Source organism: Bidens hawaiensis, unplaced genomic scaffold, assembly GCF_021521415.1.
Source record: "Bidens hawaiensis isolate Kalapana, Puna unplaced genomic scaffold, B.hawaiensis_p1.1 tig00016121_1, whole genome shotgun sequence".
Lineage (NCBI taxonomy): Eukaryota > Viridiplantae > Streptophyta > Magnoliopsida > Asterales > Asteraceae > Bidens > Bidens hawaiensis.
Window position 1 is genome coordinate 413,922 of NW_027492466.1, and position 72,089 is coordinate 486,010.

Here is a 72,089-nt window from a genome sequence, read left to right on the forward strand (position 1 = left end):
AAGTTTTCTACTTGGGTTTTGCATTACATAATCAATGATGTATTAAAAGAAAATTAAGAAGTATTTACTTAAATAATCATTACTTATGTCCCAAGTAAACCTTATATTGTCTTAGCTCATTTTATCAGGAATATATATATAAATAAACTTATGTTTGAATAACATATAAACAAATACATATGTGTGTGTGGGGTGTAGGCCTATATAATGAGCAACAACCATAGGTGGCTACTAAGTTATTTGTAGTTGAGGATTTTAGCCATATATTCTTCATGTAGGGAAGATGAGTTCGTTAACTTTTTTGTATTTTGTAATTTGAACAGAATTAAAAAGGATATATACATACATAATAAAGAGATGGAGTTGGAGTCATCATGTGTTCCTCCTGGATTCAGATTTCATCCGACTGACGAAGAACTTGTTGGGTATTATCTAAAACGGAAAGTCGAATCCCTGCATATGGATCTTCATGTTATTGTTGATCTTGATCTTTACCGAATGGAGCCATGGGATATTCAAGGTACGTGGCTCTTCATTCACCCACTTTTGAGCATACGCCAACATAAGTTTAATCACACTTTAGAAAAAAAACATTATTTTTAACTGTTTTGGCTTTATATATATTTAGTGTTTTTTAGAAATAAATGTTTTTAACTTTTTAGTTAAATCGCAACACATAGTCTACATGTCAATCAAGTTTGGATTGAGATATAAATAACTGTTCAAAATTACATTTTAAATCATAAAAGTATATAGTTTATAACTTTAACCTGTTACAAGTTTATTACAACACCTAATTAACATGCTTTTATAATTTATCAACTCGTCTAACCCAATTACAATATGATTACAATACACCGCGACCTGATTTGACCGGTCATATACTTGTCCCGTTTAAACAAATACTACGTTACACCACAGTTTTATGGTTTTTAACATGTATAAATAATTAAACAAGTAAATGAATATGCACAGATTCAACAATTTCAACCAGCCAAAGGAACTAATCATCACCTGTGTGATGCACATAAAGTGACTTCCTTTAGATGATTTTAGACATTGTAAACATGATTAATTTCAATTTGTTGTGATCAGTTATTCAGTTGTGAACTTGATGTTTTAACAAAATAGTTTTGCCGTAACGATTTTATAAACATACAAAAAAAAAACACAATTTATTAAATTAAAACGATATGAACAAAAAATAAAACATATGTATAGTCTGTATAGAAGCATAGAAGTGTTACCAAATGATCAATGCTAGATTTTCATTTAATCTGTTTATATCATGTGAGCACAGGAAGGTGCAAACTGGGATACGAGGAAGAAAACGAGTGGTTTTTCTTCAGTCACAAAGATAGAAAGTACCCGACAGGGACAAGGACAAATAGGGCAACATCAGCCGGTTTTTGGAAGGCGACAGGAAGAGACAAAGCTGTTGTATCGAAAGACAGGATCATCGGCATGAGAAAAACACTTGTTTTCTACATCGGGCGCGCACCAAATGGTCGGAAAAGTGATTGGATTATGCATGAATATCGCCTCCAATCGTCTCAACATTCCCCTCCTCAGGCACGTTAATTCCCATCCTGATCAAATTTAAATAAAGTATAAGTACATGATTATTTTCTTAATTCATCATGATAAGTGCATGCATGTTTATAACCAACTTGTAAATGTTTATATAAACATGCTGCCATTTTTCAAAGTATTCCATTATGTTTAGTGGATGGCTGTTGAGTCGATGCTTTGAATGTGAAAGCTTCCTTAAGTGTCAATATTCTTAATTGATAGCATATATAGCATGCACCTACTTTAAAGTCGTCAAGTCCCACTACTTTTCCACTAATAGAGGTTAACCTTGAAAGTTCGTTATTTAACATAGTTGTGAAATAGTAGTACACATGTCTTCCTAGATTAAAAAGTATGCAATTAACACAATTGAGTAACTAGCTAGGTAATAATCACTTTTACAAGTAGACGTCTTTTTACAAGAAATTAAGAAAAATAAACACATAAGAAAAATATGGATGTCTGTCCATCTAGCATAAATAAAGCTCTAATACATGCCAAATGTCTTTTTTCTTAATGGTATCAAAATGTTGGATAAATATTTGTTTTTCTCTAAATTAAGGATGAGAGTTCAAGTCCGGTTGTGAAGAAAATTTTGTAATTTAAAAGTATAATTAGTAAATGTTGAGTTGTTATATTATTAAAAATCAAAAATTGAATTTAGTTAACACTAAAACTCCCGCCCTATTTGTTGCAATATAATGCATAAGAGTATGAGACTATACGTGTGCTTGATTTAACGTTTTATATTGGGTCCCATGAAGCCAAGATATGGAATACAATATAAACAAATGAAATACATATTATATATGTCACGTGTTGTTTAGAGTGTATGCATGAATGATATATGTACGTGTACGTTTAATGTGAATAATTTCTCCAATTCATATTCAAAATACAAATTTTTAAAATCATTTCTGTTATTGCAGGAAGAAGGCTGGGTGGTTTGTAAGGCATTCAAGAAACCAAATCCAATTCAAAAGCAAAGGTTTGAAGCCTGGAACAACAATATCCTACTAATCAATGATTTTAGGCGACTTGCCCCTTCGCAGTCGTTCCATTCGAATCCATCAACAGATTCACATCAACATGACCCCTTTGTCGATCCTGCAAACCACTTGCTACTCGAACAATCGAATGTCACTTCAAGAGGCTTAACACATGTTGAAGATCGCGCATATGATCACTTTAACCATAACGACGATGATTGGAATAGCATTGCAAAACTAATCGACCCTGACTTAGACAAACCCGTCATGCCATTGATGGTGCAAAACAACCAACTCGATTCTTGTGATCAGATCAGCCACCTTTTTGGATACATTTCTGATTTATAATCTTGGGGAATATATAAGCCATGTAATAAAATAAGTTTATCAAGTACTAGATTGTTGGTGTTAAATGTTGTTTTCATTGAAATTGACATAAAAATGTCAATGGACATAGATATTATTAGGTCCCAGTAGAGCCCAGTTGGACCCGCAAGACTCACCTTGAAGAGGGACGTCTGCGCAAGGACCAACTGCTTCCGCGGGACCCACCATGCCCAGAGATGAAAACCTTACGCGCAGTACGCCAGCTGTTCCCGCAGGAAAGCCTCCCAATGGTGAAGTACCCCGCCTGTTCCCGCAGCTGCGGATACAAGCCATCAGGGAAGGCTACCCGCACTAATAGCAAGCCTACACGCACAAGGCACTAACTCTTGATACTTCAGTAATGTCACCTGAAGGAATGAGCAAGGCGGGAATACTCCCGCCCAAATGAGCCAGTCCGTATGCTTCTGGAAGATCTTTTGTACTATACCTGCCAAGGTATGGGCAAAATAGACAAGATCTGACCAAAACAGCCCTTGAACCAATCACAGGGTGACAGCTCACCGACAACAGTACGAGGAGCACCCTCTAGTACTGTCACATTTAGCCGCTGCCTACTCACCAACCCTCACTGTGGGACGTGCGTAGCCTACAGTTGTGGAACAGTGCATAGCCGGCAGTAAAGGAACAGTATACAGCCGGCCTTGTCACTATCAGCCGCAGCCTATCCACCAACCAGCATGGCTTGTGCGTAACCCACTGTTGGTAGAACAGGAATACTATTCAGCCGGCTGTACCTTCTTGGAAACCTACCTTCGGCTATAAATACTCTAACACCTTGGAATGGTAAGGACATGATCTGATACCTCATTATCTTATCTTCTCTAGCAATCTCTTAATATACACTTATATTCAGAGCAATCTAGTCTGATTCTCACACCGGAGGGTGGTCACAAGGAGGAACCCCCCCCCTTCTCAGTGACGAGCTTACGGTGTCTGTTTTGCAGGTCACCTGAAGAACAACTTTCTTTGCTGGACCTCATCCTCGTGGGAAACATCTATTTAACCCCCAGATTATCCGTAATCTGCCCTGGGTCATTTAGTGTTTCTTCATTGGCGCCATCCGTGCATAAAAGCTAGAACTAATTCTTAGTTTTTTCAAAATTTGTGAAGAAATGGTTAACGTTACTCCGGTCCCAAAGCCAGTAAGTGACCAAGAAACCCCGGTAACCACAACCCCAGCAACTGGGGGGAACACCGGCGGTTATACAAATTTTACGAACACTACCCTGGTTACCCAAGCCGGGACAAGTGCAGTAAACAATATTTCACTGGGGTTCACTGATGCCCAGTTGGAGAAATGGACGAGGCTCCCTCGCCAAATACTCGATCAAGTTAAGGCGTGGGCCGAAGCACGTCAGAAAGAGTTCCAAGCTGAGTTGGATGAACGCTTGCGTTCACTTCAACAGGCTGACGAATTCGGCAGTACTCGCCAACATCTCAACATGAACAGTGAGTGCGAGTACTCGGACAATGAGCAGGAAGAATCCGATACCGACGCAAACCCTCGCCATAAGGCGAAGGGAAGCGTAAAGAAACGAACTTCCAACCGACAAGGAATTTTGGAGAAACCTTTAAACCAACGAACGCGGGGAGAAACCCACGTGACTTCTCCAAAACCTTTAGACCAACTGCTGCAAATGCAGGAAAGTCCAAGTTTGCAAGGGACATTGCAGAAGCAATCGCCCCGAGAAGTGCCAAACAAATGTCCAACATCGGCACTTATGATGGTCTATCCGACCCAGACGATCACTTGAACAGATTCATTGCGGGGGCAACCGTCAGCAACTGGACGGAACCCACGTGGTGTTATATGTTCCAGATGACACTGGTTGGAGCGGCCAGGGCATGGTTCGATCGTTTACCGGTCCACCACATCTATGATTGGGCGGACTTTCAAAACAAGTTCAGCCAACACTTCAGCCAACAGAGGAAATATACTGAAGAACAGTGGACGATCCTCAACTGCGTTAGAGAGGAGGATGAATCTTTACTAGACTTCATCACTCGCTTCAACTCCAAAAAGCTGAGTCTGGGCAACATAAGTGAAGATCTTGTTCGCGCCGCTTTCATCCAGGGCGCCGAATACCCAGAGCTTATCCGCACGTTGACGGGTAAGGATGGCATGCCATCCACATGGGATGCCATCATGACGGCGGCCAAGCGCTTTGCCGAGACAGAGAAGCAACTGGGAAGGGATCTTCCCCAGAGTACACACCTCTACACGCAAAGGACCAGAGAAAACAATGTTCGGATCGCCCGGCAGAACAAAAAGAGGAAGCTAGGTATTTGGCAGTCAAGGGTAAACTTTGACACCTCATCCAGCTCTCGCCCTCTTGTTGGCGGAAGGGATAACACACACCTTCCAAGCCGAAAACACCGGTGGACGCCACTCACCAAAAGCGTCAAGGAGATATTTGCCACCGAAAAACTACCATGGCCAAAGGCTCCATTGATCCGGCAGCGACCTAATGCGGATCAAAGCAAATCCTGTGACTTCCACGGGACAAAGGGTCATAGTACGGAGGAGTGTACATCCTTGAAGGATATTGTTGAAACATTCGTCAAGGATGGAAGACTTGCACACCTTGTGGCATCAATCAAGAAGGGAGGAAGGAATGATAACCGGTACAGAGGCAACGGATGAAAGCCCGTTGACATCAGCATCAACATGGTTCATGGCAACATCAGAGGAAGAAAAAGGCGAGCGACAGAACCATGCGCGTGGAAGGAAGTTGAGGTGCGCTTCCCGCGAGTGCCAGGAGGACCCAGCAAAGAAGGCCCTATCGTCATCAAAAGCCAGCTGGGGCACTACATCACTTCTCGCACTCTTGCTGACAACGGCGCCTCGTCAACGGTGATGTACAGGCAGTTCTTCGACAAGCTAGATGACGAAGACAAGGAACGCCTGGAAACGGTCTACGCCTCGATGGAAGGGTTCGACGGCAGCACAAACACCCTCCTGGGTATCCTATCTTTCCCCGTCACTCTTACAGACGGGAATCACTCACGCACAGAAGATGTGGATTTTGTCGTGATGAGGAAGCCACACCACACATACGACATTCTCTTCGGGAGAGACGGAATGGCAAGATTTAACGCCGTGGTATCTTCAGTCCACGGCATGATGGGATGGCCAACAGCTGAGGGTGTAGCGATGATCACCGGCATTCCCCAGGTATGCATCGCATCTGTCTCATCTAAACCCAAACCAAAGATGGCTAAACCAACCATCACCGAACCGGAAAGATGGGCCTTCAATGGCAAATACCCTGACCAGGCCGTTACCATTGGCCCAACAGTCGTTGATCCCACGCGCACCTTACTCAAACGCTTACTACAGAAAAACGCTGACATCTTCGCGTGGACACCAGCTGACATGACTGGCGTACCCCGAAGTAAGGCAGAGCATAAGCTCAAGTGCGACCCGGCTGTTACGCCAGTCGTACAAAAGCGCAGAGTAATGGGGCCAGAACAAACTAACGCGTGTAGAACCCAAGTCAAGGAACTCCTTGACGCAGGCATCGTACGCGTTAGCAGATATCAAACATGGGTTGCAAATCCCGTTATGGTACCGAAGAATAACAAACAATGGCGCATGTGCATAGATTTCAAGGACTTAAACAAAGTATGCCCCAAAGATTGTTATCCGTTACCCGAAATTGATCTTAAGGTGGATTCGTTAGCACCGTTTCGCCTTAAATGCTTCCTGGATGCGTATAAGGGGTACCATCAAATCCACATGGCCGTTGATGATCAGGACAAAACCGCTTTTCGGACGCCCGATGGCACATTTTGTTACCAAATGATGCCATTTGGACTTAAGAATGCCGGGTCCACATACCAACGCCTGATGGACAACCAGTTTCATGCCCAAATTGGGAGGAACTTGGAAGTCTACATGGATGACTTGGTCATCAAAAGCCCTGACGCAGAAGCGATGTTGAAAGACATCAAAGAAACTTTCAACACGCTCAGGAAGATAAACATGAATCTCAACCCGAGCAAGTGTGCCTTTGGGATGGAAGAAGGGAAGTTCTTGGGGGTCATCGTCACTAAAGATGGCTTCAAAGCGAACCCTGAAAAGGTCGAAGCCGTTATCAAAATGGAATCACCTACTACCATCAAACAGGCTCAGACACTGAATGGACGACTAGTCGCACTTAATCGCTTTTTTGCAAACCACGCGGATAAGTCATTTCCTTTCGTGTCAACGTTGAGAAACTGTTTAAAGAAGACGCACTTCCGCTAGACACCAGAAGCGGAAGCAGCTTTTCAGGAGATTCGGTCACGCTTGATCGAGCTCCCAACGCTCACAGCACCAGAAGCGGGGGAGGAGTTAATCCTATACCTTTCCGCAACAGATAGAGCAACCGGGGCGGTCCTGCTAGTTGAACGGAAAGGCATCCAGATGCCAATCTATTATGTCAGCCGTATCCTAACAGACGTAGAAACCCGGTACTTTACCCTCGAAAAATTAGTCTTAGCACTTATACACGCTTCACGCAGGTTAAGACGATATTTCCAGGGTCACCCAATCACCATTCTCTCCAACTTCAAACTTGCAAACGTTCTACGCAAACCCGAGTTATCGGGACGCCTAGCCAAATGGGCAATTGAGTTGGGGGAATACGCGATAAAGTATAAGCCAAGACCAGCCATAAAAGGCCAGGTTTTGGCCGACTTTATTGCGGAAGTGCCTGCATCGCGGGAAAAAAGAGTGTCAGGAAGAGGCTCAACCCTCTCCAGCACAGGACATCAATGATGTCTGGCGACTCTACACTGATGGAGCAGCCAGTAACGAGGGTTCAGGCGCAGGGTTGAAACTAACCAACCCAGCAGGCCAAGAATACACTTACGCTATTCGACTGGATTTTCCAAGTACGAATAACGAAGCCGAGTATGAAGCATTCTTGGCCGGGCTGAGAATTGCGCGTAAGATGGGAGTGAAATACTTGGAAGCCCACGTGGATTCCATGTTAGTAGCCAACCAAATAAACGGGACGTACACGGCCGTGAACGACACAATGGCCCTGTACCTCGCACAAGCAAAACCCTTATGCGCAATTTTAACGATTGCAAAGTCATACACGTCAAGCGTAGTGAAAACAAATCTGCGGATGCGTTAAGCAAGCTTGCATCATTAGCCTTCACCCACTTGGGAAAGGACATCCGCATTGAACTCCTCGAGGCACCTTCAGTCCCGCACAAGGAAATTTGTGTCATCCAAACCGGCACAGAAACGTGGATGACACCAATAATAAATTACCTTGCGGCAGGTATACTACCAGAGTCAAAAACACAAGCAAGAAAACTACGCTGTAAAGCACTGAATTATCAACCCATCGATGACATCCTTTACAGACGTAACTTTCTTGGCCCACTCTTAAGATGTGTGGACAACCAAGATGCTGACTACCTCCTAAGGGAAGTACACGAAGGCATCTGTGGAGTACACGCAGGTCCACGCGCTGTTGTAGCTAAGCTAAACAACGCGGGATACTTTTGGCCGGGGATGCATACGGATGCGCTGGCATACATCAGAAAGTGTAGGTCTTGTCAGCTCTACGCACCCAACACCCATCGCCCGAAGAATGAACTTGTTCCAGTCACCTCTTCATGGCCATTTCAGAAGTGGGCCATCGATGTGACAGGCCCATTTCCTACAGCAGCAGGAAACGTTCAGTTCCTAGTGGTAGCCATCGACTACTTCACCAAGTGGATAGAAGCAAAACCCTTAGCCCAAACAACCGCGAAACATATCAAAAAATTTATTTGGGAATTTATTATTTGTCGTTTTGGACTTCCACAGAATTTGGTGAGCGATAACGGCACCAACTTTGCTGACAAGAAGCTACAAAAGTGGCTGGAAGAACTTCAAATCACCCACACCTTTACCTCAGTGGCGCACCCGCAGGGTAATGGTGAGGTAGAAAGAGCAAATAAGAGCATCGTCGAAGGCATAAAGAAAAGACTCTTGGAACACAGATCCGGCTGGGTGGACGAGCTTCCGCACGTCCTTTGGGCAAACAGAACGCTGAAAAAGGCCAGTACGGGAGAAACCCCATTCAGCCTCACTTATGGCACTGAAGCCATGGTCCCGGTCGAAATTGGTTTACCCTCACCAAGGGTCTTGATTCAGCCAGAAGACAATGATGCGGAAAGACGGTTAGACCTTATGCTAACCGAGGAACGCAGAGACTTAGCCGCAGTGCGTGAAGAGAACTACAAGCGACAAATGCAAAAGTACTACAACACGCGGGTAAAACTCTGCAACTTCAATGTAGGAGACTACATACTGCGTAACAACGAGGCTTTGAACCAACAACGCCCAGGAAAACTGGCCCCGGTCTGGGAAGGGCCATACATTATCAAAGAAGTTCTGGGAAAGGGCGCATACCGGCTCGAAAGGCTCGATGGCACTCCCATCCCAAGAACATGGAATGGAGCTCAATTACGCAAATGTTACATGTAGATCAATTCCAAACTTGTAAAGAAAAGGCCTAGAGCCACTTCTAATGGAAATGATTCTCCTTTCACATTGACGCTGATGGTCTTACATTTATACTTAATGAACTTTCCACACTGATATGCCGGTCTTCACCGCATACATAAGTGGGAAAACAAGTCGTTGCGTGTGGAAGGCGGCAAAACCCGCATAAACACAAAAAACGACAAACCTTCACGCAGGTCAGTCATAGGTAAAGTTTGGTGATCCTACTAAATGAAAGTACCGGTCCTAACCGCACAAATCATGATAGAAGAAACCAAACTAACCTATTGACAACCACACGTCGAACGGTTAACTTATTCAAAATACTTAGAAATTTTCTAACAGAACGATGAGGAAAACCTACACGCAGGTCAGATGTAGGTAAAGGTTAGCCATCCTACTAAGTGCAAGTGACGGTCTTACCCGCACAATCACGAACGAGGAAGCAAAACTTCAGCCTATTATCTACCACGTTCAAAGGTTAACTTATTCTAAACACTTAGAAAATTTCAAAGGAAAAGATGGGGAAAACTTCCACGCAGGTCAGATATAGGTAAAGCTTAGCCATCCTACTAAGTGCAAGTGACGGTCTTATCCGCACAATCACGAAAGAGGAGGCAAAACTTTAACTTATTATCTGCCACGTTGAAAAGTTAACTTATCTAAGTACTAAAGAAATTGCTAAGTTAAAACAAAATATGCGTGAAATAAACAAGGCAAGGAATTGGCAAATAATCTTTATTCCATCAAAATTCAAATATTACAGATTGCTGGGTACATACCCGCATACAAAAGAAGCTATACAAAAATAAAAATCTATAATGGTGGAAAGGGATCTTCAGGATCAAGCTTCAGGACCACTTCCACTTGGACCCGCACCATCAGTAGAGCGTGGCGGTTCAAGGAAAGCTTTAAGGATAGCTAGCCCATCATCAGCAACAGCAACTTCGTTCACCTTCTCCACCACCGGATGCGGGAAGGGGGCATACTGATTCACTGCTTGGTCATATACAGCTTCAGTATCAACGTCATATAAAGGGAAGTTGGAAGGCGGGATGCCTTTCTCAACGAACCCTAGACCAAGCAGGAAGCCGGCCTTTTCCCCATCCTCATGAGAAGCGTTGAAGGCTGCGCTCATAGCATCGTCATAAGACGTATCCGTGAAGACCCGATGCACAACCTACAAAAAGAAAAAATACAAGTATCAAAACCTTTTCTATTTACAAAGAAAAGCGTAAAGATATAATGAAATTAAACATACCTGAGACAACGCTTCTCGAAGAAGCCATTCCTTGGCAACCAGAGCCTCCTGGAGGGCAGCTTGAGCTTGGTTACGGGCGCGTTCGGCTTCACTTTTATTAAGGTTGGCAAGCAACACTTCCTTTGCAGCAGCCTCTTCGACGCCCTTTAGCTTCCGCTCAGTGTGGTCAAGCACGCCCCTCTGGTCCAAGATCTCTTGGAGCTTCTTGGCGTCTTCCATAGCCAAGGCATCATGAGCCTGCTGGAGCCTCTCTAGCTTGGCTTTAAGCTCCTCGTTCTCAATGCGTAGAGGCTCAGCAACAGCTTCAGCCTTGGTGGCCCTCTCAGTTGCGTTCCGTGCAGTTTCCTTGGCCAGCCGAAGCTGTTCGTTAACAGCTTGGGCAGCCTTGGAACGGGCCTCGAGACGGGCCTGAACTTCAACTTCAAGGGCCTTGAACGCCTTCTCCTTTTCCGCAGCCACTGCGGTAAGCCTCTTGTTCTCCTCCCGGACAGCCCGCGCCTGAGCTACTTCTTGAATACGAGCTGCTTTTAACTTGTCGTTTTCACGACAGAGCAGCTCGACGTGCGGCTGCATCCGGGCCAGGAGAATCCGAAGCTCGTTGGTCAGCCTACCCTCCTGGTAGCTAGCCATTGCTTCCCCCAACGCACCACTGGGAGCTGCGTGACGAGCCCACTCCACGCACTCCACAGGCGTGCGAAGGGTTGTTCCTCGGCGGATGTTCCATCGTGGAACATACACTTCATTGGAATCCGACACTACAAAAAACAAAAAGCAGTTAGGAAAAGATGATATATATAAAAAAAAAAAAGAGGCCAAAAGAACCCTACGCACCTGTAGGGTCGACAACAGGCCGATAGCCGCCAAACCCATCACCTGAACCCAAGGGAAATCCGTCCAAGAGGTCAGGCAGATGGGAAGGAGGCAGAGGTTGGCGAGAAGGCCCAAGCATACCTGAAGGATCGGCCGTCGTTGCCGATGACGGAGAAGGCATGGTGGAGGCCGCCGCGGTAGAAACCAACGGAGGTGAACTCACCGTAGGTGAACTCACAACCGTGGTCGCCGCTGCGGAGGAGCCCGCAGAAATAGTCACCGCCGGCTCAGTGAAAGATTCAGTAAATATGGCACTGACAGCCGGCGGAGATGTCATCACAGTTGGAACAGTTGGCTCAACTGGGTGAGCAACTGAACCAACTGAAGCAGGCGCAGCCGCCTGGGTCATCGCCTCAGGTAGGTTGACCAAGCCTACATTCATGGGTCCGGAGGTGCTCCTCCCCACTCCACCCTGGAATGCGGTAGCATCCACGCCTGCACAAAGAAGATATAAGTATAATGGCGGAAATATATGAAGTTAAAAAGTAAAGGAAGTTTGTACTTACGGGTTTTCTTGAGCCTAAAAGTGCGAACAGGCGGGGACGAACTTGATGGAGCCGGCTTCTTCACGCCGCTAACCGTCGTTGTCCTGGGCTGCTCGGAGGTGACGGTCGTCTCAGCCTCCGGAGCAGTGGTCTTAGCACCACCAGGGTTCCCCGCCACCTCCTCGCTTTCGGTCTCTAAATCAGACCGATGCACCGGATCGGCAGTGGAGGCAACCTTCGCCTTCCCCTTCCCGCCGGCAGCCTTCTTCTTCCGCACCAACGGAGGACCATCTGCGGATTCCTCATCAGAAGATGACAAGATTAGAGGAATTCCAGCAGAGGTTTCAGCATTGAGAGGTCGAGGGTTGAATAACGCCTTACCTGGCCGCGTGGCGCTCAGAATAGGGTGGCCTGGCGGGTAGACCTCCACAAACCGATCCCTCGTTTGCTCCAAGATGGGCAACTCGTTCTCATCGAGAGCACGAGTACCCATCCGAGCGGGACCATCACTCTCCCGCGGCTGCAGGAGAGACTGCAAGTCGTTCCCCTCTGAAATAAAAGAAACAGTTAGAAGACAAACCTATATAAACAAATAAGACAGAGCATACCGTAAGGGACAGAGTTCAAACCGTATTCGAGGACGATGGGAACCTGTGACGCCTCCTTCCACACCCGGCTCATCCCAAGCATCACCATCCCAGACTCCGCAAAGCGGTACACCGGAGTCTGGATCCGGGAGATCTTGGCGAACCATTCCGCCTCCTGGTAGTTTGGGGCGTGAAGGGCGGGGAGTGCTATCCCATTTTTAAACGTCATCGCTATCGGGACGACGCGAGCGGAGATATAAAAAAACTCCCTCTTCCACGACCGAAGACTGCACTCGGTTGCGCAGATCTTCAGCCCCTTGATCCGGTTGACCAAGGTGTACCACCCCTGGATGCACCTCCAAGAATAGAAGGTCATCAACCGGTCAACATGGGGCTCCACGCCCAGAATGAGGCACTCCCACTCAAAGTGGCGGATCATGGCGATCGCCATCGGGTGTACCTCCGTCAAATGCACCCCGTGCCTCTCCAAGACACGGTATACAAACTTCGTTAATGGGAACCTGAGATTCCCATAAACGAAGAATGCAGCGTACACCCCTATCTTGCCCTTGGGGGCATCGTACACCGTCTGGTGTGGCTCCGGAAACTCAGGCTCGAACGGCTCGAGCATGAACTTCCGAACGATGTACTGAAAAAGCTCAGTGGGAAGAGCACACTGGCATTCGCCAGCAGGGCTCTTATCATCTTTATCAGACGTAGACGTCGGGATATCGACGTGCACGTCAGATTCCTCGGCAGCAGCTTCGAAATCGTGAGTAGAAGACATGGTTTGGAGGTAAAGGAACGATTTCAGGAGAATGCTTGGCAGAAAATATTCGCCGGAAATCGTTTACAAGAAGAGGAGTGAAAGTGTGAATTACAAAGGACCCTCTCCCCCTTTATATACTCATCGCAATTAATGCGATGAATTTAATGCGGAAGAGAGAGAAATCACAGGTGCAATGAAACTATGACACGCGGCAAAGTGCAAGCTGGCAACAGCTGTTGAAAGGACGCGTGCCATTAATTTCGCGGCCACGCGCCCGAAAAATCGCGCCCACGCGCCTGAAAAAGCGTCTGGAATGACCATGTACTGTCACGTCGCCATAACTTCCTGCACGTCCTGACACAGTCAGAAGAAACCGTCGGATGACGTTTCAACAGTTTGGACTGTTCTTATCCTTTCACCAACTCTTCGAATTTCAAAATTTCAAAAACATTTAAAAGTAAGCGGGAAAATACCCCTTACCTTGGCAACCAAGTAACTATAAGACGGGTGCGGGAACAGTGTTAAGGCAAAACCCTTCACATACTTAGCACCCGCAGGGAATTGACGCCAGGAATACCTTGGAAGTAAAGTAACCGTAAGACGAGTGCGGGTACAGTGTCAAGGCAAAACCCTTCACATACCTAGTGCTCCGCAGGGAATTGAAACCAAGAAGGATCTTCTGGGCCATGCTTGCGGAAACGGGAATAACATCCCCGCATAGCGGGAACGTCGAGAACTATATTGTTTGAAGCTCCAAGATGGAATTGGTGGTTTTAACATAATTGATCACTATGTTCAAAACTACCAAAACCTCATGGAGAATCCACACAAGTGGGACTCAACGCTCCTGACTTGCGAGGAGGTTACAGACCTACCCGCATCATACCCAAAGATCAAGCAGGAAAGTCGGGAATTTCTGCAAGTGACATTAGGAAAACCGCGGGAAGAATCCCCACGGAAAACCTTAAAACTAAAAACCCCTTTCAAAACCCCTTGCTAAAGTCCAAAAGTTCACCTCATTTATTAATAATTCATGAGAAGAACATTGGACTGGGGGGACTTGAAGAGGTAGGTCCCAGCAGAGCCCAGTTGGACCCGCAAGACTCACCTTGAAGAGGGACGTCTGCGCAAGGACCAACTGCTTCCGCAGGACCCACCATGCCCAGAGATGAAAACCTTACGCGCAGTAAGCCAGCTGTTCCCGTAGGGAAAGCCTCCCAATGGTGAAGTACCCCGCCTGTTCCCGCAGCTGCGGATACAAGCCATCAGGGAAGGCTACCCGCACTAATAGCAAGCCTACACGCACAAGGCACTAACTCTTGATACTTCAGTAATGTCACCTGAAGGAATGAGCAAGGCGGGAATACTCCCGCCCAAATGAGCCAGTCCGTATGCTTCTGGAAGATCTTTTGTACTATACCTGCCAAAGTATGGGCAAAATAGACAAGATCTGACCAAAACAGCCCTTGAACCAATCACAGGGTGACAGCTCACCGACAACAGTACGAGGAGCACCCTCTAGTACTGTCACTATTAGCCGCTGCCTACTCACCAACCCTCACTGTGGGACGTGCGTAGCCTACAGTTGTGGAACAGTGCATAGCCGGCAGTAAAGGAACAGTATACAGCCGGCCTTGTCACTATCAGCCGCAGCCTATCCACCAACCAGCATGGCTTGTGCGTAACCCACTGTTGGTAGAACATGAATACTATTCAGCCGGCTGTACCTTCTTGGAAACCTACCTTCGGCTATAAATACTCTAACACCTTGGAATGGTAAGGACATGATCTGATACCTCATTATCTTATCTTCTCTAGCAATCTCTTAATATACACTTATATTCAGAGCAATCTAGTCTGATTCTCACACCGGAGGGTGGTCACAAGGAGGAACCCCCCCCCCCCTTCTCAGTGACGAGCTTACGGTGTCTGTTTTGCAGGTCACCTGAAGAACAACTTTCTTTGCTGGACCTCATCCTCGTGGGAAACATCTATTTAACCCCCAGATTATCCGTAATCTGCCCTGGGTCATTTAGTGTTTCTTCAGAATAGTATTGCAAAACTAATCGACCCTGACTTAGACAAACCCGTCATGCCATTGATGGTGCAAAACAACCAACTCGATTCTTGTGATCAGATCAGCCACCTTTTTGGATACATTTCTGATTTATAATCTTGGGGAATATATAAGCCATGTAATAAAATAAGTTTATCAAGTACTAGATTGTTGGTGTTAAATGTTGTTTTCATTGAAATTGACATAAAAATGTCAATGGACATAGATATTATTAGTTGGTGTTGTTATATTTCTATAAATGTGTTTTATAGCTATAGGTTATTATGTTACTTTGTATGATTGTATTGAACAGTCCAAATTTAAAATCTAGCTACTTGGGTATTTAGTAGTACCATCTTGTTTTTAGTAACTGTTAAATGGTAATATGTGCATTTTCATTTTCGTTTGAACTCCTTTTTCAAATAAGATCATTGTGTCAATCCATGTCTTATGTTTATATATATTGCATAAAAGATAATTAATAGATAAGCGTATACTGTTGCTTTAATAAAAGTGCATGTAGCGTATCGAAATAACAGATGACTTACAAGTCTTATGTTATTGGGGCAGTGATATGTTGTTTGACGTTCATCGATATGTTGTTAGTCGTTCATCACTATCTGCGCTGATACATGTTAAATTATATACAACTGAGAGATTGTTGGATCTATATGTTTAAGAATAAACTTATGACAAAGACATGTGATCCTTTAAGATCAAACACTAGACAACCTAGTCAACTACGCAGGCCCGTCGATGAAATTTCGGGTGCCTATGCGAGTACTAAAAAAGGGCCCGACTATGTGAAAAAGAAAATTTCAAACATCAATGATAATTATGATAACAATAAACAGAACACAATTAAATTGTAGGCTAAACCCAATTAAAATACTCAATTACCCCATAGTCCATTAACATGTGTGTTTATGTTTAAATGTTTAATGGGCTATTTAAGATTACAGTTGTATTTTGGACAATTGGATATGTACGTTTGGGTTCTTTTTTTTTTTTTTTAATAAAAAAGTAGTGAGTTTTCAAAATTCCAGGCCTTCTGCGACATCGTACCCTAAGGCCATGTGTAGTGGAGGGGCTACAATTGGGGGCGAATTATGACACGTGACGTCCAGTCAGCATGGAGTGGAAATTTGTTTTTGGGGTGTAATGGTGTAGGGGCTACAAGTTGGGTCCACAGTGTGTTTTTTTATTATTTTCTTTTTATAACTAAACTAATTAAATAAAAACCAATTTATTTAAATAATTAAATAAAAATGCATTAAAATTAAAAAGAAATACAAAAAAATTAAAAAACATAACTAATAATGCATTAAAATTAAAAAAAATACATAACTAAAAATATTAAAAAACATAACTAAATAACATACTAATATCCATAATATTTGCGCATTTTTTCAATTCGTTGTCGTTGCAATAATGCGGCCTCTTCGTGTGACCCGGCCGCTTTGAGGGATTCGTATTTTTCACTCAATTCCAACATTTGGTCAATCTTTTCGTGTTGTTTGTTGGTTTCGTTCATGACATTGTTGAGTTCCTCTCACATTTTTTTGTTTTTTGATGATTTCTCTCATGGTAGCGGCGACTTCCACGAGTGTCGGTTGGTTCGGGTTGTTTGTAGGATTCATTTTGCTAAATTTTTTGAAGAAGGTTTATGTTTATATAGATGTGAAATGAAGTAGAAGGATATGAAATGGTGAAGAAGGTATATGTTTATATAGATATATAATATATTGTTTTAATTAATTTTTTTTTATTTTGTACCGTTTGACAACGGTCAAAATAATAAAATATTATTTTCTCAAAGTTTAGGCGATAAAAAGAATCCGCCCCGCCCCAAATCGCCCAAAAATCGCCAGGGGGGGCGGTGTTCTAGCCCTTTGCCGTCCTCTCTCGCCCCCAACTCCCGCCCACTACACTCAGCATAAGAGGCCGCCAAGGCCCGACACACCTCTTAGTCAGCCACAACATGTTTAAATACATTTTAGACGTGATACAACACTCAAGATTGTCCGTGTTGTTATAAATATAATGGAACTATGTTGGTATAATGTCCGGTATAATAAATATAATCATTTTTCAAACTCATATTACTACAAGAAAACTGAGCTTTCACTGACGTGTTATTCCTTAGCAATTTCGCCAGTGAAAATCAACACCAATGGAACTTCGTCGGTATAATACCCGTGTAGACGGAAATTTCCATCGGACTTTTATCCAACCTTTAACTTATTATTGAAGGAAAGATAATCTTTCGGTTACTTGTAAGATCTTTTAAATAAAATAATTTAGAATTTTAAAAAAATAATTAGAACAAAAAGAACGACATTTATTGTTTTATGGTTTTACAAAAATCGAACTTATGGTTAGGTTTTGGTTTTCTATGCAATAAAACAAACCAAACCGAATTTAAAGATTTACATTTGGTCCTTCTTTATTTCAAGTAATTTAAAAAATTTAATAAATAAGTAACTTAAATATTTTAGCTTAAATGTATAATAATATTTTACTTATTAATTAACAAAATGATTTGGGCCGAAAATCACTATTTTGGACCAAAATATTATTCCAGCCTATAATTTTCAAACTTAAATAGCAAAATCAAAACCAAACCAAAAACCTGATAAACCAAAACCGAAGGGTGTTCAAATATTTAAAATCAGATTTTAGTTCGATTTTAGCCCAAAATCAACTCAAATCGAGCAGTACATGCCCCTAATATAAAATCAAGGAATCTTTAAAAAAAGAAAAGTCAAGTAACATAGTAACATGTGATGCCATGAGAGACGCATCTAGAGTAGACAAAACAATTTGGAGGAGACCCTAAGAAGTTGCATAATAATATAATAATAATACCCCTCCTTGTTGGAAATCAGTTTAAAAAGCTTTTCATTTTGTTGCTTTGGGAAAATTATTTTCAAGATTTAGTTTTCAGCAGCACATAAAATCATAAAATAAAATCAAAGAAACAATAGTAGGCATCTAAAATATGTACTACATAAAAATCAGCTATAACATATAGAAGATTGTTTTAAGACAAATTTCTATGTAAAAGGTCTTTAAAACCAAAATATCAAACATGCACTTCAAAATTAACAGAAGAGAACACTGAACCGTGTTTTGCATGTTACCCTCACAAGTAGTGCTTTGAAGGAAACAACAATCCAATCGATTAAATAACCAGATCTGTTTCAAGGTGTACCATAATTGCCCGTTTAGACTTGTTACCCAGAAAGCCCGACCCGGTTATAGGTATAAATTGACAGTGTAAGATTACTGAAAATACCAAAACACAAACTGATAGGACAATACCATAAAATCAAAGTAGCTATAAATATAATAAAAAGAAAAAACCATCAATTTATTTATTCAAATACAAAGCTATTGCTGACTACCTAAAATGCAATGTCGAAACATAAAAAATAGAAATTTCGTCGTTATTGATCTTTGGAACTCGACTCCCCTCCGTTCTTCCACATGTAATTACACGACCCTGATAACAGAAATGACAAACTGTCCGACTCGTCAAACATATTTCTAGAAAAGTCTTGGAACGGTGAAAAACAAGCACTCGGCTCCCCAACAAGCCCGGTTCCACTTGGCTCTCCAACATCCCCGGATCCACTTGTAACATTTGAGTTGAAATTGAAATCAAAGAATCCAACTTCCTTAGACCCTTGAATATTATTATTAGTATTATTACTATTATCATCTTGATCATGTAATTGACCAACTTTAGGTTCATCCAAGGGTATTGCAGGTGTGTGCCCTTGGAAAAGAGAAATATGACCGAAAAGCTTATCTTTTCTTGAAAAAGTTATACCACACGAACAAAGCCACCTGTCTCGTCCACAATGCTTCTCGTGCGTTTTAAGATCCGCGATAACCGAGAACTTCTTCGTGTTGCAACGACTACACATGAAGCTTTTATCGCAATGACTTCGTTTATAATGATTCTTCACACACAGTATAGTCTTCAAAGGCTGAAACTTCTTATGATCTTTATTCCTCTTACAACCAACAAACGGGCACGAGTATCTTTTAACAAGCTTTGCTTCCGACCCAGTTTCCTTATGCGGTTTTGCTAACGCTGCAGGCGTTTTATACTCGTCACCATGACCTCTCATATGCATTCTTAGATTGGCGTCACGCTTGAAACCCTTTCCGCATATACACAAAAATGCGTGTGCGGGGCCAGAATCTCTTCCTTTTCAAGCTGCAGGATTTCATAAGATCCCGGTGGGAGATGCTCACCTTCTTCCACATCATCGTCATGGTCTTCGTGAACATCCATATGATCCACATGATCGGTTTCTGCAGGATGATCCTCAACTTTGCTTACCATATTCCTAAGAGTATTACTATCACTATGATAATTATGATTACCATTAGCATTACCATTACCGTTATAGTTATTATCGGACATGTTGACTCCATAACCGACAGACGGATTTGCATTCGGGAAACGATTGACCGAAGGAAGAAGACTACCTGCGGTCGATATGAGTTGAATAATAATTGAAGTAAGATCTGCAGTAACGAGCTGCTGCTGTTGAATCAGAAGCTAATCCGGTTGATCAACAGATGACTTGGCTAGAATCAAGTGCACGAGTTCCCGGAGCTGATGAATCTTATCTTCCATGACGGAGAGGTTACCGAGCATGGTTTTGGGATCCCACAACTGAGATTTCGATGTTTGTTGTGGAATGAAGTTGACTTGGGTCAACGAAGGTTGGAGTGTTTGCTGCAAATGTTTTCTGATGATGGAATCGTAATCGAAAACGGAGGGTTGGTGGGAGTCATAAGGGTGATGATTCATTACACTAGAGGTGTTTTGGGGTAAATGGTTATTGTTTCTAGCGTCCATTTGTTAGATCTGATGCAGATATACACAAATTCAAATTCAAATTCAAATTCATAATCAGAATCAGTCGATTAATCAATTGGCAGCCTAACAGACTAACAGTTGAGATTAATGGACAGCAAATAAACATTTAATCCTCAATCGAATTAATATAATAAAATAAGAATGAAAATTAAAAAAAAAAGTCAACTAGAAAATAATAAGCATGAATAAAATTGGGGGCATGGGAATGGAATGAAGAAGCAATGAATGATAATATCAATCAAAAGCAGAAGCAAGAGAGGGTTAATTATTACCTGATTATTATTGATATTGAAGAAGCATGAGTAAGAAAATGAAGATGTTGATGAATAATGATGAAGATGATAGATAGGGTTTGAATAATAATAATAATAATAATAATAATAATAATAGAGGAGAAGAGGAGGAATCTGACTTGGGATTGTAGAAACAAGTGACGATGCTTCCACCTCTTCTTTCTTCACCTTTCTTTTTTTCTTTTTCTGAATATTATTATCTGTGAATACTACAAAGCTGTCACTTTTATCCGAAACCCAAAATAAGAAAACACGTATCTGAACTCAAACTAACCCGACCTAAAAAACCCGAACACAAGAAAAGATTAACCCGAGCCTGAACCGAAGTAATTTGGGTTGGTTCTCGGGTTTGATTTATAAGTTTTAGGTCAACTCGAATAAACTTTTAGTTTTGAAATTTAATATATATATTTATGCATAATAGGCTTAGTATTAGCGACTAACGTTATCAGAATCTGGTCATAATTGATTGTTGTCATCACAACTATTATTGATTGATTGTTTATTGATAGTTTATGTTTTCCGTTTGTTACTAATAGCAATTGTAATCGAACAACCAAATCACGCCCGATTGAAGACGATTGTGGTTCGAGTTAGTTTTACTCTTCTTTTGGATTGTTTTATCAAGTTATGTAAGTTTATTAATTGATTATTTGCTTACGAGTAAATAATAATATGTTGTTTTAATTTTAGCATTGTAGGTTTTAATTTTTTTTTGTTTTTTGTTTTCTAGGATACTCGAAACCTGATTAACCCAACCCGAATTACTCGAACCCGAAAAACACGTGAGAGATTCGGGTTGGGTTTCGGGTCAAGATTTAAAACTTTGAAACTCGAATAACCCGACCTGAAAAACCCGAAACCCGAAAAACGAACCCGAAGAACACTCCTAGTGAATAATATGGACGAAACGACCCGGCACGAAAAATATATAGGTTTTGGGTTGACTGACATAATATGTTTTAATAAACATGTCAATCTGAACCCGACCCGTTAAAATGTGGGTTAACCCGTTAGCCTGTTTAGGAGTTTTAGGGAAATTAATATTTTTTAGAGATAAAAAGTGTTGAATTTAGAAGTTAAAAACTCAAATTTTTAATTTTTTATATATTTACCTTTTATAAATAAAACTAATTTTTTTTAAAAGACTTTCATCCACTTGTCACTTACGACATTCTAATTCTATTAGTTATAAACTTAAAATAGTCTATTTATATTTTATAGATCATTTTCAATGGTTTATTTGTTTGTTCGTATCTAAGCTAAATACGTAACAATCAAATTTATTAATTGTTAACAAGAGATAAACACACAAAAATAATTTAATCTATCATATATTACTAAAATGTTTTATATGAATAAAGAATAATTAATTATTAAAATTGTTAGTAAGTCACTTGGTATTACTCGTAATCATAATTGAAGGTAAAAATGGGTTGAACCGAACATGACACAAATTAAAACGGGTCGACCTGATATGACACGAAGAAATATATGGGTTGGGTTAGGGTTAAACAATCTCAACACATTAACCTGATACCTATCAACCCATTAGCCCGCTAACCTGACACAATAGACATTCCTAATGAATAAGGAAGCAAGCGGTTCAGTTAGGTTTGGGTTTCTCAACCTCATCTCGACTTTCTAAACCCAAGTGATTTAACATATGTGCTTACGCACATGGACGACTTTCGATCTTTGTGTTAAGTAAAGTTGTTTTGACTCTTTAAAAACAATTATTTTAATAAATATAATTTTTAATTTTAACAACAATCACTCATCATCCTAGTACTAGCAAACAAAATTTTAATAAATATATTTTTAAATGATATGAAACTTTTAGAAAAAACTTACACGACCACCCTATCAGAGTGATGATGTTTTCTAAATAAATAAGCTAACAAATTAAAGTTGTATGCTCTTTTTTAAAAAGTTTTGTTACCAATGCCATCTATATTATCAAGGTGTTTAGAAGAATCCAAGACGTTTATTTTCATTGTAAAAATGTGTTTACTATTCCTTGTATTTGTGTCATTAAATGTTTAATTATAGTACATGATGAAGAAGTAGACGAGGATCAGAGATATTTCCCCGTACATGTGTTTAATCACTATAACCAGTTAGTGGTTTTCGAACCATATTAGCATTTATTCTAAGCAAAGTACGAGTTGTACAGGTCTCGAGTGTTTAACTTTACAATTGTTATTGCTTTTATTCGTGTAGAATGCTGGTTAAAATCTCTTAACTTGATCTGAATATTGTAAAAGTATATCTTAGATGGGTTGTTTTGTTGTCTTCGTTTTTTGTTGGCTTTTATGTTTGATGGCACCAACACTTTTGAGGTTTCGGGATTGTAACGCTACACTACTGATATTTTACCGAACTTTTGCCTACGGTACCTTACCAAGTATTTTCGGTACCAGTATCAGTATTTTTTATCCCTAGTATGGTCATCAATTGATACATACATGACTACATTCTCCAACATAGATGTGACTTTTACAAACACATTTCATGAACTTTAAACAAGTTCCCTATAACACAACAAAATTTCTAAACCTTCAATAACAAAGCAAATTAACAATAGGCGAAACTGCCTGCCGATCATCATTTCTGCTTAGACTTGAGAGGAACTCCTTTATACATTTGCACTTTTTCTTTCAAAGCGTCTCGCCTGGGGCGTGCCACTATGTTGTTGGGATCAAACAGCAGGGCTTCTTCAAACGCCTTTAGAGCAGATTTGTAGTCTTTTTTCTTCTCGTACGCATCACCCAAGTTGTTCCAAGCTGTCACATACCCTGGCTGAATCTTCACAGCTGTTTCAAGCTGAGATATTCCCTTGTCGGTTTTTCCATCGCGAACGTAGCTCACACCCAAAGCATTGTAAACCTGACAGATATCAAAACATTCTATAAACTATACCTGTTTTGACGTTGACCATTTAAAGGGAAGTTATAACAATAAGAGAAATTTTCACAAACGGTCATTGCAAGTTTGGTCCCCAGGTTATAAAAATTGCAAACTTAATTTAAACATTTGTGATAGGGTTGCACGTTAAGCTCCCATCATTAATCCCAGTTAGTTTTTAATAGAAAAGTGATGTCATGTGTCATTCATGCGAGGGTGATTGTGTCTTTACAAATTATAGACCCTAATAATATACTCTTTTAAACTTCAGAACTCTTAACGTGACTTCATCACCTACGATTATGCACTAAACCATCGGTTTTGCACAAATTGAAGGTGACGAATTCGACATTTGAAGTTTTGGAGTTTGAAAGAGTATTTTCTTAGGATTTCAAATTTAAAAAGTCACAATCACCCTCACATGGATGGCACATGACATCAACATCTGTTAAAAACTAACTAAGATTCACGGTGGGGACTACACGTGCAGCCCTCTTAAATGTTAGGACTAAGTTTTCAATTTTTAAAGCCTAGGGACCAAACTTGCACTATGGTCAACCCACAAGGACCATTTTCACAATTTTCTCTGATAGTGATAATAAATTAATAATAGTAGTATCAGTAGTAATAACAATATTAATGTTAATAATAATAACAAGAATACCTGTGCAAGATCCTGGTCATCTCCATCCCATTTTTCAATTGCTTGATTCAAGTACTTTGTAGCAGCTGGATAGAACTTCCTTCTTAACATCACCGCCCCGAGTTCAAACAGTTCCATTGAACTTGCATCACCACTTCTCACTTGTTCCTGTCATTTTAATATCAAATTAATATAAAACAAACCAGACTGACTAGTTATTATGAGTTTGGGTCGTAATATGAATGTACCTGCAACTCTTTAGCCGAAAGATCAAGTTCTCTGCGGACAAGAACTTGGCGTATGACAAAAAAGGTTCCAACACCAAGTAATCCTAACAGCAATAGAAGGTAGGATAGCTGGATTCCTAATTCAAACAACTCCCCAACCTCATAAATAGGATTCATTTTGAGATTTTCAGTTGCTGCCATTGCTCCTGCCGCGGATGTCATTGATCCACTTGAAAACACTGCCATACTAATCAATTTCTTTCTCACATCTTTCTCACCAGCTAATTCTGCAAAAATAACTGACAACCAGAACCACTAAGAATCCATATATATTAAATCTACTGCTGGTTCTTATCCTATATATTGATTGATTGATTGATATAGGGTGGGGGCGTATTTAGCAAATCATGCCTTTGTTCTTATTCCTAAAACTGTGGTAGAGACTAGAGTCATAGGCCCAAATGGCAAACGTAAGTTAAGGCTATCCTAGTAAATAAACCTAATAATAATAATAATAACAGTAACAAGAGTATAATAAACATTGATCAAAATAAGTTCCAAAAAGTGAAGAAGAAGAAGAAGAAGAAGGTTTATGGCATTACCATCATGAATTATAGGTAATGCGTGTATCTGAAAAGTCCCCATTCCTCTTCTACTACATGTCTGTTTAAAGAAAGATAAATGAAAACATAAAACTCTAAATTCATATATATATTAAATATAATAGTTAGTTTTAGATTAATAATAGTATCTGTTATCTCCAGAAGTTACAGAAACCATAAGAAACAGAGTGAGAGAGAGACCTGAAGGAATAGATGATGAGGAGTGAAGCTAGGAAGTAGCTTGTGAGGATTCAAAACAGAAGAAGAAATACCAGAGGAGGCAGTTAGCTTCAGCTTCAGCTTCAGAGCAGGTAACTGAAGGATCATCGTCGTCTTCTTTCTTTCCAAACGGAGAGTCTGGTTGCTGCCTCAAGATAACTTTATTATTATTATTATTATTATTATTATTATTATTATTTCTGTTTCTATTCCACTTCACTTCACTTCACTTCATTTCATCATTTTATTTAATTATTATTGGCTAAGCAAGAAGAAGAAGAAATTAAGTGTGTGGTTCATATTGTTTTGATTTTTCAAGCACAAGTAATTGTCTCCGGATAGATGGATATCGTCATTTTGTGCTTCCATTAGATATTATAAAAATAATTAGTCAAAGTTAATATTAAAACTATAAAAACAGAAAGAGAATAAAAAGAAAAAAAAAACCCTCCTAACTCCACCTATGACCACCACAGCTATCACTATCTCATAAGCTACAAAATTAAATTAGACTTTAATTTACCAAAAGTAGAATAAGGTTTGAAAACTGTTTATTAACTTTTTCAAAACCGTTTTGAAAAGACATATTTTGAGACTTCTAGAAAACTGTTTTTTTCTATCAAAAAGTTAAAATAAAAATGATTTTTTGTAATTGTCAAACACCTTTTAACTTATTAGAGTCTCAAAGACACTCAATCATCTTATCAGCTGTCACATTTGTTGGTCAAAAGAGTGCAAGCTCACAATCTCTCCCATAAGATTTGATGGCTTTTATGGTTGGAGAGAGTATCGATTGCAAAGACAAACAAAAGCGCCTTAGATTTTGTTATCTATGTGCAAAAAGTCGAGGAAGATATTTAGGGTCGTCGAAGAAACAATTTAAGTTTTAGGAAGCTTCATCAAACTGGTGCAATCATTCTGGAATATGGACCGGTGCTGAAATTCATTAGAGGTTTTTTGAGTTGTTGCCCGGATTTTAGGTTAGGAAGTTAGCACACCTATTAATTGAGATTTTTCATGAACACTGAAGAAAATACATGTTTTTAAACTTTGATACCACATTCAGGGAAGCTATATACCGACCTAAGACATAAAGAGGTGGTGCAATGCAAGATTCATACATGGTTTGAAGTTATAGACTGATTATGTATGGCAATACGTCCCTTATCACAAAACAAGCGACTAAAATTACGGTTTGGCCGAAACCACTTGCAAAAATGGACTTCCAACTATCACAACGAATCATTTTGTACTTTAAATACACACTCATCAACACTCGTTTTATATACTTTCAAATCATTAAAAGTTTCAAACACCTTGATTTGTTTTCTGAAAACGGAGTGTTACACTAAGGACCGAAATGTGTAACATGTTAATATAAAAATGATCGTTTAATACATGAAGTTTAAGGTCAAAATTTTCAACCCAAAATAGACCTAAAGAAACACTGTTTACTCTTTAATTTACTAAACTTTCAAACATAATCACGTTATAAATGTTGAAGTACTGAAGACGATATAGAAATAAGTTATATGGTGTTTATTCTTTTCTAAAGGATGCTTTTACATATAATACATAATGCCTCTAGGCTCTAGCATTAAATGAATTTGTGCTATTTCTATTTAGCTATTAGAGCATTCACATCAGCATCCCCATTTATTATTTAATATATTTTATAATATTGGTTATATTTGAACTGGCTGGAAACAGTTGATTTACTAAGGTCTTCCATGCCATTCAACAAATAATATATAGAAATCAAGTATGGAATTACTTGAGTAGTTTTGGAAGTAGAAACTTATTAAATTTCTTGATAAAGAAGAAGTGAATTGCGACACCAAGCAACGGCAATGCTGACAGGATCCATGTTGATCTTCTAGTTTGAAGTAACACTTGACTCAACCATTTCAACAGATCTAACGTCTTTGTTTTAGGAGGGGTGACCACATGTTCATGTGCAACAATTTTATCATCATCATCATCATCATCATCCACTTTTGACTGATCATCACTTGTTAACGGCTCATGATTGCTGATTGCAGACACCATTCCGTTCGAAACATTAACATATGGGCCTTTATCAACACAGGATTCTTCTTCTACTGAATGTGGAGGATTCTGTTGACATGTTTGTTGGTTTGTTAGTAACATCATCCATCATACACTATTAGTATTATTCAGCAAAATAAAACAAGTTCAAGTTCAACTCGCCTTCTTTTGTTTATGCATGTAGGGGCTGTTGTGCAGAACACCAAGGAACTCGTTCACAGCTCTCACCCACCTGTCTTATGATGTCATCATTAAACAAACAAGCAAACATTCTAATACAATCAAACTTCAACTTACCATAAAGTAGATCCAGTAAGACCCTCAAAGAAAGCAAGATGTCCACCATGTCGTGTCACAGCCAGCACAATATTCTTATTTGCTCTATGAACGAAGAATAATAACATATTATTAATCTAAATTTGCTTTGGTTAATTTATTGTATGCGTGAGAATACCTGCACTCGTCCCAGGGAATTGCCTCCCAAGTACATACAGGATCATCTAAAGCACTTATACATAATAATGGAATACGAACTTTTGTCACATACTGAGCACTGCTACAATGCCTATAGTATGCATCCACAGTCTTCAACAAGAAAAACAAAAGGTCACTTACAATATCACTAATATGTGATGTTTAAAGTGGTAAACTAGGTAAGGTAAGGTTTACCTCATACTTCCCAACTAGACGGGTCGCATAATTGTCAAAATCCCGGATGGTACGTGACTAGAAAGGGGAGTAACAAAGATACGTTACATAATGTTGTTTATGTTCCATATAACCAACCTTTTAAAATAATATATAGAGCCTACTACCTTGACAATACCATCCCAATCCCCAAGTCTTGAATAAAGTGGTTGATGCCTGCAATGAAAAAACAAAACTCAACATGTAGAAACATCTTATTATAATGAATAAGTAACTTGGGTAGCCACATGTCGACTTTTGGTGAAGTTTAGATTTTGGTTTCCTGCCTCTCTCTCCTGTTATATAGTAATGGTCTGACCGCTTCAAGCGCTCTTTCACCTCCCAAAGAGCAAAGTTGACTTGATGAGCGCAGATGAGGAAGCGGGAGCAAGAAAACCAAGAAGATCTTTCTTGTCCTTCTACTTAAGGGGCAAAGAGAATCGCTTTTGCTACTGAGAAAGCGAACGGTCAGCGCGAAGGTTCAAGACTTAGCCGAACGTTAGCGAAGCTAGATTCTCATAGCGAGGCGCTTCGCTAACATTTTAAATAATAAAATATCAAGATTATAATAATATTTTATTAAAATTTACTAAATCATAAGATTTCAATTAGGTTATACCTTAAAATATAGCTTTATAATTCTTAAATCTTCATTATTTGTTATTTATAATTCTTAAATCCACGTTATTTCATAATTAACCAATGGCTGATGACATCAACATACAAAACTTCATAGAAACTGTTGGTCTCAGGTCGGATTTATTCAACCCATGTAATAGATGGGCTTGTAACCTTGTAACTATAAAGTGGGAAATGATTCAATTAAAAGTATGGAGCACATACAGTTGTGCGTACTCTTGAAGACCAACAGTAAGAGCCCTGTCATAGAACTTTTGAACGGTCCTGCGACATATGAATCTAGACCCAATCTGCCAAATAATAATATCATGTTAAATGTGAAGTGGAATGATTTGATTATTCTGCAAAAGTAGAAAACTAACCAACAGGTCCCAAGGACAGCAGACGGCAACCGCTCCAGCAATAGGAATATCCTCCCCATATTCTCCGAGATATTTTACCTGTCACAAGAAACATTCTGAAACCAGAATGACAAATTGGATACTTCGCTTAAACCAGAAAGTTGTACCAGAATGTTAGCACCAATGCTGGTCCCGACTATAAAAAGAGGTGCATCGGGATATTCGTGATGAAGGTGGTTGACGACGTCTCGTATGTCATGTGTCCACCCCGCATTATAGAAGCAATCTGACTGAATTAAACAATTAACATCAACTTTACTTGAGTGTTGAAAACATTACAAGACAAATGAACCAAACATAGAGTGCAGAAAAGTACAACTCACAGTAACAGAAATTCCTCCAAGTCCACGATGATTACAAACAACAACATTCCATCCTCGCTTTGCTGTCGAGTAGGCAAGATGCTTCAGGTACTGAAAACAAAATTATGAACAATAAGGATTGTATGTTAATTCATTTTATGAAATACAAGTGCAGAGTGTAACACATTCCTAGTGACTGAGAGAAAGAAACAACATATATATGTAACACGTATAAAAACAGATAGTCACATACTATCTTATATTTCTAGGGAAATGACCATGAACATCAAAGCGCAGAATTAGTAAGAAAGATCATAATTGTGACACAAGAACGTACTTACCCTCTGGCAACACTCATATGGTATTTGTTTGTAATTAAAAACCTATAATGAGTAAGGTATGTAATCATTACAACTAACATAGCACTACAACAGAAATGGTATTTATTTATCAAAATACCCGTAAGAATCAAAACACGTTTAGTAAGCATGCAGACTTGACATTGACCATGTTTGCAGACAATAATTTGAACTTACAGCTGAAGAGGAATCACTGGTTAATCCAGGGATTACAATAACGATTGGGGTTTTATCATCTTCATATGTTGAATCTCCCAACACTGCAAGATTATGAAAAAACTTTAAACCCCAAATAAAATCTTACAAGCATGTTTGCCAATTCTCATCATGGAATATGCTATTAGAACCAAGATTGATTATCACATTTTTGTTCAAAAAATTACACAATACCAAGCTTAATACCCTATTACTAAGTTCATGCAAGATGTATCATACAGTTACAGTGCTCTTATAACTAACTAGTCCAATTGCACTATTTTCCTGATACCCAAATTAATGCATATACCGCGTGTACTGATAGAGGTATGGTGTGTTCAATTCATGAATGGGAAAATGCTCAAAGAGTCACAGGATAATAATTTGTATGTTTGCACCAGGATAATATAACGTGTGTGTGTTTGCAGTGTGTACTGTGCAGTGATAAATAGTATAGATAATTTTCTGATCATGTTTGTGCTACCATCACAACTCTTTAGCCAATCCATAGCGAATGTACCGCCATCAGATGCATGAAACAATTTTCTGCAAAATAAAAATATATTATAACTCAACTATAGAATTAGATATCAGAAAAGTAATTATTGTTTACTTTTTCTCACATTTATTCCTTGTATTTAAAAAATACATTTTCATTTTCTGTAATAATCTTACGTGTCAGGCAAGATTGTCTATGTTAGACAAGATTGTCTAGTTAGACAAGTTGTCTAGACTCTAGATATGTTCTGTCACAAATTGATATAATAAGAAATCTCCTTTGTTTTGTAATTAGAGTTTTCACTTTTGTATTGTAATTTGAGTTTTTATGGCATTTAAATTCTTGTTTAACCGAAAATACAAATTTGCAATTGTCCATTCTGCATCTAAACTTGTGCGTTATCATTTAATTATTTAAATTTATACATATGTATAACACAACCTACAACTCAAATAACTCTTGTTGTGTCTTAATACTCATGCTAAAAACTGTTTTACAAAACAATGTTCACATGCTTTCATAATAACCATTATCTTTGCTAAGACATGAATACAAACATTCAGCTATCAGTCGTTACTCGTTAATAGTTAGCATGTTGCTTTTGTAATTAATATCAACAACTTGGTTTTATCAAACCAAAGGTAAAAATTGCATCATACTAAAAAATCACATACATAGATACCTTGTATAATCTACTAGAGGAGGTTTGCCATGAAAGTTGAGAAAGGCCGTTTGAATATGAGGACTCGAGAGCCAAGGCGTAGCCATGTACCTAATTAAATAACCATAGATTCATTCATTGGTTCTGTATCAATATAATGACTCTAATAAATAAACTCATTCATTCATTCACATTGCATGAATAATTATTATTATAGCACTAGTGACATAAGCATCTGATGAATTCATAAAAATTGAACATCCAACTTGTGCTAATAATGAAATTTTGAAACTCTAGGGTAAATTTACAAAAAAAATGGGGGAAAATAAATTAAAATAATCAGTTTAAATAAACAGAAGACGTAAATATAAGTGTTGTTAAATAATAATAATAATAATAATAATAATAATAACCTGGCATGAAGAAGTCGGCAGTTTGAGACGACGCCATGGTAAACAAGGGAGGCGGAATCGTAGGTTAATGAGACCGGAGATCCACGGAAGAGAGTGAAGGCATCGTGAAGGAAGTGAAACTCTAAGAAATTGTAGATGAATATGACGAGGAACAAGAAGACAGCAGCTGCGTAATGGTGGATTGGTATGGATGTGAAGCCCTGGAGGATGAGGCCCAAGGCATCGTCGGCCATTTGATTTTGGGATTGGATCGGATCAGTGAAATGAAACCCTGCTACTGCTACTGCTACTGCTAGTAGTGATTGTGATTGTGATTGTGATTAGCAGAGAAGAGAACGCTGGTTTTGACTTTCAAGACGTTTAAAACGAGGCCGTACATCCAATTATTACGTGTCCTTATGTCTAAACTTCTTTTTTTTTTTCTAAACCAACATTACCGACTATACAACACGTAAACATTTTAATATTCCACCACCTACTAAAGGGGGAGTCAAGGCGGCCGCCGGGAACAGCGCCTCACGGATCGTTATGGGCGCTTTAAATGGGGTGGGCAGTGCTGGGTGTGGGGAAATGATGGATTGTGATTGATGAGTTTGTTTTTTTATTTATTTTAATAAAATAATGTAACATTTCATTTTCTCGTTTCGGTTAATAAAATAAAATATGAGTTATTATGAGTCGGGCTTTGTTGGGTTAAGTAATATGGATAATGGACTTGGGTTAATAAGGAAGGGAGAAAGACCATGGGCTCAAGCCTATGACCCATAATATATAAACCATTTCCTTTCCTTAATTCATTCATTCACTCATTCTATACACCACCAAAAACACACACTTAAGCTCTCTCTCTTATTCTCTTTTTCTCTAGCCGAAACCAAGAAGAAGAATCGATTCCCGGCCCGAGGTAATGATAGTATGATTTTACATGGATCCTAAACCGCTAGATCTAGTCGCGAAACGACGAGCCGACAAACCGTTAAAGTCACGAGATCCGGATAGAATCGGGTATAAACCGATCAAAAGATGAGCTTAGGGATCACCCTAGCTCAGATCTGGATCGAACGGGACGAAAAACGGTGAAAACGGTGGTGAAACAATCGAGATCTCGCTTTTCCGGCAATAGCAGCGCTGGAACAGTGGGGAATGTTAGAGAATGTTCCCTGACATTCTGACCTAAGCCTAATTCGTTAATGGGAGAATAATGAATTAACATCAATTCGTTATGCCCATTTGTGAAGAAGAAATAACGAATTAGCAGCAGTTCGTTAAGTAATTCGTTACGGGGAAATGACGAATGAACCCTCAATTCGTTATAAGGGTTAAATCGATACAAAAGACCAGTTCGTTATAAAAGACCAATTCGTTATAAAGACCAGTTCTTTGTAAAGACCAGTTCGTTGTAAAACCAGTTCGTTATAACGTTAAAAAGTAACGAATGAGTCCATTCGTTAACGAACTGGATAACGAATTAGACTTTAAAAGAATGACATAAAGGTCCCTGAACTTAGAAGAGAATGGATTAATTACAGAGAAGCCCTCGAACTTTGTGGGTTAACAAATAAAATAACAATTAAGAATTCTAATGAAAATTGTGTTAAGATAGTTAATGGAAATAAAAATTTTCCAAACTGACCTGGCAGCTCGAACCCAACCAGGGGCTCTGCCCCTTGGACCCTGCTAGGGGCTGCCGCCCATAGAACCCCGCTGCCCCCGGACCCCCGTTCGTTGAGGGTTATAATTAAACTAGAAACGTGATATGGGTAGTGATAGTTAATTGATACGTATAATTGTTATACAGTTAGTCGCCCACAGCTAAATAAAGGAACAACCATTAACGGTGAATGTAACAGGACTCAGGTGAGTTTCTAGCCTCAATTCCTTGTTATGTTTTCGGGGCTGTGTGCACACTCAATGTGAATGTTAATACACTTACTTAAATGGTAAGTGTATGCTATTATGAACTATGTGATAGTATGTATGAATGAAAGCTCGTCGGTGCGTGAACGATCTTCGGATATTGCACGTAGCGACGGGGAAAGTAATATTTAGTATATCTTGTATGAAATATGTATGTAGGAAAGTACGTAATGAAATGAGTATGTACGAAGGTATGAACGTGTAAAGAAATATATGTGGTTATAGCATGGATGAAAGGTATGGTTTAGGCAGAGAACAGACCCTAATAATATATGCGAATGTAGGGAACAGACCTTAATAATATCTTCAAATGTAGGGGACAAACCCTAATAATGTCCGCAAATGTAGGGAACAGACCTTAATAATATCCGCGAATGTAGGGAACATACCCTAATAATATCTGCGATGGTCATAGGGCGGAATGCTCTTTAAAACGTATATGTATGAATAAAAGTATGTATGTAAGTATGAAAGAAAGAATGAAAGTATGTATGTATGTAAGTATGTAATGAAAGATGAAAGTACATATCTTCGGATACGTATTTACGTAAGTATGTGAATGCAATGTATGTTGCCTGATTAACTAAAACTCGCTCAGCGTAGCTGACTTTTAGTATACACGCAGGTTAATAGACTGAGATAATTGGTTTGAGTGGGACACATGGCAGGATTGAAGAGGCTGGCATCTGAAGATTTGTCATGATGTTTTGAATGCTATGTTTTATGTTATGTTTTTAAAAGACAAGTTATGGATGTTTGTAATGAATGGTTGACTTTTTATATTATTCCGCGAAAGTTTTAATTCACTTTGATATTTAGAACTGTGTTTATGAGTAAATCCAACTTCCAAGTAGAGCACCGGGACCGCGGCCTTACAAATAATAATATGGTAATGATTTAAATGGGCTCCATCCACTGCAACTATTTTAGCCAAAAAAACTCATATGCTTACGTGGCGCTACATGTTGCACAATGTCCCCATATGTCTTAACACGGCGAGCTGCAAAGGAACGAGGGTGCCAAGGGCTAGGGAGGTAGGCCGATAGCCCCATAAGACTATCTCTAATGGGTCCTTAGACTATTTTATTCACAACCTAATTCAACCCAACTTTTAATTAAAAACTAATTTATCTATCTTCCTCTTATACAACCAACTCAACCCAACTTTTTATTCCAATTCACAACCCAACCTAAACCATTTTTTATTACACACACATATATATAATTTAGGTTTAAATAATTATATAAAATTTATTATAAATATTAAAAATGTTGTTTTTTAAAAGTATACCTTTTTTCATTTTGAACCTAATAATTTATTGGTTGTTAGATTTAATAATCCATATTGAATGGTATTGGTCGATAATAATCCTTATTTATTTTATTGTCGCTGGCGGTCCCAAATTAAAAAAAGTTGACACCCAATGGTCTCCGGTTAAAAAGGACTTAACGACCTACTTTTTTCCGAATTACAAACTACTTCTTTAGACTTTTTGATCGGATGGAGGATACAAGTCGATTGATGTAAAACTTAGCTTGAACGGTAATCCAAACGGCTTAATTTGTGTAATTGTAAGTTCAAACACCCGAATTAAAGCATCATTTCATCGTTTTGGAGCACTGTTTTGAACGAAGTTTTACATCAATCGACTGGTATCCTCCGTTCGATCAAACGCCCTAAAACAATTATTTTTAAATTCGGGAAAAAGTATAACGTCGTTAAATCCCTTTTAACGAGGGGCCATTGGGGACCAATTTTTTTAATTTGGGACCGCCGGTGACATTAAAATGAATAAGGATTATTATCGTCCAATACCATTCAATATGAATTATTGAAATCTAACAACCCATATATATTTACAAGTTTTAACAAAAACAAATTGTTTTGGACAAAAATCACTCAAGGATAGTGTATCCATATTCGTAATTGTGAGGTCTAGTGCTATGATGATAATAATGAATATGTAAACGAAATAATGATGAACACAAGGATTTGTTACGAGGAAAAGCCCTTGATCTTGGTCGGATCGCCGGCACAAAAACCCCGGGTGATGACAAATCGTCAATCACCACTTTATTAATATGAAAAATGAGGATACAAGGTTGGAGATTATGATCAGTGTTTATAATAATTATAAGTGTGTGTGAGTGTATTGCTATTGAATTCGTAGTGAGCAGAGTGTGTTGTTGTGTTGGGTGTGTTTTCCTAGCTGATCATAGCCTCAATTTATACATCAAAGAAAATAACTCAACGGAGTTATGAATAATAAATACTATTAACTAATAATCCCTAAAAATCTGCCATTGCCTTCAATATAATCGTAACTGCCACTTTGACCACGTGCTCCATCACTCAGGCTGCGAAATAGGGGGTAGACCAGGTCTTGGAGCCGTTACACTTGATAAATATCAGCCTTCATATAAGAAACAACCGTTAATAGCACCAAATACCAAGGATCCATGATCCTGACATAGCTCTGGAACTCTTCAGAAGGATAATTGATCCAGACACGTCAATATCTTCTTGACTGCATGGTAGTGGATAGACTGAGTCTTCTAACCGTTATACCTACTAAATATAAGACTACACATGAGAACAACTATTAGTAAATAATAAGTACTGTGGATCCTTGATCCTGACAGGATCTGGAACACACGCTAAGGATAACTGATCCAAAACATATGCCAGGATAACATATCCATAGTGTCAAATTTCTGTGCACTAACAATTGCCCCCAAAATGGCGGTTGTGATAAGATCACAACAGTCATTTTGCCTTTGAATTCAAACTTCCTGCAAAAACATATGAGATTTGACAAGCCAGGAGTTTCCATGGGAAATTCCCTTCCGGTTGTATATCCTTCTCCCTGCAAATCATGAACAACTAGTAACACCTGTTTAACCCGGGTGGATGGTCCATTTTTTGAATGGTGAAATCCGGGTTAAGATTTTTGGTAATTGCAAGTAAGTTTAATAAATAGTATCTTTTAACTATCTGTTGATTGTCTGTTATTTTGAAAGTTTGTCTGATATAGCTTTAGACTTGTTGAAAGTTTTGAGAAATATTCTTTAGTAAAAAGTTTTTAGGATAAATATCCTTGCAAAAATAAACCAGGATCTTAATTCCTTATAAAAATATATTGAGAATAATGAATCCTTATATTTATAAAGATATAAACTGAAATCAAATAAGTGTAAACCGATAAACAGAAATCATACCGTAAGGTTTGGTTAGACCTAAGTTACCATAAGTATTGATCCTTTTGCAATCTTTATAAAACTGATGCAAATAACTTATGATATTATCTGAGATTAAACCTAATAAACCGGGGACAAGCCCATAAAATAAACTGGGGATAAGCCCGTGCAACTGGGGACAAGCCCGTGTAATCTGGGGACAAGCCCGTGAACTGGTGTTAAACTGGGGACAAGCCCAAAAACTGGGGACAAGACCAAACTGGGGACTGGCCCAAGGATACGGATGTCAACTAGGGACTCGCCCAAACCGGGATTTAGCCCAAACGTGAGTGACGTGAAAACACCAAAACCTTAGCTAACATGAAATGTTAGAAACCTTTGTCTTAAGATAACGTGATAACGTTATAAATCGGTGGTATGGTACGTCTACCATAAATAGTAGGATCCTCCATACAGCCGAAGACAATGAAATTGTCAGCCACTAAGCGTGTACTGGTCCCGCTGCCCCGGACTATACGTTGGATAGCGTGCACTCCAGGCGAGAGTGTAGAAACTCTAATTTATAAGAAAGGTGAAAACCTTTAAACCTTGGAGGATATGACCATCGGGGATCATATCCAAACGTGGGCTAGGCCAATGGAAATAGTATAGTACCTTGAATGTAAAGGAGAGGTGGCCAACCTCTTGATCATTACACATCTTAATAATATCCTGCATTGATATTTAAAACTTGGAAGGAACAAAATATTAAGAATACGTTATCCTTAAATTAATAATAAGAAATTGAAAAGGATAAGTAATCGGATAGATATTACCAATTTTGGGGATCCTTGATCCTTTAAGGATAATATATCCTCTTAGGATACTGGATCCTGATCAGAAAAAGTACTTCTTGAGGTGGACAACATTCCATGCTCTTAGTAACCTGTTGCCTTCCATAGTGAGCAAATGATATGCCCCCTTTCCTGCCTCCGACTCGATCTAATAAGGACCTTCCCATTTGGGTGCTAACTTCCATCAGCCGGATTGGTTGTATTTTGGAAGACTTTTCTCAAAACTAAATCTCCTTTTAGAAATCTTATGATCCTGATATTCTTGTTATATGCCCCAGCTACCCTTTGTTGATATGCTGCCATTCTGATCTAGGCTAGGTTTCTGAGTTCTTCAACAGTATCCAAGTCTTCAAGGAGGATTTCTTTATTAACCTCAGGATCACGTATGCTTGTTCTGGCTGTAGGAACCACCATTTCAGTAGGGATAACTGCTTCTGATCCAAACACCAATGAGAAGGGTGTCTGGTCCGTTGCATTCTTGGGTGTTGTCCTGTCAGCCCAAAGAACATAAGGTAGCTCTTCAGCCCACTTTCCTTTCTTGGATCCTAGCCTCTTCTTTAAGTTGTTGATGATTATCTTGTTGCTAGACTCTGCTTGACCATTAGCTTGAGGATGTAATGGAGTAGATGTAATCATCTTGATGCCCCAGCTGTCACAAAATTTTAGTGGTTCTTTTCCCGATAAACTGGGAACCATTGTCACAAATAATTTCAGATGGGATACCAAATCTAGTTATAATGTTTCTTTTAATAAAGGATATAACTTCCCTTTCTCGGACTTGAACGAATGCTTCAGCCTCAATCCACTTTGAAAAGTAATCAGTCATTGCAAGCATGAATACTTTTCCTCCTGGTGCCTTAGGTAGCTTACCCACGATATTCATGTCCCACTTCATGAAAGGCCATGATGAGGATATAGGATACATAGGTTCTGCTGGTTGGTGTAGGATGTTTCAATGCCTTTGGCAAGCATCACACTTATTTGAATACTCCATTGCATCCTTCTTCATTGTTGGCCAGAAGAACATAAGGTAGCTCTTCAGCCCAGTTTCCTTTCTTGGATCCTAGCCTCTTCTTTAAGTTGTTGATGATTATCTTGTTGCTAGACTCTGCTTGACCATTAGCTTGAGGATGTACTGGAGTAGATGTAATCATCTTGATGCCCCAGCTGTCACAAAATTTTAGTGGTTCTTTTCCCGATAAACTGGGAACCATTGTCACAAATAATTTCAGATGGGATACCAAATCTAGTTATAATGTTTCTTTTAATAAAGGATATAACTTCCCTTTCTCGAACTTGAACGAATGCTTCAGCCTCAATCCACTTTGAAAAGTAATCAGTCATTCCAAGCATGAATACTTTTCCTCCTGGTGCCTTAGGTAGCTTACCCAAGATATCCATGTCCCACTTCTTGAAATGCCATGATGAGAATATAGGATACATAGGTTCTGCTGGTTGGTGTAGGATGTTTCAATGCCTTTGGCAAGCATCACATTTCTTTGAATACTCCATTGCATCCTTCTTCATTGTTGGCAGAAGTATCCAGTCCTAAGTATCCTGGAGAATAATTTTCTTCCCCCTATGTGGTTGCCGCAATCGCCCTCGTGGAAGTCTTGGAGAACCTCTTGTATTTCAGAATCCTCGATGCATCTCAAATAAGGACATGCAAGAGATTTTCTATATACAATATCTTGTAAAATAATGAATTGTGATACCTTCAACCTAAAAGCTTTAGGATTTTCCCCTGTAGGGATTTCTCCATCTTGAAGGAACTTCCTAATTGGAAGGATCCAAGATCCTGATTTTTGAGAGGATGAAGGATCCTTAAGTTCTTCTGTGCAATCCACTGTTTCCTCCACAGCTTCCTGTTTTCCAATTGCTGGAGAAAATATATGAATGATAGGTATCTTTACATCATCTGGGATCTTCAATGATGATGCTAAGTTTGCTAAGGCATCTTCCCCAGCATTTTCTTCTCTTGGTACCTGCGTGATACTAAACAACTCGAAGGATTTTGCTAATTCCTTCACAATTTCTAAATACTTGATCATATTCTCACATTTCACAGTATAAGATCCGTTAAAGTGGTTAGTTATAAGTAAAGAATCTACATACACTTGAAGATACCTGATCCTCATTTGTTTGGCTAAAAGTAAACCTGCGATGAGTGCTTCGTATTCTGCCTCATTTTTGGTGGCTTGGAATGCACATGCAATGGACTGGGGTATTATGCCCCCCTGTGGCGATTTCAGTAGTATGCCCAATCCCGTTCCTCTTACGTTGGACGCTCCATCTGTAAAGAGGATCCAAGGATCCTTGGTTTCTTCTAGTTGTCGAACCTCTATATCGGCTTGCTTTTGCATATCACTGCTGAAATCAGCCACAAAGTCTGAAAGTGCCTGTGATTTGATAGCTGTTCTAGGCTCATACTGAATGTCATATGCACTCAGCTTCACAGCCCATTTAGCCATCCTACCTGACAATTATGGCTTTCTAAGAACATTCTTAACAGGATAGTTAGTTCTCAAAATAATAGTATGAGTCTCAAAATAATGTCTTAATTTAGTAGAAGCCATAATGAGTGCAAGAATTAACTTTTCTAAATGAGAATACTTGGCTTCTGCGTCTAAAAGACTCTTACTTACATAATAAATGGGGTGTTGTTCACCTTCATGATCCTTGACTAGGACGACACTTACTGCATTTCATGAGACAGCAAGATATAGGTACAAGGATTCTCCATCCACGGGCTTCATTAGAGCTGGAGCTGAGGATAAGTAATCCTTCAAGGCTGTAAGCGCAGCCTCATGCTTCACCGTCCATTCAAACTTCTTATTCTTCCTAAGGATGTCATAGAAGTATTTGCATTTCTCGGAGGATCTGGAAATGAACATATTGAGCGCGGCTATTCTTCCCGTCAGCCTCTGGACATCCTTGGCATTCACAGGAGACTTTAAGTTGATAATGGCTTCTATCTGCTCGGGGCTTGCTTCTATCCCTCTTTTGGTGACCATGTACCCTAGAAACTTTCCAGCCTTAACACCAAAATGGCATTTTGACGAATTCAGTTTCATAATGTACTGGTCGAGGATATTAAATGCTTCTTCAAGATCTCTGAGGTGATCCTCGGCTTTTTTCGACTTTACCACCATATCATCTATGTAGACTTCCATGGTTTTGCCTAACTGATCCTTGAACATCATATTCACCAATCTTTGATATGTTGCCCCTGCATTTCTTAGTCCGAACGACATAGCAATATAATAATATATGCCGGTAGGAGTCATGAATGCTGTATCCTCTTGATCAATGGTTCCATCTGAATTTGTTGAAATCTAGAGGAAGCATCCATAAAGGTAAGCAACTCATGTCCTGCCGTTGCATCCACCATGGAATCTATATGTGGTAATGGGAAAGGATCCTTGGGGCATGCCTTGTTTAAATCGGTAAAATCGACACACACCCTCCACTTTCCATTCTTTTTTGAAACAACGACCACATTAGCTAGCCATCGAGGATATTGAACCTCTCTAATCATACCGGCCTTCAGAAGTTTTTCAACTTCTTCTTGTATGATCTTGTTCCTCTCAGGAGCGATTTTTCTTCGCTTCTGATGGACGGGTTTAACAGATAAATCAAGGCCTAGTTTGTGAGTGATTACCTATTTTGAAATACCTGTCATGTCTGAGTGCTTGAAGGCGAAGGTAGATTTTCTTTGTCTCAAGAAGGATACTAAATCCTCCTAGATTTTGCTGGGAATACTGGATCCTAGGAAGACTTTCATGTCTGGATCCTCGGGATCCAAGGATACTTCTTTTAGGTCCTGCTCTCGAGCTTCCAGTACATTCCTAGGATTTTGCTGTAATTGCTATGCTATCGTTTGTTTAGCTGTCGGATTCATGGATGAAGAATAATAATTCTTAGCTTCCACTTGGTCACCATCTATCCTTACTACTCCCCAAGGAGTTGGTAGTTTGATGCACTGATGGTAAGTAGAGGCTACAACCTTCATTCCATGTATCCAAGGTCTGCCAAGAATAACATTGCAACAAGACAAATTGTCAATAACACAAAATTTTTGATAAGAATTTAACCCTTCAATGTAGATTGGGAGGTTGATGTCCCCCAATGTTTTCTTGGTTTCTCCACTGAAACCAACTAGCACCGATGTCCTTGGAATGATCTCTGAATCGAGATGTTCATCTTCTGAATAACATCATGTTGGATGATATTGACCGAGCTCCCACCATCTACCAGGATCCTGCGTACATAATGATTAGAAATAAACAAAGTGACAATCAAACCATCGTGGTGAGGATCCTGTATACTTGATTTATCTTCTTCATCGAATAAGATCCTTTTGTCAGTCGTCAAAGTGGGGGATATGACTGGTCGTTCCCCATTATCCAACTTGGTTTCCTTGGCAAGTCTCTTAGCTGCGGAGAAGGAAGTTCCACATATGTCTGAGCCACCGGAAATGAATTTGATCACTTGAGCATCTGGTGGGGGCGGAGTTGATTTTTGAGGAACCTCTTCAGGATCCTGGATCCTTGACTTTTTTCTTCCCAACAGTTCCTTTAAATGGCCCTTACTTAGGAGGTATCCAATTTCCCTCCTTAAACCAATGCAATCGTCCGTCATGTGGCCAAAATCCTCATGGAAAGCACACCATTTGGATTTGTCTCTGAAGGTGGTTGACTTATCGTTCTTTCGGGGCCACCTTACCTTCTCCCCTATATCCTTCATGGCACAAATCAAGCCATGGGTATCTACAGAGAAGCAATATTCTGAGATGCTGGGGTAATCTTCATCATCATCATCTCCTTCTTTAACAGCTCGGACGTTTTGACTGTTGAATTTGGAGTACGGCTTCGAGTTGTTGTTTCTGTATGAGGATCGTTTATTCTTGTCATGGGATTCTTGCTTTGTCTGAGCCCCCAATCGTTCTTGGATCCTTTTGTCGTCTTCCAGCCGTATGAACCTTAGTGCTCTGTTCCTTACTTCATTTAAAGACCTGCAAGGAGTCATCACAAGATCATCATAAAAGGGGGAGCCCCTATGAAGTCCCATCTTGAATGCTTCAACAGCAGTAGCCATGTCAAGATTAGGTATTTCTAGGGCTTCCCTGCCAAACCTTGTAACCAAATCCCTTAAGGATTCATCATAAGGTTGGACAACTCTATACAAATCACTAGTTAACTTTTCAAATTTCCTACTACAAGAAAACTGGCTGTTGAACAAGTTAACTAAATGTGAAAAAGATGTAACAGAATAAGGAGGAAGACTTAGCAGCCATTTAAGTGCAGATCCTGTTAGTGTGGATCCGAAACCCTTGCATAGACAAGCTTCCTTGAGTCTTTCAGGAATTGGATTGATCTCCATCCTTTCCCTATACCGAGCCACGTGTTCTTCCGTATCAGTGGTCCCATCACACACCTTCATGTTGGGGGTTTGAAAGCGTTTCGGGATCTCCGCATCGCATATCAGTGGAGCAAATCTGGACAGCTTGTGGCTCCCTTATGGTATTTCAGGAATTGGACAAACCACTCCTGGCATGCTGGATATCATATCCTTAAGCTTCTGAAGTTCCCTAGCCGTAGCCTGATTGATACCTGTATCCTGCATAGAGCCAAGGTTAGTGTATGAGGATATGTGATTATAGGCGTTACCTCTTGGTGGGTTGAATGTTGGCATCCCAGAAGTGTAGTTAAGATAAGAGGCATCTGCTACAGTAGCAGGTCCACCAGAGGCAAAGGTCTACATGGGATGATGTCCCCTTCATGGACCTCAGAAGACCTTTGATGGTGAATTTCTGAGGATCCTTGATTCTGCCAGAAGGATCCTTGAGGTTGGGAGCTGAAGGATCCTTGAGGATACAACCAAGAGGATCCTGGTTAAAGGATGGATGATCCTTGATTAAGGAACGAGGATCCTTGAATTTGTTGACCCACGGACCCTTGTTGAAGGATAGATGATCCTGGCTGAACGAACGAGGATCCTTGAATTTATTGACCCATGAACCCCTATTGAAGGATAGATGATCCTGGCTTAAAGAACGAGGATCCTTGAGTTTGTTGACCCACAGAACCTGGTTAAAGGATGGATGATCCTTGCTGAAGGATCGAGGATCCTTGAGTATGTTGAGCCACGGATCCTGGAGTAGTGAAATCTAGCACCCTAGGCATCAAGGGAGTCTGATCCTCTGCTGACCTCTTTCTTTTCTTGAGATCTTCAATTTCATGTAGGATTCCCTGGTTGGTTTTGTTCTGCTGCTCCATGTATGCCTTAACCTGTGAAAACATTGCAGAAACATCGTTGTTAGATTTGACCACCGAAGTGGCAGCAGTGGTTTTTGAGCTCTGGAAGACTGGAATTTGTGTCTTGTTTACAGTCGCGGTGGTCCTTGATGCTCCCGTAATTGGAGGAGGCATTGGCGGCAAAGTTCTTGATGAGAGAGAAACTGAGGATGGCATGGTTGATGAAGCAGAGGTTGATTGAGAGGCCATTGGTGGTGATATGGGTATGAAAAGTTGAAACTTGATAGGAAATAATCTGGATTATAGCACCAATTGCCCAACGGTGGGCGCCAAATTGTTTTGGACAAAAATCACTCAAGGATAATGTATCCAAATTCGTAATTGTGAGGTCTAGTGCTATGATGATAATACTGAATATGTAAACGAAATAATGATGAACACAAGGATTTGTTACTTGGAAAAGCCCTTGATCTTGGTCGGATCGCCGGCATAAAAACCCCGGGTGATGACAAATCGTCAATCACCACTTTATTAATATGAAAAATGAGGATACAAGGTTGGAGATTATGATCGGTGTTTACAATAATTCTAAGTGTGTGTGTGTTTGTGTATTGCTGTTGAATTCATAGTGAGCGGAGTGTGTTGTTGTGTTGGGTGTGTTTTCCTAGCTGATCATAGCCTCTATTTATACATAAAAGAAAATAACTCAATGGAGTTATGAATAATAAAGACTATTAACTAATAATCCCTAAAAATCCGCCATTGCTTTCAATATAATCGTAACTGCCACTTTGACCACGTGCTCTATCACTCAGGCTGCGAAATAGGGGGCAGACCAGGTCTTGGAGCCGTTACACTTGATAAATATCAGCCTTCATATAAGAAAAAACCGTTAATAGCACCAAATACCGAGGATCCATGATCCTGACATAGCTCTGGAACTCTTCAGAAGGATAATTGATCCAGACACGTCAATATCTTCTTGACTGCAAAGTAGTGGATAGACTGAGTCTTCTAACCGTTATGCCTGCTAAATATAAGACTACACATGAGAACAACTGTTAGTAAATAATAAGTACTGTGGATCCTTGATCCTGACAGGATCTGGAACACATGCTAAGGATAACTGATCCAAAACATATGCCAGGATAACATATCCACAGTGTCAAACTTCTGTGCACTAACACAAATTTATACAAACTCATATTAAAATAATTCATATTCTTGAAAGCAATGTTGTAAAAGTAGGTCTCCAAGGCTGAGTACTCCCTGAGTACTCGCTACAAGGTATGACGCCGATGAGAGTTTCTTTAACTCTGCATAGTTACTAAGAATTGAGAAAATGTTGCCAACCTTAGCCAGAATCACATCTAGTCGGTTAACTTGAACCGATTTTGACTTAAAAAGTAAAACATAATTCATATTTTATAATATAAAAAAATTAATATCCTTTTTTTAGTTAATGATTAGAAAATTTAAGAAAAATTTAGTATTTAAAAATGTTTTTCTCTTATTTATATTGATATTCACTTATTTTGTTATAAATATTAGTATACTTATTATTTGACACACACACACACACACACACACACACACACACACATATATATATATATATATTTAATATCCAAAAATTAATTTTCTTTATATTTACCATGTCCGAGTACCCCGAGTACACCCAACTCCCCACTCAACTGTTTAGGGTCTGTCTAACGACTTTTGCAACCATGCTTGAAATTCAAGCAATCGTTTTTAATAAAATTTATATAATAATGCTCATAAAAAACTAAACAAGTTTGGGTTTTTATATTTATTTATAAAGTTAAATAGTATCTACCTATACTATTAAAACAATTGAGATTGAGTCCACATGGCCCTTTTCTATTGGTCTATTTTCTATGTTTCCAATTTTATCAATCACTTCTTCAATTTTCTTGAAAATAAAAGAAATCAAAAAGATTTTAAATTAATCCATAACCCATTTCTATTAATATCTATTAATTCTATTAATATCTATTAATTGTATTACGGAATATATATGGAATATATGGTATATGGAATATTATTGAAAGTATTGGATATTATTAAATATGGAATATATGTAATATGGAATATGAAATATTGATTACCCACCACTAAACCATACCCGGTTTTCACATCCATCAGTCCATTCTTTTGCCTTCATAATATGGAAACTATTTTAACCTAATCACCCATATCAAGTATTCCCTCTTTCACGCCTCCATTATCGTCCACCGATTTGCCTGTTGATTTCATTCGATTTGGCAAATCAACCGTCCACATCGATGTACCTGTTCACCATCAGAAAGTTTACTCTTCGTCATGTCGTCCTATCCATGCCTGTCTTCACCATCGATCCACCTTACTTCGGCTCAAATAAACCATCAGGTATTACATTGTATCTACTATTGTTATTTTGTTTGACAACTTTTGGTATGTTCATTGACAAGAAACGATTTATTATTTTTAGGATTTCATAAATTTTTTTCCGCACACCAGGCGTTAGACCAAATGTCAGATTGTTTTATTTTAATTAGTATTCTTTAATTGATATTTGATCTATAGTATTTAATATAAAACAACCTAACCAGTAATTACAATTACAATTTAAATTTTAAATATATCATAATTGGGTCTATTTTTAGATGTATTGGAATTAATTTATATCAAAACAACCTAAGAAGTTTTTACGGATTTAAATTTAAGGTAATCTTAATTTTAATTGGGTCTAATTTTAGATGGATGGGACTGGGCATTCATATTTCATAAGTCATACTAATTTACTACTAATAAAAATAAATATCAATTATAATTTAATTGATATGATTTATTAGTCCACGGTTGTTCAAAGATCCCTAATTTTATGCTCAAAATTTACTATATTTATATCTTCCTTTGTTATGGAACAGTTCAAAAATTCAAACACATTATATTTATCTATATATACTCTGATCCGCACACACAAATTCTCACACCTTCTTATTTGTTTCTTTGCAAGGTTTATTTTTTGTTCCTACTTATGTATTTTATTTCTTTTATTTGTTTGTTTCAAAGTATGATTTTTCAATGTTTAATCATTTCTTTAATTTTTATTTTTCTCAAACAGGAAGATGGAACCATCAAACATTACAATGTTGAACCAGTTGGATGTGACTAACAATGATTGTGTCCTCAAGGCTAGTATTGAAACTAAGACGTCTCAAGGACAATAACAAACCCAGAGAAGATTGGTCGATAGAGATGATTTTGCAAGACGAAATGGTATTCTTATATAAAAAATTTATTCTTATATGATGCAAAACTGAAGCGGAAGTTGGATGACACTTATGATGTTGATGACGACACAAGTATGTCGACGACCATTACAAAGGTTGATGAACAAACAAATACCGATACCACTGTTAGTGAGGGAGTTACCGTTGCGATGCCAAAGTTTTGAAAGGGAGGTATTTTGAAGTCTCACAATAAATGCAACGTTTTGCAACTATCTTGAATTTTTTTTTGTTGGTTTAAGTTTGAATGACTTTAGTGTTGGTTATCCTTTATCTCACTTTGACATTTTGGTTTTATTGGTGGTGTTTGCATTTCATATTCATATCAATGAATTTATGTTTTCCTTATGCTATGTCATTGGTGTTGAATTTTTATCATGGTTGTCATATGTGAATGATATGCGAATATTTGTTACTTTATTTATTGGTTTTGTGTTGTTGAAGATATGATTCATATCTAATTAATGATATTTTTCAAAAGTTGGGGGGGGGGTCGGTGTTATTTACCACCAGTGTCGTTTATTATAGTTAATAAACATTGTTTATTAGTTGTATTCCCTCTTCTCCTAGCTTTATAGTTTATACCAAATACTTTGTTTAGCCTTTGTGATGTTGGTTTACAACTGCATAGTTTCTTTAAGGTTTCAATGAGAGAATCTTCATCATTTTAATCCTATTATGATGACAAGTTACATTGGTATTACCAACAATCAATGTGAAGTGACATCCATCAACTATTTTGGACAACTACATGTAGAATATTTATCATTATAAATATTTTCACCTATTTCTTGTATCACTTATGTTGTAGTATATTTTAGATACTAACTAATCAAATTAAAATGGTCAAAATGGAATAAAGTTGCCCACATTTATGTTTCACTTATCTTTATAGTTTGTACTTGAACTATTATAAAACAAACTTTAATTCATGTCATATTTATCTTAATTTTTGGAAATGGTGATTATTAATTTCATATACTGATTTCAAGTTTTCAATTAACGTAACATCAAACAATTTTAGTAACGGTTTCACCCTTTAACATGCAACGTATAGTAATTCAAACTTTTTCTAGGTAATGTATGTATTATTTAAAAATCAATTAAAATATGATTAGCATAAATCATGATCCTGATTCAAGTTCATACAAGTAATTACTATAATTGTATTATGAAAGTCACTAATTATTATCAACATGACCAAAACTAAAAAAAGCAAAAAAATTTAACAAATTATCTATACAATTTCGATAATATATTTTTATGTTACAATAATTATATGCAAGTGTAACGTTTAAGTAGCGGATACCACTATGTATTTGTTTTTTTAGAACGTATTAAAAGTAAAACTATAATATCAGTATAACAACAAATTCACAACTATATATGTACCTCCCCTTAGATGATCAATCCTCTAATATAATAAAAAATAAGCTATTAAGTTATCAATCTTTAAACATTTATGCTTGACAATAACTATTTTAATAGTAAATACTAAACATTTAGACGCGCCAAACCAACCCAAACGTATGGTGCTTGGTGCGTGCTTCCCTTGTGTTCAAACCCAACGTAACCAAACGACAAATTTACAAACGATTTATACATTTTTCTACTCTTTTTTAACCGTTTTTCCTTCCAATGGTAAACTAGCGGATACCAATACCAACAACGTTATTTGTGTGTCAAAAATCGACATCAACAAGTTTTAAAAACATACTATATAAATTTAAATATGGTATTTAAAAATAAAAATGTGAATGTTCTTTGTTTTTTTTACTAACATATACATTAATCACCATTATTGAGTCTCTATCAAACCTCATTACGCATTCTTCTTGAAAGGCTACGACTACAGTAAACGGTAATATACACCTAGATTCTGAGTTTATTGTGTAATCTATGTCGGTATATGAAATTAACTAGGTTATTAACCCGTGTACGACACGGGTGTAAATATTGATATATTCGAACAAACACATGTCATTTGAAAGGACAACATAATGTAACATCCCGAATTTTATAATTAATAAAAGAAGTCTATGATTTAAAAACGAGTGTTAATATATAATTAATATTAAATATAGAAAGAATTATGGACTTGGGTAATTAAAATGGATTAAGATGGTGGGATGGGCCTTAGGTCCATGGGCTTAAGGGAGTATAAATACCCCCTTAAACCCTAATCCTTTCCATTTCCATCCATCTTATCTATCTTATTCTCTACACACTCAAATACATACACACATTTATCCATAACCGGCCGCGAGCAAGATGAGAGAAACAAGATCAAACGAACGTTAGTTTGAGTTAGATCTTTGTTATACGAGCTATATACAAGGCTTAGAGTTCATAAACAAGCTAACCAAGACCAAACGTACACGTAAAGGTATGTTCTTGATCTTAAAGATTACATTTTTATAAACGGTTAGTCTCGAAACTTGAACCTAGAGTAGATCGGGTATAAACGAGTATTAAAGTAGCAAACTTGATGTTAAAATGAACCTAACGAATCCATGGCTATGTGCGGATCGTTTAAAATAAACTTTAGATCTAGTATTGAACGTTTTTAGCTTAAAGGTCCAAACTTTATACTTTTCCGGGCTGAGTTTTACCCGAAAATGATCATGGTAATGTTCACGGGTTTGGTTAATATCATATCAAGGGGTTACACATTAAAATGAAGATGATTATGGGGGTTTAGAAAGAACCCGTAGCTGCTGCTGGGTAACTTCACCAAATGAGTTCATCTGCAGCTAAGTTCGCGTACTACTAAGTTCGCTTCTGTTAACTTCGTCACTTTCAAGTTCGCTCCTGATAAGTTCGCCACATATAATTTCTCATGATATGTAAGTTCGCTTATCAATAAGTTCGCTTATATATCTAAGTTCGCTTATCAATAAGTTCGCTTATATATCTAAGCTCGCTCATCAATAAGTTCGCTTATATATCTAATTTCGCTTACATTCAAGTTCGCTTACACTAAGACCCGGATACACGGCGACTCGTATATGTATACATACAGGTGTACGCACGTGATGGTATGCCTTGTAAGGACTTAAGAGATAAGGTTAAAATAAAGGAAAAACCATAAAAATGCTAAGTAAAAGTAAGCTAATATTAGACCATTAGATTAGATCAGACGAGTATTGATATGTGTAACTTATGTACAGTTAGTCGCGCACAACTCAAGAAGGAATAACCATTAGCAGAAGAAGAAGCAGAGTTCAGGTGAGTTTCTAGCCCCATTCCTTGTTACGTTTTCGGGGCTGTGTGCATACTAGATGTGAAGTGTGAATACACTTACCTTAAGTGGTAAGTGTATGCTATAATTTTTGATTTGATATATTTATATGTGTTATGAGTGGATGTCTATTGGTGCGTGAACAATCTTTGGATATTACACGCGTAGACAGGGAAGGTAACGTTAGTCGGTGTGCTAACGATCTTCGAATATTGCGCGTACCATCATTCGGGAATGACCGCCAAGTGGTTATTAGTGTTTGTAAATGTTGTGATGTAACTTGATTATTATGTAAATGATGTACTGATAGGAAGTGGGTTATAGACAAGTAGAAGTAGAGTATGATAGAAGTGGATAGGGGTCTAGTAAGGGTGTTAGTGGCATGACGATAGTACGTGGTAGGGTAAGCCTATGCGTGACTTTGTTATTAAAGTGGCAAAGTGGCATAACGTTATTCGTTATTAAAGTGGCAAAGTGGCATAACATTATTCGTTATTAAAGTGGCTAAGTTATGGGGGGGGGGTAAATAAGAGGTTAAGTGGTAAGGTGAGTAGGTTAGATAGTGGACTATGTGTCTTCGGATACGTATTTAATGCATGTAGTGGTTGTATGATAAGTTGCTACATAAAATAAAAAATGATAGAAAATTAACAACTAAAATACATTCGTAATGACCAAAACAAGCATAATCAACCTACTCTCCATCAAATACTTTTCCCATGCAATTAGCCAATCTACCAAGTTTGGCGGCCATAACTTGAAATTATTAAAAATAATTTAATGTTAGATGTACTAAACTATTAAAAATTTAGTAAGAATTATCAATGGATGTAATCGGAATAATTATCAAAATAATTTCGATAAGTAAATGAATCTACAATATTTTCGCATATCTCAAAACCTTCAACATGTCCATTGAATCTTGGAAGGATCAGGTGGAACTTTGGTGACCTAGTCCTATCATGGCTAGAGTTAGTCTCCAAATGATCCTTAAACTGTAAATATGAATAGAGGGAGCTCTCAACATATAAAAATAAAAACTATAAATATGAATTTCAAGAAATCTTACATCAATCAGAACACGCATTTGGTGACCAGGTCCTACCATGGCTCGAGCTAGTATCTGAATAGTCCTCAAACTTCATGATCTGACCTACCTAAGTAGCAGCAAGACGTGTGCAACATATAAGATGAACTGAAAATAACACCAACAATTCAAATAATTAAGTTTCATTCATGGTACACCAACAATAAGAACACAATAAATATATTTAAGTAGAACTGGAAATACGGAAACTTTAACATGAGTCATTCACCTAACCAGTTTGCATACTTCCAATTCCCAAGCTAACATGCCTGCATAACAACCAAAAGACCAAATAAGGACAACATAATTAAATTAATATGTGAATTCACTTAAAACAATAACAAACGATAGAAATTTGAATACAAAGTCGTAGTTATAAGTTATAATAGTTTTAGAAGAGTGAAAAGGATGATATAAGCAAATGAATCTTGAATAGCGAATTTATAGAAACGATTGTTGAAATGGTTTTCGAAGTATAAGATGAGGTCAAATAAGTCGTGAAAATTTAAAATTTTAAAAATTGGACATCTAATATCTGACGGTTTTACAATAGTTATTATACGGTTTTTATTTATAGATAATTTAAATTTAGAGTAAATACATTTAATAAGGATATGAATTAATTATGTTGTCAATTTTGGTCTAAATTTGAATATTCATGGTGTTAGTTTCGGTTTAAGTTGAAATTTAAATTTGAATATTAAAATTGTTGGTTTTAGCAAAAAATTAGTTTATAGATGATTTAAATATCCTAGGATGTGAATTAATTGTGGGTTATTGATTAATTTAATTAGTTTTTGAATTATTTAATTGTTAAGAAAATCATAGAAGTGATTGTTATATATGGAAACAATAGAGTTTATTCAATAAAACTCAATTGTTTTAATATATATATATATATATATATATATGTATATATATATATATAGATAATAGATAGCAAATGGTGTATGTAAAGTACAATATTCGTAATGAGGTTTGACAGAGATTAACAATCTATGTTCCCTTAATTGTTTTAAAAATATTTTAACCTGATTTGCCTATTTCAAGTTGGTGTATATATTGTAACAAGTTATTCTCAATGTTTTGATCAACATATACTGATAATGGACGTACCCGCGATTATTGTATTTTATGATCCTTCACAAATGCAAACGGTATAACCTGGTAATCAGATTAACATATATTTTCATTCAATAATTTTATGTGCTACATAGACGTTACGTTTACAACTACTGATTATTTGAAATTCAGGTTCTTCCACATCAAATCTGTGACCATTTATTTCAACATGAACGAGAGGATCGGTTTTTTGCTTTGTACCATTCAAATGATAATGGTCATGTGATACATATTGATTTTATAAGATACATTGTATCTAATAATCATAGCTCATTGTCTCTTGAACCAGAGGCAAAGGTAACCGAGTCTCTTAAAATAAACCACACATCTTTTGATTGATGATTCATCCGATCCTATTTATGATCTGATTGATTTTGTATATCTAGCTGTCATAAACCTGTCAAGGCGGAAGAGCGAGCGCGAGTGACGTCATGTATACCGTAAGCATATGATTATCGCCAACATAGATGTATTAGGATACCAATTGTGTTAAAAGTGTTTACAAACCATCACTTGTTTTTAAACAAAATTTGTTGAAAACAATTAGGAGATTTCTCGTATATGACCCTAAACATCGATAGGGTTATACAAGAAAAATTCTCCAAAATGGTATCCTAATTATACAATGAGGTCCCGTCTTCATGATTCCTTGCGTGCGTTGTTAATTCCCTGAAAAACATACGTTTAAAAAGTCAACACAATGGTTGGTGAGTTCACAGATTTTAAGACTTGTTATGAAATCATTTTTCATAAATAGTTGAATCAGTTCGCAAACAAGCATACGATAACTTATTGAAACAAATACGATGATCCTCCGTAGACTAGCTAAATCTACGAATTAATATGACGAACCCTGAGCCTATAACTAAACCATGACTTATATCCTTTTGCCCTGTTCAAATCTCACAGATGGAATATACACACCCTGTTTCGATGCAATATCGGAGGTTAGCGTGACTAACATAACAGTAGGGGGAAATGTCAACGTCAATAGTACTATTCGTATATTCCCGTGGCTAACTTCGTTAGCTAATGGTTATAGTATGCAAGCAAGGGACTTATAGCACTACATAGTTCAACTCATGTTCGCATAAGGATTGTGTGTTTTGTTTCTAATTATCATATATAAAAGCAGTTGTGTATGTTTTTCACCCCCGAATAAATAAAACAGTAAAACCGTAAAAGGGGGGGGGGTAGTGAAACTCACCTCATGAGTTTAGTGTTTGGTTCGCTAGCAATTTCAGTTTAGACCCGAGGTTCTCTGCCTTCACACGTCCTAAACGCGTAAGGTCAGTTAGACTCCATTATCGACTCGCAAGTCAGTTTATGCTAATCGCTTTCACCCAACTAGTAGTTTGTGCAGGTTGCTTTCCCGAACCGGTCGTTTCATTTTTTGCGTCGGTTGCTTTCACCAACCGATCGTTTCATTTAAAGTTGTCGGTTGATTTCACCAACCGATCGTTTCGTTTAAGGTGTCGGTTTCTTTCACCAACAGATCGTTTCGTTTACTGTGTCGGAAATAATGTTTCACATGTTAGTATTGGGACGACCTGTTGTGATAAGATTTTATATTCCTTTTGAAGATAAGTATTTATTATTTTTATAAATAATAAGAATATAGTTCTTTTAAGTGTCAGTTTCATTTAGACATAACCGGTTCACTTGGTCAAGTAACAAATAAATATGAAAATTATATTTATATCTAGGTAACATTTTGTTAAGTTACGGTTGATACTTATTGTAAAACATAATACTTTTATATTCTCGTTTAATATCTACAAACACACTTTATATGCCGTTGCTACCCTTTAACTCATAAAAATGATTCTTTTTACGTCTAACATATATATATATATATATACAAAATATATATTTTAATTAAAAATTATCGTTTTGTAACAAAATGTCATTATTAAAACTAATACTCTATTATTTGTCATTTTCAAATGTAAAAATTTTTTTAGTTATATTCAAAATCATAGTTAAGCTTTATAAAACTATATTATATTAACGAAATCTCAACATAAAATCTATTTTGTTACCTAAAATTATAAAATTCGTTGTTTTTGAAAATACATCTATTTTTTTTGTAATAAAACCGTATGTACACTTATGTATACTTTTAATCGTATTTTCATATTATAACCTTTTAAACTCCATATTTTTCTTTTGTGTCAAGATGTATACAAAGTTTCCCCAACAAATTCCATACTTCCTACTAATTTTACTAATCTATATATTTTTCTTTCATCATAGTCTTAGACTAAAATCACATTTTTACTTGCTCATCTTTATAAAAACACCACTTATAAAAACCTCTATACCCTTATTTGTTTCCATGAAAATGATAGGTATACATATGTATATCTTATAAATTATCATTTTAAACATGTTATGTATGTCCACACTACTTTTAACAGAGATTCACATGTAAACATTTTTATGGATTTTCAAGAAAGTTCATCTTATTAAACAAATTTATCCACATGTATTCTTCTAACAAATTTTGGGTGTATAGCTTAGCATAAACTTAATTATTTATAATATAAAGATAGGTAAAGTGGTATTAGAAGCTCACTTAGTAGTAGGATTAAGGTTTAGATATAAACTAGAGGATCTTGAGCTTGTTTCCCCAAGTAAAGGTCGTTTAACGTACTTCTTGGAAGAGATCTCTTGTACCATTGCTCTGGAGAGAGATGGACGATGAAGGTGTTTGTTGGTATGTAGTGGCGTCGAGACGGTGGTGTTACGATGCGTCATGGTGGTCGCGAGAAGAGAGGGAGACGGTAATTGTGGCAGTTAAGGGCTGGAAATACCAAAGAAGAGAAGAGGGTGGTAGTTGATGGTGCCTTGTGGTGGTGAAGTTGTAACGGCGAACGAGGGGAGATAGCCAGTGATGACAGAGTTGGCGGTGGTTTATTGTGGGTGTCGTTGAGGTGGTTGACGGAGTAGGGGGATGGGGTTTATGAACCGGTGCACCCTAGGTGCAAGAGGGTTTGATTATAGTTGATTGTTCGATGTAAGGTGTTGTATATGGTACATGTATATTGGTCAATTTATAAAGATGATGTATGGTTTCCTTAGTTTAATAATTATACAACATGATAGTTTAGTTTGAGGTGGAATGTCTGGATCAATTTTGACAAGACAAGTGGTTGAGGTGAGTATTGTCTGCATTGTAAAACAAGATGGAGGGTATGGTGTTTGACTTTTACCACTCATGCAATATTGTGAAGATATTTATTTTGATGATGAGAGTAGGTATTAGATTTCTTTGAAATTTTGAATATTCTACACGTTTATGTTTTTGGAATATCTTTTTATTTTTAATACATTTATCTTTTCTTTTTTTTTCTTTTGCTTGTTTTCTCTGTGTTTGTTTAAGCATAATAGACTTTGGCATGCTTGTAATAGGCTTGGTGTACTACTTTCATTTTAATATACCATAAGTATAGATATCATTTCCATCACTCACGAAAAATGTGTGTGTAGCCACTGTAAAACTGGTTGATCATACTCGCAAGGTTGGGTTGGGCTTAGATAGATAATATTATAAGTTTAAGTGTCATCCAATTATTTTTTTAGGTTAGTAGCATGTTAGCTTCATGTTAGTTATAAATTTTGGGTTATTTTCAAGTCTACGTATTTAAACGTTTAATTGCCAAGGTGTCAAAACTCAAGTAATTTAAATAAAAATGAATTACTTAGATGCAATGCATGCGCTCATATTTGGGCTTATGCTAGACTCATTAAGATTAAGCTTAACAAATTTTAATTAACCAGGAATTAACGTAACGAAATCATGTTCAAGGAATGTACGGGAAAATGACCTTTATTACGGAGTGTCACACTAGCATTACTGGATAATTTTAATGATATTTCATATTTTCAAGAAAGGGTCATACTTGCACATTTAAATGAGGTTGTCCAAGACATTAATGACAGATTTTTAATCATAGATTGGTTCTAAAAGTTGGTGTGCCAACAATGTTACTAAGGAATATTGATCAGAAAAATGGTTTATGCAACGGAACTCGATTACAAGTTATTCAATTGGTGGGGGGGGGGGGGGTTTATCGAAGCAAAGGTTATTTTAGGTACTAACATTGGTCATCTCACTTAAATAACATGTAGTGGTCTAACTCCTTCAGATAAGAAATTGCCATTCAAATTGAAACAAAGACAGTTTCCGGTTGCGGTTTGTTTTGCAATGACCATTAACAAAAGTCAAGGCCAATCACTAACAAGAGTTGGCATGTATATGCGAGAATCGGTGTTTACACATGGTCAACTAGATGTTGCTTTATCCCGAGTGAAGAGTAAAGACGATGTTAAAATGCTTATATTAGATAATGAGGGTAAAGTTACAAATAAAATTACAAATGTGGTTTATAAGGAACTATTTAGTTGTTTATGAAATTTTCATTTTGAATTTTTTATTATCTATCTAATAATTGTAAAACGAATGTTATTTAGTTGTTTATGACATTCTCATTTTGAGGCTTTTATTATCTATATAATAATTGTAGAACAGATGTTATTTTGGTTGAAACTTATGTTTAATAAAGTTTTTATTTCTTAAAAGTGTTATTAACAACTATATATCATGTTATTGTCTCCTGAAGTATATATGCCATTATGTTTTCCAGTTTGATATGATGTGTTGTTGTTACATGATTTATATATTTCCACCCGTGTCGTACACGGGTCAATAACCTAGTATTTTATTAAAAACATATTATATTTAAAACTACTAGGTTGAAAAGAAAAAGAAACTTAACTCTACAACCTTTGGCATCATGCCACGTGTCAAATCACTTTTCTTTAAAAGTTAAATGACCTGGGGCGGTGAGGTGACCTAGGTTGTGAAGGACTGTGGGTTCTTACTAAATTAATAATTATTTTATTATTTATTGGCCCACCAACAAAAGCGTGGAGTTACCAATAAAGTTGGTCTAGGAGATTATTTTTAAAGTCTCATCGGAGAGTGTTGCTCTTAGGAGAAGTGCACCTATACAAAGGCATGTGCTGTAACATACTACTTTTGGTTATAGTAATAAAACAAATTTTCGTCTATTTTATAGTGGGTCGTTATCTGTTTAGATAAATAGAATATGAGTTGGGCTTCTGTTGGTTAAAGGAAGATGAGTTATGGACTTGGGTTAGAGGAAAGACCATGGGCTAAGCCCATGATCCATAAATATATAAAAACCATACACACTACTTAATTCCTCATTTACTTATATTCCATACATCATTTAAAACACACACTTAAGCCTTCTCTCTAATCCTCTCCTTATCTTAGTCGAAATCAAGAAGGAAACCAACCACCGATCCAAGGTAATGATAGTATGATGTTTTATGAGCTTAAACCCGTTAGATATAGTCACGAAACGACGAGCCGACACCGTTAAACCGTTTAAGTCACGAGATCCGGATGGAATCGGGTATAAACCGAACTTGATGAGCTTAGGGGTCACCCTAGCTCAGATCTGGATCGAACGGGACAAAAAACGGTGAAAAACGAGTTAAAACTCGTTTTTTTCCGGCGAACCCGCGGTTTTCCGGCGGCGGCGCCGGAAAGGCGGCGGGTACGAGGAAGGGAATGTCAGAGAATGTTTCTGACATTCTCTGACCTAACCCTAATTCGTTAACGGAGAGTTAACGAATTAAAGGCAATCCGTCAGATGATTCATTACAAGAAGCTTAACGAACTAGCCTTAGTTCGTATCCAGATTCGTTAAGGAAAAGATAACGAATTAGCCTCAATTTGTTATAGTCATTCGTTAAAGGAGATAACGAATTAGAAGGTCCAATTCGCTACTTGGACTGGTTCGCTATATGGACTGATTCGTTTAGAGTCTAGTTTGTTATAAGTCCAATTCGTTTAAATAACCAGTTCGTTAAAGGTTTCAATTCATTACAAGAACCAGTTCGCTAGGATAAGCCAATTCGTTAAGAACCAAGTAACGAATCAGAAGTTTGATAAATGACATAATGGTCCCTGAACTTAGAAAAAGAATGATTTAATTACAAAGAAGCCCTTGAACCTTTAAGTAGCAAATTAATTAATGATTCGAAATGCTAATGGAAAATGTGATAAGACAATTAATGGATATAAAATTTTTGATATATCACTATGCTAATGGAAAATGTGATATAACAGCTCGACCCCAGCTAGGGGCTCTGCCCCTTGGACCCTGCTAGGGGCTGCCGCCCCTAGACCCCGCTGCCAAGGGCGCTGCCCCCGGACCCCCGTTCGTTGAGGGTTATAATTAGACTAGAAACACGATATGGATAGTGATAGTAATTAATATGCATAATTGTTATACAATTAGTCGTGCACAACTAAAGAGGGGAATAACCGTAAATGGTGAACGCAACCGCATTGAGGTGAGTTTCTAGCCCCACTTCCTTTTTATGTTTTCGGGGCTGTGTGCATACTCGATGTGATAATTAATACACTTACCTTAGGTGGTAAGTGTATGCCTTGTATGATTTATGTATGATGATTGATTGACGGTGCGTGAACGATCTTCGGATATTGCATGTGCCGTCAAGTGGTAGTTAAAGGTATTATTGATATGTATGATGTATGAATGATGTATGTATGAATATATATGATGTATGAATAATGTATGTACGATATGCTGATGGTACGTGAACGCTCTTCGGAGATTGCACGTATTGTCAAGGAAAGTATGTAAAGGACAGGTATGTTATAGCAGTACGAATGTAGGGAACCGACCCTGATAGTATCGGCGAATGAAGGGAACCGACCCTAATAGTATCGGCGAATGTAGGGAACCGACCCTAATAATATCGGCGAATGTAGGGAACCGACCCTAATAATATCGGCGAAGTTAATAGAGCGAAATGCTCTTAAAACATATATGTACGAATGGAAGTATTAGGTACGTATGAAATAAAAGACGAAAGTACGAATGTATGTACGCATGTAAGTAAATATGATGGTGTGTACCTTCGGGTGCATATGTCAGTATGTGGATGTACTGTATGTCGTCTGATTAACTAGAACTCAGTCAGCGTAGCTGACTTTTAGTATGCACGTAGGTGAGTAGAATGAGACAACTTGCTTGAGGGGAAGCACATGGCATGGATTTGAAGACATTGGCATCTCAATGAAGTGTTATGTTATGATGTTTTAAAAGACAATGTTTTATGTTTAAATAATTTGAATGCTCATTAAGACAAGAAATGATGGTTATGTAATATAATGGTTTGAATGTTTTAATATTCCGCGAATGTTTTTATTAACTCTGATATTATGAACTGTGTTTATGAGTAAATCCAACATTAAAGTGAGGCACCGGTAACGGTGCCTTACATGTGCTCTTATGAAAATGTGGCCAAAGTGTATATATATATATATATATATATATAGGGGATGGTTCATGCGAGAAGTGATTTTATAGCGCGAAGTCGATCTCAACCATTAATCATGCCTAATCAATGTTAAGTAATAATTATGGCAAAGTTGAAATAAAAAGAAAAATAATCTACAAGACTTTTATGACAAAATGGTAATTAGGTCTTGTGTGTTTAATTGTTTGAAGCCAATAATTGCACTAATTAATCCTACATTACTCTCCACATTGATTCCGGTACCAAGATACAAATTACTAGAAAAAAGAAATTGACTTTTACATTAAACATATTCTAAGAATAATTTTAATATAACACATTCATGATAAAAAATTTTACGTTGATGATTTCAAAAGATTCATTTGAAATATTTTTAACCTACATATGAAAAAAATGTATGTGTAGGTGAATGATAATAAATTCAGCTACACAAGAAACATAGTCATCTACAGATAACTCATATTAACTTATACAACTTGTTGGTTATTTTTATTTTCATTTACACGTAACTCGTGATCACCAATACATAACTTATTTTTACCTGCATAGACTGTTGGTTCCTTTTATTTTCACCAACACGTATCTAATATCCACTTACAAATAACTCATATTAACCTACACATATTGTTAGAAAATACAATTTTCTCATACACGTAAGTAATATTCACCTACACATAACTTGTATTTGCCTACACATAATTCATATTAACCTACATATATTGTTAGATAATATGTTTTTTCTCATACAGGTAAGTAATATTCATCTACACATAACTCATATTAACTTATACAACTTGTTGGTTAATTTTATTTTCATTTACACGTAACTCGTGATCACCAATACATAGCTTATTTTTACTTACACAGAGTGTTGGTTCATTTTATTTTCACCAACACGCAGCTAATATCCACCTACACATAACTCATATTAATCTACACGTATTGTTAGATAATATGATTTTTCTCCTACACGTAAGTAATATTCACTTACACATAACTCAGTAATTTCCTACACATAAAGTTGATCAAATAATAATAAAAAAATGACTTGTAACATGTTCAGAAAATGTTCAAACCGAACTAAATGAAGCAAGTTTACTAGTTTGATATCCATAAAGTATGATGTTGATTGTTAACCGATTGTTTAATCATTATTACTTATAATTCTTTTTCCCATTTTATAAATATATGTTATGTATGTGTTTATCGTTGTACATTTTTTTAAATTATATAGGTGCAATATGAACAATGACTCTAGAGTAGAAATATAAAATTAAAATAATCAGGATTTTGGTATGAATTGAATTAATCATTTTTAATAATGTAAAAGTTTTTTTTAATGAATTATGTTTTGGACAAAAATCTACTAAGGATCAAGTATCCAAATCTGTTATGTGAGGTAAGGTGGTAACTCGATAATGACAAGTGCGTAATTGTAATATTGGTGAACACAAAGGTTTGATCACGAGGGAAAAAGCCCTTAACCAAGATAGTCTTACTTCGGTCAAAACTTATCAAGGTAATCTTTGGTAAAATAACTCAGGTCAAGGATTAATAAGATAATATTTGGTCAGATTACTTTAGTCAATGATCAACAAGGTAACCTTTGGTTGAAGAGTATATGATTATCGTGATCTCCGGCACAAAAAAACCCCGGGACGGTGAAAACTATCACCGTCGATTGTATTGATAACTAAAAAGCGATTACAAGTGTTGTGGAGTAAATGACCGAGATTACAAAGTATGTTAGTGTGTAGAGAGAATGCTAGTTTCTGCTCTAGAGTGTGTGTGATAGTACATGTGTTTTCCTACTCGATCATAGCTCGTTTAAATAAGATAACAACAATAACAATATTTCCTAATTATCCGGAAGTCTTCCACCTATCCGCTATACGATCTTTGACCACGTGCCAATAGCCGTCCAGTAGCGATATAAGCGGTAGACCAAGTCTTATAGCCGTTGTTGATATTAACGCGTTCATCTTCACATTAGTTCATCCATTAATTGCTATATTGAAGTAGGATCCTGGATCCATGCTCCAGCTAGAGGTTGCTCTATAAGGATAGTTGATACAAATACGTCTTAAAGTTTCCACACCTGTCTAACACATCACCATACTAAACGCAATCATTAGTAAACAAGTAATACCGAGGATCGTCGATCCTTTATATCCTGATACATATTTCAAGGATAATCTATCCATAAGACAGTTAAGGATAAATGATCCTCAGTATAAAATTTATGGTCTAACAATTGCCCCCAAAATATTGGGTGACAGTGGAATATAGCTGTCATTTTGAAATTCAAAATCACTGTGAAAACTGATAGATGGGACGGTTTTACCAGAATATTTACCATTTAGCCCCCAAGGTTAATTATAACCGTCTATATATGCCGCCCTATATCTTTGATTATATACACTCCTTCATCCAACGCATCAGGTATCCTTTTTACCTTTCTCTCTTATTTTATTTAATCATGTCTGCTGCTTCATCTTCTTCTTCTCCGGCCCCCTCTAAACCTTCCGAGCAAACCTCCGACGGCTCTGGGTTAGCCGAAATGGAACCACAATGTCTGCTTGCTAACCCATCTTCCGAAATCTGCAAGCTTACGGATCCTGAGGTCGATGACTTTCGTATACTGTTTCCAGCGAAAACCCTATTCTGACCCTACGAATCCAGCGTCAGATGTGATGTTTACTCTAAGGTTTGGGTCTTCTTTCTGGCGACTCCCTTTCTTATCGGCTATAAATACCATTTTCCACCTTTTACCCAAAGTTTTTTCGATTCTACCGGCATATCTTACATACAAGCTATGCCGATGATTTGGAGGGTTCTTAGCACTATCGAAAGAATCATCGAGGAGGAAAAAATCGATTTCGGCCTTCCGGAGTTATCATATTTGTATACCCTTACTACCTTCGGTTCTGCTCGTTTCATCTTCAAATCCAAGCCTTGACAGCCACATCCGATCTCGAAAGCCACACTGAATGATTCCGTGTGGAGGAATCAGTTTTTCTTCGTAAAACATGATTCAATACCAGGGGGAACTGATCTTCCTTCAACGTGGGTCACGAAGGGTAGGATCCCGGATCCTTAAATAGTTGCAGGATCCTTTATTCTTCAATCTTTACCCTTATGCTGTTTTTGTTGTTTGCAGTCGAGAACTTCGCTTCATTAAGCAAATTACCTGGAACAGAAGAGAAAGCAAAACGGTTCCTGGAGCTGGATACCGCAGTTAGAACTTTTGAAGCTCGATTTGTTGAAGGTTTTTATGATATCTCCTCAAGTTCAAGCATGTCAAGTAAGTTAATAGTTTAAAATACTTAGAGTAAAATAGAAGACTTATCTGTCGATTTTTCTTCCATAGGCACCAAGAAATCAGAAAGTCCGCTCTTAAGTTCTCCCTGGATGATATCGATTGTATGGTCACCTCTCCTGCTGTCAAGAAGGAAGCTTCAAAGGCTGGAACTAGCTCTGAACCCAAGACTGCCACGACCAGGGCCAAATCCGCAGCTTCCAAGAGGAAAAGATCCTCTGATCCTGAGACCCATTGTGACATTGCCTGTTCTGTAAGTATACTGTATTCTTCTAATATTTTAGGATCCAATATTGTTCTGATTCTGACATGAAACTTGACGATAGGCTGTGACCGCTATGAGGGATTACTATGAGAAGTTTATCCATCAGATGAGCGAGAAAATGTCAGGTCTAGGGAAAGCTATGGTTGCTAAGGATAAAGCTATGGTCCAGCTTTCCAAGGAGAAGAAATAATTGGAGGATCAGCTATCCTTAGCCGAAGCCCAACGTCAAGAGGCAGTGGAGCAGGCAACTGATGAAGCCAAGGTGTGGGCTGCTAGGTCGATATTCCAGGCACGGATCAAGATGGCGACTGAGGCCGGTGATCCTGCTTTTGACAAGTTGGCCTGGGATGTGGAGAAATGGAAGGCTTCCCTTGATGACCTTGGTGGTGAGGATGACGAGGAAATGATTGAGAACACCGAGGCTAGGACTAGTGGCGTTAAGGATGCGGTTGAAGCTGGAAAGGAAGGAGGTGATGCTGCGGTTGAGGATGTAGTTTAAGTGGATAAGTCCTTGGGGCTTATTTTAATTAATATATAAATCTTTTGACTTCTTGCTTGTTGCTAATTTTCAAAAATCTGTTAGATATAACTTTAGCATTATTAATAGTATGCCAAATAATTTTAAGCAAAAGATTGTTAGAATAAAAGATCCTTATGAAAATCGTTTAGGATAAAATATCCTTAAGAAAAAAAAAATATTAGGAAAGAATATCCTCAAATAAAAAATATTAGGATAAGACATCTTTAATAGTTGATAAAACTTGTACAATAGAATTTTCTCAGAGGGTAAATTTTTGGATAAAGTATCCTTAAAACAGGTTAACAAATTTTAATACTAAAACAATTTTAAATGAATAACCTTCTAAACTGAAATATTTAAAATCATTGAAACGAGTATAACACATAAGTTAATTAATAGAGCTCATACCTGAAGGTCTAGATAGACCTAATTTACCAGAAGTGTTGAATTCTCAATGATCCTTGAAGGAATAGCTTTAGGATCCGGGATCCTTATATTTTTGATCTTCGCAGAAAACTTAGTAATGCTGTTGCAAATAATTCATAATGTTAACTGGGATCAAATCCATTAAACCAGGGACAAGCCCAAATAATATACTGGGGACAAGCCCGTGCAACTGGGGACAAGCCCGTGTAATCTGGGGACAAGCCCGTATAATCTAGGGACAAGCCCGTGCAACTAGTGTTAAACTGGGGCCAAGCCCAAACTGGGGACTGGCCCAAATATACGGATGTTAACTGGCGACATGGCCCTTGAGAAGAGGTGAAAACCCCTTAAACCTTAGGAAATGGTACGTCTACCATTATTCGTAGGATCCTCCATATAGCCGGAGACAACGAAATTGTCAGCCACTAAGCGTGTACTGGTCCCGCTGCACCGAACTATATGTCGGATAGCGTGCGCAACTGGCGATCGTGAGAAAGGTGAAAACCTTTAAACCTTAGGGGATATGACCATTGGGGGTCATACCCATTCGTGGGCAAGGCCAAGGGAAATAGTAAAGTACCTTATATGTAAAGGAGAGGTGGCCAACCTCTTAGACATTGAACCTCTCATTGAAATCTGCATTGTTACTTAAAAACTTGGAAAAGATAAATTTTAAGAATATATTATCCTTAGAATAACAAGAATATAAAATAGATAAGTAATCAGATAGATATTACCGATTTTAGGATCCTTGATCCTTTAAGGATAATATATCCTCTCAGGATACTGGATCCTGATTAGATTAAGTACTTCTTTAGGTGGATAGCATTCCATGCTCTTGGTAGTCTATTGCCTTCCATCGTGAGCAAATGATATGCCCCCTTTCCTGCTTCCGACTCAATCTGATAAGGTCCTCCCCATTTGGGCGCTAGCTTCCCATCAGCTGGATTTGTTGTGTTTTGGAAGGCTTTCCTTAATACTAGATCTCCTTCTTGAAACCTTCTAATTCTGATATTTTTGTTATATGCCCCAGATACCCTTTGTTGATATGCTGCCATCCTGATGTTGGCTAGGTCTTTGAGTTCTTCTATAGTATCCAAATCTTCAAGAAGGATTTCTTTATTGGCTTCAGGATCATGGATGCTCGTTCTTGCCGTAGGAACCACCATTTCTGTGGGAATTACTGCTTCTAATCCAAACACCAATGAGAAGGGTGTTTGGCCTGTTGCATTTTTAGGCGTAGTCCTGTCAGTCCAAAGAACATAAGGAAGTTCTTCGGCCCATTTTCCCTTCTTGGATCCTAGCTTTTTCTTTAGATTGTTAATGATGATCTTGTTGCTAGAATCTACTTGGCCATTGGCTTGAGGATGAACCGGAGTGGAAGTAATTATTTTGATGCCCCAACTGTCACAAAAGTTAGTGGTTCTATTCCCGATAAACTGGGAACCATTGTCACAAACAATTTCAGCAGGAATACCAAATCTAGTTATAATATTTCGTTTAATAAAAGATATTACTTCCCTTTCTCGGACTTGCACGAATGCTTCTGCTTCAATCCATTTGGAGAAGTAGTCTGTCATGGCAAGCATAAAGACCTTTCCACCTGGAGCCTTTGGAAGCTTACCAACAATGTCCATTCCCCACTTCATGAAAGGCCATGAAGAGGATATAGGATACATTGGTTCTGCTGGCTGGTGAAGGATGTTTGCATGCCTTTGACAAGCATCACACTTTTTTGAGTACTCCATTGCATCCTTCTTCATCGTCGGCCAGTAGTACCCAGTCCTAAGTATCCTGGAGAATAGTGCTCTCCCCCCTGTGTGGTTACCGCAATCACCTTCATGAAAGTCCTTGAGTACCTCTTGGACTTCAGTATCCTCTATGCACCTTAAGTATGGACGTGCAAGAGATTTTCTGTATAGCATATGATCTAATAAAATATATTGCGATACCTTGAGTCTGAAGGATTTTGGATTCTCCGTAGCTGGGATCTCTCCAGTCTGAATGTACTTTTTAATCGGGAGGATCCAGGATCCTTGATAGTCCGAGGATAATGGATCCCAAAGTACAATCTGCTTATCACTTGTTATTTCCCCAATTTCTTGCTCTCCTATTGCTGGCGAGAGTATGTGAATAATTGGGATCTACGTATTTTCTGGCATTTTTAGGGATGAGGCTAAATTTGCTAAGACGTCTGCCCAAGCATTTTCCTCTCTTGGTACCTGTACTATACTAAACATTTCAAAGGATTTTGCTAATCCCTTCACAAATTCTAAATATTTGATCATATTTTCACCTTTTACGGTATAAGAACCATTAAAGTGGTTAGTAATGAGTAAATAATCCATATAAACTTGAAGATACCTGATCCTCATACTTATGGCTAAAAGTAAACCTGCTATGAGTGCTTCGTATTCTGCTTCATTGTTGGTAGCTTGGAATGCACATGCAATGGACTGGGGTATTATGTCCCCTTGTGGCGATTTCAGTAGGATCCCATCCCGTTCCTCTTACATTGGAAGCACCATCGGTGAAGAGTATCCAAGGATCCTTGGTCTTTTCTAGTTGTTGGACCTCCAAGTCAGCTTCTTTTTGTAGATCACTAGTGAAATCAGCCACAAAGTCCGCCAGTGCTTGAGACTTGATTGCTGTTCTTGGCTCATATTGGATATCATATGCACTTAATTTTACAGCCCACTTGGCCATTCTTCCTGATAACTCGGGTTTTCTAAGAACATTCTTCACAGGATAATTAGTTCTCGAAATAATAGGATGAGTTTCTAAATAATGTCTTAATTTAGTGGAAGCCATAATAAGTGCAAGAATTAACTTTTCTAAATGAGAATACCTGGCTTCCGCATCTAGAAGACTTTTACTTAATAGTAAACGGGATGCTGTTCACCTTCATGATCCTTCACCAAGACGACACTTACTGCGTTTCCTGAGACGGCTAAATACAGGTATAAGGATTCTCCATCCACATGCTTCATTAGGGCTGGAGCTGAGGATAAGTAATCCTTCAAGGCTGTAAGCGCAGCCTCGTGCCTTTCCGTCCATACAAACTTTTTATTCTTCCTAAGAATGTCGTAGAAGTCCTTGCATTTCTCGGAGGATATTGAGATGAACCTATTGAGGGCAGCCATTCTTCCTATGAGCCTTTGGACATCCTTTGTGTTTGCAGAAGATTTCAAATTGAGGATGGCTTCAATCTGCTCTAGGCTTGCTTCAATTCTTCTCTTCGATACCATATATCCCAGAAATTTTCCAGCCTTAACACCAAAATGGCATTTTGACGGATTCAATTTCATGTTATAATGGTCAAGGATATTGAATGCTTCCTCGAGGTGTCTAAGGTGATCCTCAGCTTTCTTTGACTTCACCACCATATCGTCTATGTATACTTCCATAGTCTTACCCAACTGATCCTTAAACATCATGTTGACTAATCTTTGGTATCTTGCCCCTGCATTTCTTAGTCCAAACGACATAGCAGTATAACAGTATATGCCGGTAGGAGTCATGAATGTGGTATCCTCTTGATCAGATGGTTCCATCTGAATTTGTTGAAATCCAGAGGACGCATCCATAAAAGTAAGCATTTCATGTCCTGCCGTTGCATCCACCATGGAATCTATATGTGGTAATAGGGAAGGATCCTTGGGACATGCTTTGTTTAAATCTCTAAAATCAACGCATACCCTCCACATTCCATTCTTTTTTGAAACTAAAACCACATTAGCTAACCATCGAGGATACTTAACCTCTCTGATCATATCGGCCTTAAGAAGTTTTTCAACTCCTTCTTGTATGATCTTGTTCCTCTGAGGAGCGAATTTCCTTCGCTTCTGATGGACGGGGTTAACGATAAATCAAGGCCGAGTTTATGAGTGATTACCTCTTTTGAATACCTGTCATGTCCGAGTGCTTGAAGGCAAAAGTAGATCTTCTTTGCCTTAAGAAGGATATTATATCCTCCTCAATCTTACTGGGGATACTGGATCCTAAGAACACCTTTATTTCTGGATCTTCGGGGTCCAATGATACTTCTTTAAGGTCTTTCTCCCGAGCTTCCAGCACGTCTCTAGGATGTTGCTGTAATTGCTATGCTATGGTTGGATTGGCTGTTGGCTTCATTGATGATGAATAATAGTTCTTGGCCTCCGCTTGGTCACCTACTATCTTTACAACTCCCTAAGGAGTAGGTAGCTTGATGCACTGGTGATAAGTTGAGGCTACAGCCTTTATTCCGTGGAGCCATGGCCTACCTAAAATAACATTGCAACAGGAAAGTTATCTATAACACAAAATTTTTGGTATGAATTTAACCCTTCGATATAAATTGGGAGGTTGATGTTCCCCAGTGTCTTCTTGGTTTCGCCACTGAAACCAACCAGCACCGAAGTTCTAGGAATGATTTCTGAATCCGGGATGTTCATCTTCTTAAGGACATCATGTTTGATAATGTTGACCGAGCTGCCGCCGTCTACTAGGATCCTGCGTACATAATGGTTAGAGATAAATAAAGTAATAATCAAACAGTCGTGATGAGGATCCTGTATGTTCATTTTGTCTTCCTCATCGAAGAAGAGTCTCTTGTCTGTTTTTAGGGTGGTTGACACTATTGGTTGATCTCCGTTATCCATCTTTATCTCTTTAGCGAGTCTTTTTGCTACAGAGAAAGAAGTTCCACATATGTCTGAACCACCTGAAATGAAATTGACCGTTCGCACATCCAGCTTGTCCCGGTGAGGATCCTGGATCCTTGAATTGAAGAAGATTCTCTGATCAATCACTCGAGTAGTGGGGATGAGAGGTCTTCTCTTATCGTCCAGTTCGAATTCTACTACGAGATCTTCTCTTATGGCACAAGAATCTTGAAATAATTCGTAGTTTCTGGAGACAAAGTTGATCACATGAGCATCTGGCGATGGCGGTGTTGCTTTTTGTGGAAGGTCTTCAGGATCTTGGATCTTGGATTTCTTCCTTCCCAAGAGTTCTTTAAAGTGACCCTTGCTCAGGAGGTAACCAATTTTCCTTCTTAAGCCGATGCATTCGTCCGTTGCGTGGCCAAAATCTTCGTTGAAAGCGTACCACTTAGACTTATCCTTGAAGCCGACAACCTTCTCATTTTTTTGGGGCCACCTTGCTTTTTCTCCCAGATCCTTCATGTCACAGATTAAGCCATGAGTATCCACAGAGAAACAATAATCGGAGATGCAAGGATAGTCTTCGTCGTCATCTCCTTCTTCAACTGCCCGCACGTTCTGATTATTGAACTTGGTGTACGGCTTTGAATTGTTGTTCCTATTCCAGGATCCTTTATTCTTCTTGGGGGTTGGTTGTTTTTCTTGTCCCCCAAGACGATCCTAGATCCTTTTGTCTTCTTCCAACCGGATGTATCTTAATGCCCTGTTTCTGACTTCTTCTAATGTCCTGCATGGAGTCATCACTAAATCATCATAAAAGGGGGAGCTCTTTTGAATTCCCATCTTGAATGCTTCAACAGCAGTAGTCATGTCAAGATTTGTGATTTCTAGAGCTTCCTTGCCGAATCTGGTGACGAAACCCCTAAGGGATTCATCACTAGGTTGGACAACACGGTATAAATCACTGGTTAACCTCTCAAATTTCCGACTACAGGAAAATTGAGTGTTAAATAAGTTAACTAAATGAGAGAAAGAAGTAATTGAAAAAGGAGGAAGACTTAGCAGCCATTTTAGAGCAGCCCCCGTTAGTGTGGATCCAAAGCCCTTGCATAGGCAAGCTTCTTTGAGTCTCTCCGGAATAGGATTGATCTCCATCCTTTCCCTATACTGTGCTTGTAGGTTCCCTGGACGGATCGCACGAGATATCGCGGTCTACTCAGGTGCGGAATCCCTGCGTAGATCGTTACGAGTATAGAACACAAACACACGAATACACGAAACACGTTATATATTATAACCGAACTCACGTGATGTAAATATCACTGTTACAAAACACACGTTACCGAACAAACTCGATAACCAAAACTGCTAACTGATTCAACCACTAAAACCAACAACGTAAACCAAGCCGTAAGCTTGTATTTATATACATGACAACTTCGCCTGATATGTTCAGGCGAAGTTGTCCATAACTTCGCTTGTTCAACAAGTTCGCCTAGGTGAACTTGTTGACAACTTCGCTTGTACAAAAACATAAATAACATTACAGACTCGATTACAGACACTAGACTATGAACTACTGACATTCATGCACCAACAGACTCCCCCTTGGCAGTAGCTTCATATCTTGATCTTTAAGCTCTTGTCTTGTAATCCTGTATCTTCACGCATGCACTCCTTCTCTAACACATACCGTGACTACTCGCTGATATTTCCTTGCTTCATCCTTCCAAGCAGGAATATAGAATATCTTCTTTTCATTCAACACTTGCAGATCAGCTTTCGATAAGTTAACAAGATGCATCCGATCATACACCCTCAGCACTTCTTGTTCGTCTTCGTCTTCCATCACGGCTTCAGCAGTCTGGCAATCAACGTACCACCATTTTAGATTCTTCAACACATCTTGAGGTATAGTCTTCATTGGAACCTCCTTGATGCATCAGATCGGTTTGTACTTCATCACCATCCATGGCTTGCCATCTGCTCTCATTCCCCGTTCTGTATCCTTCACGATCTTTCCCTTCTGTGGCTTTAATAATACAAACTTCTTCTCTTTTATGCTTTCTTTCCACACTATCTTTCCAATCACTCTTGCCATATTGTCGTCACTTCTATTTATCAGGCCCAACCTGGCCAAATCCTTCACCTCACATTCCGGCAACGTATTGAGAGATCTCAGGGTTCTTTTGAAGTATTGAATACCATCATAACGCTTCACCACAAACAACTTTATCTGTTCATCATATATCCAACAGATAATTCCCTTCTTCGACTCAGCATAGCCTTTGATGTCATAACTCTTCTTGAACATGGCTGGAACAGCAGGCTTCTTGGTCTTAATAAACCAATGAGCACAGCCTTCCTTCCACCTAGGCTGCTCCTCCCACTCAGTCTCATCCATCTCAGTACCCATGTCTGCTTTCTCAACATCTGGGATCTCGTGTTCAACGTCTTCTTCTACTATCTCCCCCTCTTCTATCCCATCTTCAATCACAATCTGTGCGCCAATCTTCTCAATCTCCTCACACGGCAGCACATCATCATCAAACACATCATCATCTAGCATATCATCATCTAACTCTCTCAACGCATCAATCACATCATCTTCATCATCAACCATCACCACCTCATCACCACCAACTACACCTGCTGACTCCCCCTGAGCTGTGGAAGTCCCAAGAGCTTGAGTAGTTCTTGGCAACTCACCACCTGCACCTTTCGGTGCATTGGGATCATCGTCTCTGTCGTTTCTCTTCTTAGTCCTTAACTCGTCGCCTCTACAGCCTGTCTCCCCCTGAGATGCCAAGAACGCCTTCATAGCATCTATAATCCTCCCATGCTCAACCAGGAGGGACGACTGTAGTTGATTTTCTGCTACAAGGCGTTGAATAGCCTGGGTCTGGATAAAGTTGATCCTTGATTGCTCTGCCACGACCCGCTCAAGTGCAGCTATTCTCTCCGAGTCTGAGATGGTTGCATCGAAATCAAATCTCATATTAGATGTATCTGGAGTATACTCAGCAGGGATTTCGAATGCAACAGGGACTTCAGAAGCAGTTGTGGACGTAACCGCTGGTGGTATCGTGACCGACAACCCTGCAGTTGCGACGACCG

The 72,089-nt window shown here is 38.2% G+C and overlaps 3 protein-coding genes and 1 pseudogene across 4 annotated transcripts; 1 reads left to right on the forward strand and 3 right to left on the reverse strand.

The window, feature by feature from the left end:
- Nucleotides 1-344: 344 nt before the first annotated feature.
- LOC143550637 (NAC domain-containing protein 37-like) lies at nt 345-2,928 on the forward strand. The gene is made up of 3 exons (XM_077041253.1): nt 345-520; nt 1,301-1,576; nt 2,506-2,928. Exons 1-3 carry the CDS (start codon nt 358-360, stop codon nt 2,907-2,909), a joined length of 843 nt encoding a protein of 280 aa, XP_076897368.1. The 5' UTR covers nt 345-357; the 3' UTR covers nt 2,910-2,928.
- A 15,942-nt stretch (nt 2,929-18,870) lies between these two features.
- Nucleotides 18,871-20,685, reverse strand: LOC143550638 (protein SENSITIVE TO PROTON RHIZOTOXICITY 1 pseudogene; annotated as a pseudogene). The gene is made up of 2 exons (XR_013138366.1): nt 20,639-20,685; nt 18,871-20,354 (listed from the first exon to the last, which is right to left on the reverse strand). The product of XR_013138366.1 is annotated as a protein SENSITIVE TO PROTON RHIZOTOXICITY 1 pseudogene (transcript).
- A 2,431-nt stretch (nt 20,686-23,116) lies between these two features.
- Nucleotides 23,117-24,717, reverse strand: LOC143550639 (tetratricopeptide repeat domain-containing protein PYG7, chloroplastic-like). Its single transcript, XM_077041254.1, has 3 exons — nt 24,458-24,717; nt 24,231-24,377; nt 23,117-23,548 (listed from the first exon to the last, which is right to left on the reverse strand). The coding sequence occupies exons 1-3, from the start codon at nt 24,680-24,682 to the stop codon at nt 23,267-23,269; spliced, it is 654 nt and encodes a 217-aa protein (XP_076897369.1). The 5' UTR covers nt 24,683-24,717; the 3' UTR covers nt 23,117-23,266.
- Nucleotides 24,718-26,389: 1,672 nt separating this feature from the next.
- On the reverse strand, nt 26,390-31,848 carry LOC143550643 (uncharacterized). The gene is made up of 14 exons (XM_077041257.1): nt 31,463-31,848; nt 31,071-31,160; nt 30,374-30,435; nt 29,872-29,954; nt 29,357-29,446; nt 29,141-29,263; nt 28,995-29,072; nt 28,837-28,922; nt 28,122-28,170; nt 27,976-28,032; nt 27,761-27,891; nt 27,604-27,687; nt 27,469-27,538; nt 26,390-27,375 (listed from the first exon to the last, which is right to left on the reverse strand). The coding sequence occupies exons 1-14, from the start codon at nt 31,693-31,695 to the stop codon at nt 27,028-27,030; spliced, it is 1,584 nt and encodes a 527-aa protein (XP_076897372.1). The 5' UTR covers nt 31,696-31,848; the 3' UTR covers nt 26,390-27,027.
- Between the last annotated feature and the right edge of the window lie 40,241 nt (nt 31,849-72,089).

Excerpts from the sequence above, each read along its gene's own strand:
- LOC143550637 (XM_077041253.1), top strand. The coding sequence starts at position 358 with ATGGAGTTGGAGTCATCATGTGTTCCTCCTGGATTCAGATTTCATCCG. Across the intron at positions 521-1,300 it reads GGAGCCATGGGATATTCAAG|GAAGGTGCAAACTGGGATAC; the intron begins GTACGTGGCTCT and ends ATGTGAGCACAG. Across the intron at positions 1,577-2,505 it reads ACATTCCCCTCCTCAGGCAC|AAGGCTGGGTGGTTTGTAAG; the intron begins GTTAATTCCCAT and ends TATTGCAGGAAG.
- LOC143550639 (XM_077041254.1), bottom strand. The coding sequence starts at position 24,682 with ATGGCAGTGTTTTCAAGTGGATCAATGACATCCGCGGCAGGAGCAATG. Across the intron at positions 24,378-24,457 it reads TTTCGGCTAAAGAGTTGCAG|GAACAAGTGAGAAGTGGTGA; the intron begins GTACATTCATAT and ends TTAAAATGACAG. Across the intron at positions 23,549-24,230 it reads ATGACCAGGATCTTGCACAG|GTTTACAATGCTTTGGGTGT; the intron begins GTATTCTTGTTA and ends GATATCTGTCAG.
- LOC143550643 (XM_077041257.1), bottom strand. The coding sequence starts at position 31,695 with ATGGCCGACGATGCCTTGGGCCTCATCCTCCAGGGCTTCACATCCATA. Across the intron at positions 30,436-31,070 it reads CCTCTAGTAGATTATACAAG|AAAATTGTTTCATGCATCTG; the intron begins GTATCTATGTAT and ends TTTATTTTGCAG. Across the intron at positions 27,539-27,603 it reads CTTACTGGATCTACTTTATG|GTGGGTGAGAGCTGTGAACG; the intron begins GTAAGTTGAAGT and ends ATCATAAGACAG.